Here is a 72,089-nt window from a genome sequence, read left to right as displayed (position 1 = left end):
TACCTGGCTCTCCATATGTTATGTATATTTCTACATAGCTTATGGCATTTTTATCAGCGCCCTAACACTTGGTCTGATGCCTACATTTTCATCTGACCCGATGTCCTATGGCCCAGATGTCTCTCCTAAAGTTTTCGTGCTCCTTTGTCTGTCTTCCCCCTATCTAGCCATTCTTTCAGCCACCCCATTGAAGCTGGTGGCGGAAAGCTGTTTTAAAGTTGGCCTAATAAAAAAGAATACTGGAAATAATAATAATAAGAAGAAGAAGAAGAAAAAGAAGAATGGAGGAATACTGACAAAAGCAATGGAAGGAAGAAAAGGATCACTGCCGAAGACAGAAAATACCCATCTATGAAGAAGATAAGTCATGCCGGAAGAGATTCATAATTTAATGTCCAAGTTAAATGGTATCCAAAGAGAGGGAAGAATATCAGTTGCTGGTGAATGGAAAGCTGTTTCGTCAATAGAATGAACGAAGTCAAACTTTGGATCTTACAAACCTATGCTGAAATATATATACTTATATTTTACAAATAAATGTCTTTGCCTTTATTTCAATAGGTTTGTTTTAATTTCGTCAGTATATCTCTTATTCAGTGATATTGAATACCAGTCTATTGATTTTTGGTGGGGATTTTGTATTTGTTTTCCTCGAAATGATCAGGAATTTTAGCAGTTTGACTTTACTGTTTCTTGAAATTTACTTGAATGTTTCTTTTTGAACATTACATTTTACAATTTAAGATTTAAATAGTTAATTATCAAATTTGATTTGGGTAATATTTTAATGCAAATTCAATTTGAAAGAGCATATGGATCTTTCATTAGACTTGAAGAAGAAATCGTAAAATCACATGCACTAAAACTTCTGAAACAAAATTAAAAAATAATTCCCCGAATAAGAATCCAGCAAATCAATAGGCTAAAGAAGAAGGATGACGAAGGTGCTTACCGTGGTTAACAACTTCCTATTCAATGGCTTTTACAGGGAACGAAGAGTGGGATTTAACTGTGATCGCACATTTACATAAGTTTTAACAATAACGCTCATTTACGAATTAATTACTTAATAATAATAATAATAATAATAATAATAATAGTAGTAGTAAAGACATACAGTTTCCATCAGCACTACTACTTATATTCACTGTCGTACCTCTTCAAAGAGGAGAAAAAAGATTATTATTTTTGTATCTTAACAATATAACCATCCATTTTTAGAAAAAATAATACAAATTTTAGCGGCTTAAAATTAAAAATGCACACACTGTAAAAATAGTGAATTAAATTAAAATTAATATCGAAATGTGAAATTTAATGTAGTATTTAGTGGATAATATTATATACAGGGGAAAATGAATCGATTGTTATGAAGAGTTAGGACTTTTCAAACAAAACTGGTAACAAAAATAAAATGAAAGTTCAAATAATTATGAAACAATTTTATCAATTGCTACAGATAGAAATAGCTCTTGCTGGTCTACTGGCCAGTGCGCATGCCTTTGATGCTCGGGGTCTCGATTACGATTCCCGATTGGAAAGAATTAAAATTTGAATGAATTACATTGGTTCGAATTTCATCTCCAACTGTAGACCCACGTCTCAGAGCTGAGAAACATCAATGCCAAACTTCAACAACAGATATTGATAAAACGCATTAAAAGATAATAAAAGTGATATGTGTATGTAATTCCAGTTTGATATCAGAGGGGTACTTATAACCTTCAATAATAATGTTTTCCTTTTATAAAGTTCGCGAGAGAAGGTCTCGTGACGATTCTGTCGAGTGTATAAAGTTAGGCATACCGAGCATAGATAATGAATATAAATAAACAGGTATAAAACTATTGAGCTGAGAAAATTAATGCATGTTACTTTTAATTGTAATTGTTGAGATTCCATTTGAATTTTGTTTTTAAAAAGTGCATATTTTTTAAGGCATAAGCATAACTCATCTTTTACCTATAGAAATTCTTTACAACAGGAAGTAACTTTTTGTAAACCAGAAAGTAATTCAGTATATTTTTCGGAAATATCCTACTGTTAATGAAAAAATGCTTGAATAAGAATTAATGTTTTTCAATGTATGTGCAGGCTAAGTTCCTGCTTCTATTTAATTCGTCCAATTCTAAAGAAAACTTTTAATTCAATATTTAATTAGATTGGTGTATGGTATACGTGTTAGTTAATTGCATGTTTAAATGCACCTATTAAAAAATAATTTTGTTTGTTGAATTTCTTTACAGAAAATATCTTTACAAGAAAGAAGAGTATTTCCTATAATATTTTTTAGCAGAAATTGGAAAATTCTTATCAAATCTCTTATAGGACAACAAAAAATATTCCCAAATTGATATGTGAAACAGGCTATTAAACTTTTCCTTGATAAGTATAACTATTTTTCGAAAAAAACATAAAAATTTGACTTTTTTGAACTAAAATTTTCAGAAAGATGAATTCTGCATAGAATGTTTTACATAAAGTTACTCATTCAAAGAATTATGTGATGAACATGACCGAAGATTTCAAAGAATATGAAATTTTCTCTTATCTATAATTATCCCGATGTTTCATTTTAAAATTTTCCGAAAAATCGTTATGCACATGATTTACCTCATACAACATAAACCATTCTAAACCGTTTTTAGTAATAAACAACATGACATTACGGGAAGAAGGAGAATTATTTTCAAAACTGTAAAATTTCATAGGTGATTTTAATATTTGACAGTAAGCTTTATGTATCAGGCAGAAATTATGGTAAACTTTTAAGGTGCCGTAATTTCAGCATAATTGCACATATTCTAGAAATAGATAAAGAGACAACATGATTTGACTGCCATTGAATTTGTCTTACGAATAGATAATGTACGTACTTATAAAATGTTTATCAAGTTTTACGTATAATCTTTAACGAAAAGTATGAAAACTGATGAGAAGATCCAGGATAGTGCGGAATCAATATACAACATTGTATAAAAAGCCAACAATTGTTGCGAAAGTTATCACTGCTTTAAAAGAAATCGAACATATTGGAGAGAGAGCTAAATTCTATTTCTAATTCTTGACTGATATTTAGTATCACTTCTGGTTTTAATAGAAATTTAAGGTTGAAAATGAAATGTATTCTTGAGAGATTTAAGAAATTTCAGAAAACGGTTTCTATCTGTCACCGTTTTCACTCCATAGCAATCAACATGCAGTGGTTTATTTCTGTCTGTTTTAATGGGCAGATTGGAGTAGAGATGGAATATATTTTGGGGATGCACAGAAATAATAATTTACTGACCACAGAATAAAAAACTTCTTGCTATCTCTTACGATTTTTGTTCTATTGCGATCAAAGTTAAAAGCGGAAATGACTGTGTTACATCCGGTTGGAACAAAAAATTGAGGAAATGGTACCTATTGTTAGAAAGTTAAATAATTCCAAAGAAACGTTTCTCTTTATCTATTAGTGTTTTTGTTCTATGTAGATCAATATTGAAACTGTAAGTTGTAGGGTCAAGATGCCAAATATCGGATGGTTTCCCAATATCGGATACCGAGAAATATTCCGTGTAAGGTGCTGCAGCCTAGCGGCCATTATCGTAGCTGCAAACCAATCGGTGGGCTATTAGGCGCCTGAGTTACGATATCTCTTGCAACATGTTTATTTATGTTGTGAAATGTTTTGTGATTTTGACCTTGTGAAATATTTCTAATACTGCAATTGATTGTATTATCTCGTCCATAAAGGTAACCTAATCATATTCATACTATAATTATAATATAGGCTAAGAAGAGTAGTTTTAAACTATATGATGTTTTGGTGGTTCGTTTCTGTTTACGTGACGTATATAGTTGAAAGTTGACACACGAACTACATTGCCAAATATTGGATAGTACAGAGGTTCTAAATATCGCATGTCAGATACAAGGAAACGGTATTGCTAATGTCATTCTTCGATTATTACAGAAGACAAAAATCGCTCAAGGGAAGAAATGGGATCCTGAGGCTATTCTCCAGGCTGCTGCTGCATGTACGTAATATAGCAACCACAAAACACATATATTAAATATCAGAAATAATATAGCAACCATGGAGATGCCCCCCTAGAAAACTTTCTTCAGACACCCCTTTCTGCATTCGATGTTGAATTTCTCCTCATAGATCATTGTATGAATAACTCCGTAGATGGCAAGCTCTGTATATTTCTGCAAACAAAAGAAAGACAAATTAATCAGTGTAAACATTTCAAGATTGTCACCAAACACACCAGTTAAATCAAAGAACAATCACAAGGATATTCACTAGATACTACATTCATGACATGGTGAAGAAGCTGGGCTCCCACCACGCGCCTCTCCAGGTAGCGGCTAGGAAAACACCCATCAGATATGGGGGGTACTAAAAGAATCCGGGGCGGACCAACTCAGCACTGCTCCCTTGCATTTAGTAGAGGGTTCTACAAAGACTCCTGACAGAAAAGCCTGGCTCTCCTGGTAGTGGGTTTGGAGTGAAGCTAACACGTTTAAGAACCCGTTAGAAAGCGAACACATTGATCTTGCAACATGGATGGACGTTATGGATACCAAAATAGTCATGGCGAAGGGCAAAAAATAGGTAAGTAAACACGAAATAAGAGCAAAGGATAAAAATATAGCGACTATGGTGAAATGTAAAAAGTATGGTGGAGCCTGGGAAAGATGCAGGAAGTATCAAAAGAAATATTCAAGCATGCAAAATGTGACAGAAAGTAAGCAAAGAAATCTACAGATAACATTTAAAAACTTTATAAAAGATACTCAGACTTGACTCACTATGTGACAAAAGTTTAAAAATTTTAAACAATGTGAAGAAAGTAAAAACTCACTTTTGTTGATATTTTATTAGTTACTATCAGTGGTGTTCTCAATTCTTGATTAATAGTCTAGCGTAAGTGCTCTCTCTCTGTCTCTATCATGGATTTGGTCTCCGGAGCATGAACAACCTCATACGTAGACCTCGCCATTTCAGTAGTGCGTTAGCAAAATGAAACAATTACTAACATACTTGTACTAGGGATGAATATGATATAATAAGCAAATTTTAACTGTTAATGAGCACTAGAAATGTAAGAAAGGTAAATGGAATCGTGGATGTGGAGAGCGATGTACAGTGTGATGCATTAGTTCCAAGACGTATTTTCCCTCAAACAGATGAGAGAATGATAGTGGATCATGACTGCCATCTTGAAATCTGCCAGTCGACATCAACTTTTTTACATACAAAAGGAGTCATGTGGGGTATCAAACAATAATAGACTTTTCTAAGTAATGTAATATACTAATTAGTTTATTCATGTCTAAAACGGTTTACAACTTACAGTGCTTGGAAATTTGACAAATTTGCTGTTTGTAGCAGATAATAAATGACAACGCTGCCAAGGAACACACGAGATTCGTTTCGAAATTAATGATTCCTATTTTTGTGTTGACTTTGTATGTCCGTGCCAGATGTCGTTGGTGTACTGCTAATGCTTGAACCTTCATTTTTTTATTTGCAGCTGTCCAATTGCTCTGCGGTAGTTGGCGCCAGCATAGAAGTGTTCCAAAATGGAGCCTGTTATGGACGTGAGTATAAAACAACGATGTGTGATTGAATCCTTCACTGCCTATTGAAATCCATCGACGCTTGGTAAAGGTTTATGGAGACGATACAATAGACGTGAGCAATGTGAGGCGATGGGTACGGCATTTCCAAGGTGGTGAAAGGGGTGTTCATGACAAGCCACGGCCCGGTCGACCCTGCACAGCTGCCATCCCTCACAATGGAGAGCGTCTTGATCAACTCATCCATGCTGATTGCCGGATAGCAACCAGAGAATTGTGTACAGAGCTGAATATGGCGAAGATTTTCAAGACTCGGAAGCTGTTGTCAAAGCTGTAAGAAAGTGGTTAGCCTCAGCTGGTTCCGATTTTTACAAGCGCGGTATGCAGGCTCTGGTTCATCGTTAGCAAAAGTGCATAACGAATGGTGGGAACTATGTGGAAAAATGACAGCTGAAATATTGCTCTGTTTAGTTGTGCTGCTGTTATTTATGTATCTCCATTAGTTTCCATGACAAAATAGGAGGCATTACTTTCGGAACGATCCTAGTACATCATAGGTAGCATTCTTACCGAACAAAATTATTCTAAAACCAGAAGTGCTGATCATCAACATTCATAAACTTGCAAAATCACAATTATGCAGTGAACTATGAGCACCTAATATAGAATGAAGTATCACAAATTTCAAAAAAGTGAGTGACGAATGTGCTAAAAGCGTACTTCTTCGGCATCCTAAAATCAGTCAATCGGATCGTCATTGTAGCTTAAGTTACAAAATTCATATCGAAGCATTCCTGTGAAGCGAGGAAACTGATACTGATTGTACACAAATGAATGTAATGTGACAATGATATCTCTGTCATGCAATTTTAATGGATTTTTTCCTTCATTGCATAATCATATATGGGGGTGACTGAGAAGTTTTGAGCCTAACATAGAAAATGAGAATTTAGAATAAACTAATTATATGTTTATTAGAATAGTACAACCTTTGATATTAATATGTATCAACCTCATGGTTCTAAGTCATTTCTTTTATCTTTTACAGGTTCTTGAAGTGAATGAGATGGCAGAAGTTGGGAAAATTGAAAAAGTCGAGTACGGGTTAGTCATAAGTATCTGCAATTAAAAGGAATATCGGCATCTGAGATCCACCAAGATTGGTCAACACCGTAGTTCAATCTGCCCCTTCACATACCACCATCAAAAGATGAGTGCAGGAATTCAAACGCGGTAGGTTGTACCAGCTTTCAACTTCTCTATGCTATTCTTCTCTATTTTTTTATCAAACCGCTCATGATAGGATGGATCCTATTCCGGTCATGGGAAGCTTGTAATTCGGAGTAATCATCAGACTTCGACTTGAAGAGCAAGTTCGACACGAGTAGTGAGTCCATCAAACAGTTGAAGTTCTTTTATATCAAACTATCTAAAAATTTCTAATGATGAAAATAATTCAAATTTCCTTCTAAGTAATTTTATGCATTTATTCAGCATGCAAATCGATATGTACGAAATACTCATGCAACACAAATCATACGCTCACGTACAACTAACGTATTCGTGTACGCAAATCACTCAGATTACTTTCTTGCACTAGTTAACTTACTTAGTTGATTTACATCTTATATTTGCATTCATCGGCATGCTTTCTGTTAATGACAAGAGGCAGATATAGACTACATGTTAGCAATCAGACTAAAGAGATATAGAGAATTACATGCAATTCAAAGTTACTTTAAATTCATATATAGAAACGAATATCCATAATCAGACCATATGTTCCCCAGACGATTAATTAACGTAGATTTTATTCATTTAATCTTATAAGAAATTCATTCCGACGTAGCTTCACTTTTAATAACATATTCTAGAATATAACTTTATTCCATTTCATTAAATTCCTATCTTTTAATGTTGGAAAAAATATAGCTGATCATATTCTAAATTCTCCCTTTTAATATGCACTGGTAGCGTGGCGATTAACTTTCAGATTCTCCTTAAGATGAAACAGAACTTTCTAGCATTTTGTCTGATGCTAATAATTTATTTCGATGCTTGCATAGAAATAAATACGCAGTCATAATAAACTGCATGAAGAGTAATTTATTATATTATGATCATAATCATGAATAATTTAGCTATGAAGTTCAGCAATCTAACATATCTAACATCGAGGAGAATTTAAACTATTTAATGCATAATTATGTTTTCGAACATTTTTACCACAAAATTAATTTAACTTACGAACGGTTTGTTATAACAATTTCAGTGGTACGACGATATAACTTTTCTTTTGAATTATTAAAACTGCAAGGAATAATATATTCAACCTTTTTTCTAAGAAACCAAGGATGTTATAAAATATATCCTTGTAATTTTCAATGTTTACGTTAAAGGATGGAAGAATGCACAAGCGCTATAAGAATACAAGCACAAAAGGTAAGGAAAGAAAAGCTATAATATTTTGGCCTGCGTGTTCTCAATCTGTGGGTTATATATTTTAAATCTGAATTGATCTAAATTAAAGACCCAATGTTTTTGGTCTGATAGAATAATAATATATTACAACGCGGGTTTGGTACTTCCCGATAGGTAGAATTGCATTTTCTGCTTTATTCTTATGTAGATATGTTGTCGATTTAATATGGGTGGTAACGAAGATTGCATATTATCTATAAGTAGCTTTAAATTTAATTTAAAAAATTACAAAAGATGTTGCATAATAAACTTTGACGGCTGAAAGCCATGTTGATTGTTTACATTGTAGTGAGTGTTTGCACGCGCATGTAGCGGAAGTTGTATTTCTGGAGTGTGGCGGCAAGGTGTGGCGGAACACTTAAACTGTAGTAAGTAGTTCGTTGCTTCATGCAGAAAATTATATAATGCATTGATTACTTTTCGTTAAATTTTTAAATATTAAATTGTAGTGCGCAGTGGCGTATTTACGATTTTGTTTCGGGGGGGGCTTTCCTAATTTTCGGGGAGGGCTTTGTCTGAAAATGTGAAAATTCTGCAAGATATTTCATATACTTTACTATGGTAAGTAAGATTTCGGGGGGGGGCTTAAGCCCGGAAGCCCCCCCCTAAATACGCCACTGGTAGTGCGTGTTGTGAAGTATGAGATCTTTATTTGTTTAAAGTGATTTTTAAAGTGCTTGGAGTGGCCTTGTCGTATGTATATGTGGCCACTGACCGAGCTTATCAGTGTATTAACCCGAAGTGTGTTAAGTAGGAAAGAACATTCAAGAACTATTTAGTGCGACGAGTAGGCGTGGTAAATTGAGATCGAAAATTACACGCTTGATTGTTATGCGTATTCCAGTTTGTGACGGGTGCGAAATCAGTGAGTCCCATTGTGAAGGTTGGTAGACTATACCCACATACAATGTGAGGTAAGTTAAGCATTGCAATACTGAATGTAGGGTAAGATTGTTTTAGTATAAATAGTAGTAGTAGTAGGAACGGGTTAGAAACTCCGCAGGGGTTGGTTGGTCCTGTACTCAACAGTAGTAGTAGTAGTAGTAGTAGTACTAGTAGTAGTAGTAGTAGTAGTAGTAGTAGTAGTAGCAGTATTAGTAGCAGTAGTAGTAGTAGGAACGGGTTAGAAGCCCCGCAGGGGTTGGTTGGGTTCTGTTCTCGACATAAGTAGCAGTAGCAGTAGTAACAGTAGTAGCAGTAGTAGTAGTAGCAGTAGTAGTAGTAGTAGGAACGGGTTAGAAGCCCGGCAGGGATTGGTTGGGAGTAGTAGTAGTATAGTAGTAGTAGTAGTAGTAGTAGTAGTAGGAATGTGTTAGAAGCTCCGCCGAGGTTGGTTGGGTTCTGTTCTCGACATAAGTAGTAGTAGTAGTAGTAGCAGTTGTAGTAGTAGTAGTAGGAGGAGGAGGAGGAAGAGTAGCAGTAGTAGTAGTAGTAGTAGCAGCAGCAGTAGTAATAATAGTAGTAGTAGTAGCATCAGCAGTAGTAATAGTAGTAGTAGTAGTAGCAGCAGCAGTAGTAGTAGTAGTAATAGTAGTAGGAACGGGTTAGAAGCCCCGCAGGGGTTGGTTGGGTTCTGTTCTCGACATATGTATAAGTAGTAGCAGTAGTAGTAGTAGTAGTAGTAGCAGTGGCAGTAGTAGTAGTAGTAGTAGCGGTGGCAGTAGTAGTAGTAGTAGTAGTAGCAGCAGTAGCAGTAACAGTAGTGATAGTAGTAGTAGTAGCAGTAACAGTAGTAGTAATAGTAGTAGTAGTAGTAGTAGTAGTTGTTGTTGTTGTTGTTGTTGTTGTAGTATTATGATGATGTATGTATAGAGATTCCATATCGTTGTGCTATTTGTATTCTTGGTTCTTTATTTTGTGGGAGGGGTAACTTGGTACATTGTTGATTACCAACATGTCATGTTACCACTTTTTCATAATAAGGTACCGATAATACGCATACTACAATGATATGGGATCTCCACATATGCTAGAATGGCCACACCAGCGTTGTAAAAAATTACCGAATAATAAAATATCCCTGCTGGTATATCAAAAATATTTCTAATGACAAAACATTACCTGAGACTTAATAGAGCATTTTAAATAATATACCCTATATATGTAACTAATATTTTAAAATCAAATTGACAAGTAAATGAAAAATTTAACCTGTTGAAACGGGATACGCAAATTATTTCTTAATATTTTACAATTTGGATCTCAAGGATCAAGTTGATAGTTCATGAATGTGCCTCCGACGTACAACACTGTGGTAACCCATGCTCAGTTGGCTCAGCAGTTCTGTGGGTTAGCCAGAGATCAAACGTCGATATGTGAAAGATTTTATAAGATACAATTTCAGTTTCAGTTTTCTCCCTTACGGGAGATTTATAGTCCCAGCCATATAGCCATGTGGAATGCTCCACTAAGTTTGTGTTGAATAAAATTATTTGAATTAAATATATGTATTGAAGTGGCACGTGCCAAAATAGCCGAAGTTGCCTGTTTTAAATATACTTGATTATCACACTATTACTGTAATAAGGAAGAACAAGCAGCGCATCGCTATATTAGAATTGAAATACATTGTATTAAAATTCTACTAAACAATAAAATTTTCAAAAGTAATAAATTGTAAATATTGAAAATTGATAAAAATAGAGAGCAAATGTTCCCCAATACTTAGGTTTACAGCGCCATCTCTTATCCAACGTATAAGATCCTTGTAATAAATACATCTTATTCTCACAAACATTAAAAGAAAAAGAAGTACATCTATTAGATATCAAAGAGATGACATGGTCTCTAATACATAATGCTTATAAGCATGAGTGCAAAATTCTAATAAAAATTGATGCATTAAAATAATATCCAATAATCCAAATTAGACAAATGAACATGCAAAAAAGGAAAAATTGAATACAACTACTTAGACAAAATAAATAAACTACTTAGACAACAGAGTAAACAGTCTATAAAAGGCATAGTGTTGAAGACGAGCCGAGATCTGAAAAAAAAAAATCAAGTGATATCGCCACGGAAAACATTGTCCTGGTGCTTGATATGATCACGGAAGATCGCCGATTGTCAACTTGACAGATAGAGGACAGGCTGGGCATATTACAGGAGCGAGCAGATCGTATTCTGAAGAACGAGGTTGGTTTATCAAAAGTTTCTACTCGATGGGTCTCACGTCTTCTGACTCCCGGACAAAAGCACACACGGTACCTCCTATCCGTGGACAATTTAAAACTGTTAGAACGTGATGTGGACGATTTTCTCTGTCGATTCATCATTATGGACAAGTGTTGGGTATACTATTACCAGCCAGAAACAAAACAACAATCCAAACAATGGAAGCACCCCACCTCCCCACAACAAAGAAGGCAAATGTGATACCCTCCGCTGGTAAAGTGATGGCCTCTGTTCTTTGGGATTCCCAAGGTGTGATATTCATTGAATACCTGTAAAGGTGTCATACAATCACAGGACAATACTATAGTGACCTTTTGAAGAAACTTCGAGTGCAAATTCAAGGAAAAAAACCTCAAATGATGTCCAGAGGCGTTGTCTACCATCATGACAATGCTCCCGGCCACATATCAGCAATTGCCATGGATACTAATCACGAATGCGGCTTTTAACTCATTTCTCATCCACCCTATTCTCCAGATCTGGCCCCTTCAGACTTCCACTTGTTCCCCGGTCTTTTTTTTTTTAAAAAAAAGGCTCTAGCATGTCGACGTTTTGCCAGTGATAATGACATCATGACAGCCGTGGAGGAGTTTCTGTAGTCACAACCTAAGGATTTTTTTTTCTACTGGGAGAAGAGCAGTGCAGCAATGTTGGAGCAAGTGTGTAGATGCTCAAAGGGATTTTGTTGAAAAATAAAGGTATTACCAAATTTGTACTTCTTATAGTTCCCTCGAGGCTCAAGAATTTTCAATCACCCCTCGTACAGTACGTCATGTTTAGTATTGCCGGAAACAAATAGTCCAAGGTTAATTTATGCCGTTGGTTTCTTCTGGAATTGTCGCACTTACACTGTTTCCCCAACAGAAGCTGTTGTACGTCGCACAGTTTGAGTATTAAATAATATCCAGCTACTCAACCTAAGTAAAATCCTGCTACTTACATTGGGCCAATTGCAATTTAGGTACCATTTTCTCAGTTGAAGTAATCTTATTTCATCACATGTTGATCCTGTCTCATGTAGATTGTCAAGTATATGCACTAATCTATGAAATCCAGTCTGTAATGTAATAGACACTATTCAGCGCAAATCCTGAACAACGATGAACAGTCTCCCTTTAAACATATTGTGTACGAATACGCCACAGCCCTTATGATCATTGTGATAGCCTCAATTTTCTTTTCGCCCTTTATATCCATAGTTCTCGGACGATGCATTTTCAATTGGAAATTATTTTGCCACCGTCACAGCACACATATTTGAAGTTAAAATTAGGTATCATTAACTATGAACACTGGCTCAAATCCCGGGGGACGAGGGGAACATGCCCCTCCTAATCTTGGACCTGGGGGGACTTTCCCCCGAATAATCTGACTTAAAAAGTGCTTTTCGTAATAAGTGTGACGATTTGTGTCCGAGTGCCACAAATGAATGTAAGATGAAATTGATTTTTCTTCGCTTTTCCATTTTTTAAAAAGAATCGTATTCTGTAGTATTTCAAACTGAACTTCGTGCTGTATTCCGTTTAGTACTCTCATCAATATGTATTAATTCCACTTCCGCTATTTGGGCACAATGTTGTCTCCCCATCTGCGCCTAGGTCTTCCTAATGGTCGTTTTCCGATTGGTCTTACCGCTAACACTTTGAAAGCGTTCCTACTTTCTTTCCACCTAAGCCTCCTAGACTTGATGACCCTAACAACGTTTGGTAAGCCGTATAATTTACGTAGTTATGAAGTTTCCGCCATTCCCCATTCCCGTTCCTCTTGGGTCCGAATATTCGTCTGAGGATCTTGTTCTCAAATACTTTCAGTCTATGTTCTTTCCTCAGACTAAGTAACCATGTTTCGAAACCACACAGAAAGACAGATATGATTATCGTTTAATATATTTTAAGCTTCAAATTCCTCGACAGAATTCGCGACGATAAGAGATTTTGAATTCGATGATAACACAATTTCCCTGTTTTTAGTCGACATTTAATTTCTTCGTGAATATGATTTTCGCCTTTTAATATTGATCCTAGATATTTGAAAGTATCCACTTTATCAAAAGTATTATTTAATATTTTAACGCATTCATAATTTGCGTATTACGGTCCCGGCACACTTCCATGTATTTAGTTTTCTCTGCATTTACTTCTAAACACTTGTCCCTGCAAGCGTTTAATAAGACCTTTGCATTTCTTTCTATTGTTCTCCTATCATACCATATTAAATTTACATCATCAGCGTGTTGCTATCTTTGATTTTCCTTATAGCGTATTCCAGACAAAGTTGAATAATAATGGCGACAGCGCGTCTCCTTGTTTCAGGCCATTCTCGACGTGAAAGCTCGTGGACAAAAATTTTCCTACCTGGACTTTACTTTGGGATGCATTTGAACATGCCTTAATTGATCTAATTAGCTTTTTTGGTATTCCAAATTCTGTAAAAACGTTGTACAATGTTTCTCTTCTAACCGAGTCGTAAGCCTTTCTAAAATCAATAAAAAAATTAATGTTCCGGGCTACTGTATTTCCACTTCTTTTCGAGTATTTGGCGAATGGTAAATATTTGGTCGATAGTTGATCGATTTCGTCTAAATCCATACTGATAATCTTCAATAATTTCATCTGCGTATGAGGTCAATCTTGCTAATAGAATGTTTGAAAGTTTTTATAGGATGTTGACAGAAGAGAGATGCCTCGATAATTATTACAGTCACTTTTGTCGTCTTTCTTGTGGATTGGAACAATGATTGATTCTTTCCACTCTTGTGGCAATTCTTCCTTGTTGCAGATAAGAAGAATGAGTTTGCGTATCTTGTTCCACAATTTTTTGCTTCCAGCTAAAATTAACTCAGCTGGAATTTCGTTTACACCCGGAGATTTGTATTTCTTTAATTTCTTTATAGCGATTTCTACTTCTATTCAGTTTTGTTCTAGAAAATACGGTTCTGCGGTGTGTATCTTCCTTTCTTCCCGCACATTAGTTTTTGCTGCGTGTTAAGCAAATCGTCAAAGAAATCTTTCCATCTATTTAAAATGCTATCTGTATCAGTGAGAACTGTTCCATCAGCTTTCTTTAATATAAGCACAAGGTTGATAGCCTTTCTTAAATTCGCTGATCCCTTTATACATGTCTCGAATGTTTTTATTTTTAATATTATCTTCAAGTTCCTAAATTTTAGCTTTCAAAAAAACGCGTTTCTTTGTTCTAAAAGTTTTGGAAGTTTCCAGCCTGATGTCTACGAAATTTTGTGTAGTTGTTTCATTCGGATTTTGTAGCCAACGTAATTTTGCCTGTTTTCTCTTCTATGCTAGTTCGAACCATGGTTTGTTTCTACGTATTTCCGCATGTCCCAATTTTCCTTTTGTGAGGGGACGCTTCGTAAGCAAAGAAAAGAATTCAATTGCTGGAATATTTTTCTCCATAATCTTAAGGTTACATCTGTTAACTAAAGAGTATATGACATGTGCCAGATTTCTGTAAGAATTCCTATAATGTTATTGAGATTATCATCATTTTGCTCAATACGAGTATTGTTGCGTCATACATAATTGATATTCTTTCTTCATAGTTTTGGGGAAGTCATTATTTATATTATTATATTATTATAAAACAATTTTAACGTTGATCTTTGTATATGCCTAATTAGAGACATACCAATTATAAATATGCATGTATCAAGATTTCAGAATGTGTTCACGGCAGTAATTTGTAATACTGATATGTACTACTACTCCATCTATATCGCCTAATACATAATATACTCTACAACAGCTGATCAGATTTATCTATCGTAATATGAGTTTCATCTCCCTTCTCTAGAATAAGCCCCAAAACTGCCAACCTCCCTATGTTGATGACAACCAGTGGTGGGTGTATTTAGGATTTTGTTTCGAGGGGCTATGCCCAACACAAGGAAGGAAGTGGGCAATTGCCTACCTGAGTTTGAGAATTAAATATATTTTAACTTATGCATAAATTGAAATTATAATGGCAAGAATTGCAGACTGATAAATCCTATATGGTATGATACAAAAATTTATGAGTGAAGCTTACCCTTTATTCTATTCATATAAGGAAAAAGAAGCGTCATCTTGGCCTTCCTAATTTCACGGGATAATTATTCCCCCGTTTTGATTTTCTTAACTTCCATCATTTCCTTCTTTTAAAAATAACAAACGATATAATTTTTCCTTTGTTATAATAACTAAAATGCTGTCATGTTGATATCCGCGCAAGTTGGTGTGGAACACCAGTTTCACTTTGGTGTTAGTGATGACAGCCGACTTGAATCACAACTGACAACGGTCGGTAAAGTATGATAGGCGAAATGAAAGAAAGTAACGTCAAGAAAAAGAAACAGAAAGTAGAAAGTACGAAAGATAACAAAAGGACGCAGTTCTTACATGGAATGAAATTTGACAAATACAGTATTATTTCTGAACAAAGAGCAAAAGAAAATGGAAAGTCAATGACATTCTTAGAAATAGCAAGAAAGATTATTGTCGTACGTGGGATGCGAAAAACTAACAAATTTATTTCGTGGGGGAGCTTGAGCCCGATAGCCTCCTAAATACGCCACTGAAGAGAATTCTGCTCCTCTGAACCTTCACACAGCATTGTTTTTCAACTTCATAAATATTTCGAACATCGCTATATATACAGGGTGTTTCAGATAAAACGTCCAGTGCTTATAAATCCGAAACGGCTGAGAATAAAAAGATGAAACAAAAACTGAGATAGGAAAATGTCATGAGGCGCATCACATGGTGTTGTCGTGGTGACCCACAGGGCCCTCCTTAAAGGGGGCCCAGGGACCAACTTCAATATATATGGGAACGGTCTTACCCGTCCCCCCCCCCCAACGTTGAAGACAGATTTGCGCCGATGGCTGTGAACATATGCATCATGTTATCCTGTTACCAACATTGGGAAAGTGTAACATCTTCATATAACGAATCGTATACCAGAGTTCTCCAAAATATCTCGACGTGGGAGTCCAGTACCGAACATTCTGCCTGTTTACTTCGCTCGTAACATAAAAGAATACTTCATAAAAATGTAGTTAGAGTGAGCCACACGCTGTTTGCCCCAGGGCATACTCACAAAATTTCTGCCTCCATCGCACAGTTCTTTGAAACTGTAGTCAGTCACTGGTTCTCCAGATTGGGGTTGTGCTGGGCTGATCCCCCCGCATTTGAAATCTGCAATGGAGCATTGTTTCATTATAATACTCGGATGTGGACTGATCTCTGGAAACCAACCTAGCTATGAACTATTTATGCCAACTTGTTTTGTTTTTGGATGATACCTGGACTCGGGGCCATGGGACGGAGGACTGAATCGTATGCGCCCAAGCAGGACGGGTAGAGTGATGCCTGAAAGGAAATGCTAAGAGTCTGGGACGTGGATCCTCTTCTTACATGGTGGGACGTGGATCCTCTCGACAGTACCCAACAGTCGGAGGTGCACGTGGCTCTGCCTCCTACTCACTTCGACTTAGAATCATAGTTCAGCTTGCTGACAAGGGTCATGCAAGTAGGATCTACTATTTTTGTTGACCGCTTCGAAAGAAGACGGGATTTTGGGTTTTTTCAAATTATGGACTCACACAAATTATACGCCATACACGGATACTGGCAGTATCCGCAGTAAAGAGGAAAAGGTTGGTCTCGAACCAAGATATTTAATTATGTAGGATAAATCAACTGACACAGGCATAGCTCTCATTAAGCTGTCACCATTTACTGTGCATTGGATATTACAACATATTGCAACGGGTACCTTTCCACCTGGACATATAGGCAACTTGGAACATTACTATTACAAACTTTCTCAGATAAACAATCCCAACTGCTATTAGCGTGTACCCAATAGGGCCTGCTCCTGTCATCGTTGAGTCTCATCGTCAACTTAATACAAGCAAGGGTGTCCTTACAGATCGAAATCTGGGAAGAACTTAAGGGTAGTTATATCATTGCTGTGCATCGGATTTCCACCAAGAAGAACGGTACATTGCAGCCAACGTACTTCTACATTCTTACGTTTGGTTTGTCTATCCTTCAGACACACTTGAATGTGGCTTACCATGTACAAAGGTCCGATCTTACATATTCCGTTGCCATTACGATGCTTCAACTGTCAGCATTTTGGCCACTCAGCCCTATTATGTAATGCTTCAGCCATCTATGGAAAATGTGATACATCATCTCATGGACAGGTCTCATGTACGACCCTAACTATGTGTATTAACTGTAAAGATGCTCATTTAGCCTGATCTCATGAATGTACCAAATTTTTCGCCAAGAAGATCCGTGAACTTATGGTTCTTGAGAAGATTTCAGCTGCTGAGGCTAAACGTAGCTTCAACCGGAAGTTTCTTTTGACACCAGCTTCCCCTCATTTTTGAAGACAACTCCGTCTCAAAGTACACAAACAGTTGATAATTTCACCCAAACTGATCCTGATGTTCCAGCGTGCCCGTCTCTTCCAAGGAGGCACACTAGGAAATCTCTAAAAAAAAATCAGGTATATCTCGCTCGAAGGTATATCTCGAAGGTCTTCTTCAGCCTTGCAGACAACCCTTACACAGGATGATGCTTCCTTTCCTTGGACCGTTAAGCAAATTTCTGCTTTGCAGCCAACGGCCTCTACGACTGTGGCTCCACCTCGACTGCCGCTATTTCTCATTAATAGACAGATCAGTTTTTCAAGCTAATAGCTAGACTTCTACTCAAAGAAGCAAGTCAATAACAGCTTCAGGCTCAGTCTCAAATCTTCACAAGCTGCCTCCATCTCTTTAACAACTGCTTCTTCTAACCAGTAAAAAAAGAAATCTCCACTCACCTAGTCTTCTGGCTCGTCTGAGGTAAAGAAACAGAAACACTCATCACGCAGTTTCCCTAGTGATGATGATGTGGATGGTATGGATGATGAGGCTTTTACGATGGAATAAAAATTTGATAATTTTAGTCTGGTTTCTGGTTTTTGAAGCTTGTTGAATATTTCTCTTCTTCAATATAATTTGAAAGTCTTTTCCACACACTATGGAGAATTGAAACAACTGTTGACATGGTTTCAACCTGCCATCTTCAGTTTTCAGGAAACTCATTTTACTGCTAGTAGAAATTAAATTTTCTCTGGCTACACAATTTATCGTCATGATCACCTTACTGATGGTCGCGCAACAAGGGGTGTGGCCATTGGTGTCCCTGCTGCCTATAACTACTCTCTTACGTGTGAACAGACACTTGCGGATTTTAGTTGGCATCGGGAAGTGGTCGTCATTACGTCTTTACTGCTGCAGATCTTGAACTGATTGTCCGTCAACTTCCATACTCATATTTGCTTGTGGGTGATTTGAATTGAATGGGTGGATTCCAAAAGAGACTGTCAATTTTTGTCAATTTTGAAATATTGGTTCTATTAAGTTCTATTTCAGCATATCCGTATATTGAACAGGGTTTCATGCCAAAACTACACAAGTCAAATTAATTGTAGCCAAAAGAAAACAACGTTGTTTTCAAAAATGTCCCTAGCGGTATTCTCTGAAGTTATTTTCTGACTCATGCCTAAAACCACTTATAAAACTCTTGCTATAAATGATTAATTCATAGTAATTTTACGAGAAGTAGCCAATTACAAGTTTGTTTTATGTAAATCACTTTTCTTTTACAGAAATAGAATGATAGAAACACAGACAAAATATTCGTCTCCTGAAAAACTTATTTTTTGACTTAGGCTCTTTTGAAATTGGTCACTTCAATTCGCATCATGCACTGTAGAGCACTCTTTGTAATGAGCCTAGAGGTCAACAGATTGCCACTTTCCTTGACAACGGAAACTTACTGCTCCTAGACGATGGCAGTCCTACCCATTTCACTAGTGCTACAAGTAGGTACTCATTTGGAGCTCTCCATTTGTAGTCCGCAACTTGGATTCTACCTAACTTGGCAAGTACATGAAATTTTTGTGACAACTACCATTTTCCTATTATTACCAGTGAACTTTCGCTCATCCTTTCAGCTCCTTTCACTGCTTATAATCTAGGTAAAGCAGATTGGAGTCGATTTTCTGCGACTTCCCGATTTACTCTAGAACCCCGTTTTCCTATTGATGATCACTGTGAGGTATTTCAATGGAGTGTACTGGAAGCAGCACATGATACTATTCCTATCTACGATGGTTCTCGTAGAAAACGATTAGCTCCCTGGTGGTGAGGAGATTCGCCATGCTATACTAGCCCGACATCGAGCTCTTTGTATTTTTCAACGTGCTCTTACAGATGTTGATTTGGCACAGTTTCACCCCCTTCGTGCTCACGCTCGCTATATGATTAAGCAAGCTAAATGACATATCTGGCGCAGTTACGTTCCATGTCTCACTGCTGGGAGTTTTATGTCTGCATCTGGTCGCAGCTTCGTCTCCACTGGCACGTTTCTTCTGTTGCAGTTTCTGCCCTTGTCATTAATGGTGTGCTGGTCACTGATCAGGATAGGATTGTTGCTGAATTTGGACGTCATTTTGCCGCTGTCCCTAGTTCTACTCACTACTCAGCATAGTTCCTTACTCAGAAACAAGGTAATGAACGTACACCACTTCAATTCCGCTCTCGGAATGCTGAACCTTACAATCTGCCTTTTACCGCTGCTAAACTTGATACTGTTTTGGGCTGTACGAAGAACAACGCCTGGGCCTGATGGCATCTGTTATCCTGTGCCCAGGATCTTATTGCTGATGGCAAGCGACATTGTCCTGAACTATACAATCGTATTTGGCTTGAAGACTCTTTTCCCGCTCCCTGGCGTGAAGCACACATTATTCCAATGCTTAAGCCTGCCAAACCTGCCACGTCCAGTTGAAGCTACCTCCCGATCGCCTTGAATAGCTGTCTGTGTAAACTCTTGGAGAAGATAATCAATGCACTCTTAGTCTGATGTCTTGATCACCATGGCCTTATTTCCAATCTCCAGTGTGGCTTTCGGCGTTTTCGTTGACCTACTGATTACCTGGTGCATCTTGAAAGTGCTATCTAGGATGCCTTTCACCATCAAAAACATTTGGTAACAATCTTCTTTGATCTAGAAAAGGCCTACTACACGGCTTGGTGTTATGGCATTTTGCATCAACTACATTTCTGGGGCTTACATGGCCACTTGGCTCTATTCCTCCAGATCTTTTTCAACAAAATTATTTTAGAGTCAAGCTTGGATCTACGCTTTCCGTTTAGTTTTCGCAGAAGAATAGATTTCCACAAGATAGTGCGTGGAATGTCACTTTGCTGTGGCGGTGAACAGCGTGATGTCGCAGCTTTCCACTTCCATTCAAGGGTTGCTTAATGTGGATGATTTTACAATCTACTGTCACTCACGTGATCTGCGTACTATTAGTCGACAGTTGAAGTTGGTGTTCAACTGCCTTCACAGATGGTCTGTCAATACTGGTTTCACCTTTCTTTCATCAAAACACATTTCGTTCATTTTCGTCCCCTTCGTAACTGTGCCTATAATCCTCAGCTGTTCCTTGGGCACTCTCGTCTGTCCTATGTGGATCATGTTCGTTTCCTAGGCCTGCAGTTTGGCAGAAGACTCCACTGGGCTGTATATATTCGAGAATTAAAGTACTGCTGTCTCTTCTCAATGATAATACTACGTTTTGTGTCTCATCTTTCGTGGGGTGCTGCTGCGATAGTACCGTAGCCCCACCCGCTCACAACTGGATTATGGATGTACAGCATATGGTTCTGCTCAACTTTCTATCCTACCTCACCTAAATACTGTTCATCATCTTGGCCTTCGGTTGGCGTTTGTAGCTCTCTGAACTAGCCCTATTGCTAGTCTTTATATCGAGGATCATGAACCACCTCTTTTACACCGTCGGGACTTCCTACTCCTGTACTACTACATTCATGTCCGTACACTACCTGACTATCCTTCCTGCTCCACCCTTGAGGCTAATGCTCGCTATGACCGATATTAAGCCCGACCTATTGGCCTTTTGGCATTCGTGCTATTTACTTTGTGGATTTTCTTGGAATGGACATCCCTGCACTTTTCCCACTGAGCTTCCTGCCCATTCCTTTGAACTGTTTTTTCACCAGTCATTAGCTTTCATCTAGAGTAGTTTAAGAAGTCTGTCACCAGTAGTCAAAAATTTCATTAGGAGTTCTTCTCTTTTCTGGCTCTCTTTTCAATACCGAACTTACACTGTCTTCTACACTGAATTTTCAAAGTATGCACACTCTGTTGCTTGTTAATTCATTACGGCTAACCATATCGCTGGTTTCAAGTAGTGTTGTAACGGCTCGAGCGGCTCGGTCACGGCTCAGTCACCACCGAGCCGAGCAGATGGCTCAACAGAGTCGAGCCGGCTCGAGCTGATGGCTCATCGCAACCGAGTCGAATCGTGCCTATGACTCAGTTGAACCGAGCCGAGCCGGTGCTCGAGCTCAGCCGGTGACTCAGGGCTTGAGCCGAGCCGGTTGGGCGCAAAATCGTCCTGATTAAAAACATAGAAAAAATACAAATGAATCTACTCTTTCCCACTACAAATTAATAAATTCGTTCTACTGCTTTTTTGAGGTTAATGAAATTAACCTTAAAAAAACAGTAGATCTAACGTGTTAATTTGTAGTGGAAAACAGTTGATTTATCATAAATGAAAATTAAAATGCACGATCAACTATTATTACGAAGATCTATAATACTAGTATTACGAAGACGTAACCAAGAAAGTTCTGTCGCTTTTTGTGGAGGTCTTTGTTTAATTTCTCCCCACACCTTGAGTTGAATGCGAATGTAGATAAGGCAAAGGTCAGTTGTGGGTGTGAGTATATCCAACATATTACCTGGTTGTGGGAGTTCAGTTACAACGTGAACTTGGGTAAGGACAGAGTGTACATATGACCTTCACAGAGCGTCATAAGGCCTTGTATGCTGTACGAGTTCAAACTGGGGTCAAACGCCGCTGCAGCGGGGCGACGGTTTGTGGAACTCGATTGACCAAAGTATTTCAAACCCCCCCCCACATTGAATTTCAAGCACCCCACATCTGACGGTTTACTTCATAAAAATGTTACCAACAGTGAATCAAACATGATTGTTTGCTAAAAGAAAAAAAAAAGTTTCAACCACGAGAAGATTACAAAGAACTTTTTGAGCTCACAATCATCTTCCTTGGAGAAGTTCCAGAAAGAGGAATACATTTTAAAGCCCCAGGGAGAGTGCATCAAGCCCGATAAATGGCAAAGGCAATGTACTTCCTAAAGATATACTTATTTAGAGATCAGTTTAAACTTTCCAAACAAGAAGAAACAGGAATTCGTAACATTTGCTCATTTGTTGTGAAAGTTTACCTCAGCAGCTGGTTTGAAGCACCATCTGTTTGTACTGCTCCCTAGAAATGACTTGCAACTTTTGAGAAATTTAAAGGAACATGAAGGTGTCAATGAGAAAATTTCAAAGTGTGTAATGAAAAAGTTTCTCCGACATTTGTAGTGCCTATCAGAAGAGCTTGTTGCGCTTGCTTTTTTTTGATGACGATGTTCCTCAGGAAACTAAAAGAAAACTGTTCGATGCTTTAAAGAATGAAGACAATGACGAACCATTGAAACGTGCCAAATTGATCCTGATCTCATTCTTACAAAGGACTTGTAAGATTTTATCCAGTAACACCACACCAAAAGTTTTTCAAAATCCTGGATCTACCATCAGAATTTTTGCAGAGATATAACTGCCTGGAAAGACGACGAATCTTACAAGAAAAGCAAGGCAATAGCTAGTTCATTTAAAGTTATTAATGACGTAGCTAAACGTGTGGTTGAGCTGATAGAAGACAGCAAACTTCATACAAAAGATGAAGAACAAAAGCAGTATATACTCTTATTAGTTAAACAGTTTTGAAGCAACGAAGCCGGTTTCGAAGAAATCAATTTCGATGTCTTCAGATAAAGTAAAAACTGACAGTGTATTTTATTAAATTCTTCTTTTTAAATTCTTATTATATAGTAGCACTGTATTTACATGTTTATTAGATAATTAGATATAACTTTTCTTGTAACTAAATGTTAGTATTAATCCATTACTAGTTTTTAAATGAAAACTTTACAAGGTGGTAGCGACCCCTAAAAATTAGTTTAAAAATCTAAAAAGAAAATTACAGTAACTCTTTTTTTATGTGATAGATAAAAAAGGAAGAGTGCCATAAAGAATATTGATAAAGCAATGTGTGTGTGTATGTGTGTGTGTGTAAAGTGCAGGGAACATACATCGAGTTTGTAGAGTACAAATATCCCATTCTATTACAGTCTATTTAAAATTTAAATTTATTAAAAGTGATGAATATTTTCCGATTCATAAAAACATACTTCACTTATTCGTACATCGTTGGTTAGCTGTAAAATTTATTGGTAATAAATATTGTCTTAAAAAGTTTCATGAAGTGAAAATCTAAGGATTCTTCATTTCTTTAAGAATGTTTCAAAATCTTCAATGCTTTCTTCCCTCAGAATCCACCTTTGATCTCACAAAATTATATTTCGTCAGTTTAATACGAGTAAGACGAGGTTTTCTTATAGCTTTACTACTTATCTAGATTTACATATTGCAACATTTATAAATAAGTAGAGATAATATAAAGTGCCTACTGTAAATTTGTGACTATCCAAAATTCGAGTTTAAGTAACTCATGAAAACAAATACTGACCATTTTGTGGAAATAAACATTTATTTATTCATATATTCATTCAGAAGAGAAAGTGAAATATAACTAATAAGGAAGTTGATTTGTTTAGTTGTTCTTTCAATAAAATAATAGAAGAAACGTAAAAAGCTGCACTATTAGCGCTGCGTTCTAAAAGCAACAAGTAATTTAATTTTAATTTACAAAATAGAAAAACATATTTCTTTTTTTATATATGTGTGTACTTGTTCTACGGAATTGCCATTATTTCCAATACATTTTTGTACATAATAATGGTAGTTTTACAATACAAATATCTGCTCTAAGATGTTGATTATACAATATTCCAATATTGAAATTATGATTTACGAATGTTAAACATAATAAAATCAAAGCATTTCTTCTTTTTTTCTGTTACAAAAATAATCTTAATAAGGAACTTTTATGTAGTTATTTCATTACATAAGCAGGCCTATATGTGAAGAAATAGTGGAATTTTCTGTTTTTCAAATAATTGATAAATTCACAAAGGTTTGTTTTCGATTTCTTGTTAAATTTTAAATATTGGAATGGGATATTTGTTCTCTACGAACTCGATGTATGTTGCCTGCACTTCACACACACACAACACACACTCACACACACACAGACAGAGAGAGAGAGAGAGAGAGAAACACTGTCCAAACTTTCACTTCCCGACTAGAAATATTTGAAAATTTTCTGGTTCCCGATAGCTAATTGGAAAATTATAATTTGTTGCAGTCCAATTTTCCTCTACAGGAATTCAATTTTATATCTCAATGTGCAGTTTAATATAGTGGAAAATTTTCCACCTAACATCACTATACATAATATCCAAAACTGTCCGGTTTATGAAAGTTTTTCCACTTGTTTCTACATCGCAATGAAAATTTTCCGATCCATGAAAATTCCTTTTACTTGTTTCTACAGAGAAATAAAACTTTCCGATTCACAAAAAGTTGTTTCACTTTTTGTTTCAAATTTAAAGTTTTTCGACTCATAAACTTTTTCAATTTTTCCATAGAAGACAGAAAATTTTTCGATTCATGAAAAATTGTTTCACTTGTTCCTACATAGTACTGAAAATCGTCTGAGCCGTGAAAATTATCAGATTCTTTAAACGATTTTCACTTTTTAACAATTTGTTTATAACGGAAAATTTTCCGGAAAAATATAGAAGAAAATTTTCCACCTCACATCACGGCTAAACAACGATGTAGGAATAAGTGGAGTATGTTTTTATGAATCAGAAAATTTTCCGTCTCAAAATTTTCCGGAAAATTTTCATGACTGTCTCTAATCCGAAGACATGAATAAATCTTATTCCAACCAATATTCCTTTATAAAACTATTGACACGTCGCGAGAGGCTCTATGACATATTCACAAATACTGTTGGTAACTTGAGCATTCCGTATCCAGAAGTATTAGGAAATGAATCTTAACATTAAGCAATTTCACGTTATCTGACGGAGGAGAGTATTTCTACTTCAGACTGCTTAGTCAAATCTCCACCTCGAAAAACTGCCAGCATAACTACAATTACAATATCTCAACTTGATCGTGAGTTCAAGTTCGTGAATGAAGAGACGAAGACAATGTTGCATGACTGGATTTTACAAGCCTGTATTTAATTCTAAAATCTTCCTGTGTACATTGACGACATGACTTCTTCCCTTTTGCACAAATTGATGACTGTTGGCACATTCACTGGGAAATTAATTGTTGATTCTTATATTAATGTTTTATAAGCGACGACAGCGTCAATCAACCTTCATAAATTACATTCGTGTGCCTTCAGTTCCCAGGATTACTTGGTTAACAAAGACATGCACTCGTGTAATTAAAACCATGACAGAATATTTACCTGTGGTGTCATACATTTAGTGTCATCCATACTTTTAGTACGGGGCGCATGATCAATACAATACGAACGAGCTGCATTAATTCAAGAAAAAGTTTAAGATAGTTACATAAAGAAAAATATTGTAATTAATTCCCGTGATTTCCTGAGGAATTGTTATCGAAAGAGAATAGGGCGATGCATCCTTGTGTTTAAGCGATGCATCCATTTTCGAAAACGTAACACCACCACAAACGTACAAGCAGACGGTGTCTTTCTATGGTATTGTTTTGTAAAACAATATCTCAACCTTTGCCTTTTTACAAAAATACTGTCATAATGGAAGACATTCCTTAAGGTTGGTTTAAAGGGACAAGTTTTGTCGATAGATGGCAGTACACTATTCGTATCTCTTCCATGTATTTTTTACCGTTTACGAAAATTTACAATTTCTTTTACAAATTTCAACGTAGAGACTTCAAATTTTTAGAGAAGGAACTTCATAACCTACTAAAGGGAACAATCAGTGCCGATTTTTTATTTAGAATTTTCTTCACTGTTGAAATGGCTTGATTGTTGAAACGGATATCCAAACCTTTAACAATGGAACTGTTTCAACAATGAAGAAATTTCTAAATAAAAAATCGGAACGGATTGTTTCCTTTAATAGGTTATGAAATTCCTTCTCTGAAAATTTGAAGTCTCTACGTTGAAATTTGTGAAAGAAATTGTAAATTTTCGTGAAAGGTAAAAAGTACATGGGAGAGATACGAAGATTGTAGTGACATCTATCGACAAAACTTGTCCCTTTACACTAACCTTAACTTCGTGTATTGTTAGCCTACCAAATAGTATATGTAAATTATTTCCCAGCATCTCTGTTTAAGTAACTGAGTAACTGACTTCGTATTGAATAACATTCTTTTTAAAATATCCATTGAAGTTTTCCTGGCAACGTATTGCAAACAGGCCTTCTCGGGATAGCAGCCAGTTAAATACTGTTGTATCTTGCAAGTTTCGAGGACTGACATTATTCTCATCTTGAATTGCATGCATAGGATCGACACGGCACAGGACCCAAACAGTATAAAACCGAAATGGCACAGGATCGAAAACAGTTACCTGCATACGATCGAAATAATAAATAATACATTATTTTATAATCATACAATATTATGTAGCAATCATTTTCCTGAAAATATATAGGATATATAAGAGATTAGTTTTCGTACAGCACTGTCTGTCACCGGCTCGCGATTAGGATGTCGCTTTTTAAAGATGAATGTTATTGCTGAACTGCGTCCTCAAGCCAAAAGAAAGATTTGGATTCTTTCCTCTCGAGTTAGCATCCTGTCCTACCTACAAGAAAAAAGATAAACAGTCAGTCGGTTCCCGTCTATACAATGTTCCACACTTAACAAAATTTTAGTTTAAATGATAACATATTCTAGCCCAAATCCATTCACAACTTCTAAACAGTTGCAGGTTTTGAAAAAAAGCTTTACCATAGATTTCTCGGTATTGGGCAAAATGTTCGGTACAAGACTAATACAAATCTTAATTAGATAGATGCTTCAAAGATGCAAGATGCAGGTAAGGTAATGGTGTGGTGTAGAATATGGGGCGAAAAACTTATTGGACCAATTTCCATTGATGGAATCTTGGATGCTACACAATATGGAGATATGCTTGAAAACACTTTATGCCACTTTTGTTGGAAGAGGAAGGGCGATTTCATCAATATTGTTAACAAGATGGGGCCCCGCATTATGGTCGTAATGTAACCGATGGCTCAATGATCACTATTTCGGTTGCTGAATAGGTCGGCATGGACCAGTTGATTTTCAGCAAGGTCCCCGACCTAACTCTGTTGGACTTCTATTTTTGGGGGCACTTTAAAGCTATTGTCTACCAGTATAAAGTTATTGACATTGGCTACCTGAAAAGGAGAATTATTACTGTCTGTGAACAAATATCACCAATGAGGCTTCGCAGAGTGCTAAGCACAGGGTCAAACGTTTAAGGATGTGCATAGAACAGAACGGTGGGCATACTGAACATGTCATGTGATTGTAATTGTCTCATGTGTGTTAGCTTTCTCTTTTACTGGTTATTAAAGAATACGTAATGTGAGATGTTACAAAGCTTGCTTTTTGCTTTATCTTTATCCTTCAATTCGAAACTTCGCACAGCACATTTCACAGTATTTCACATATAACATATCCTAAATCTATTCACAACTTCAAAACAGTTGTAGGTTTTGGAAAAATAACCTTACCATTGGGTTTCTCTTCGAACGAAAATGTTGTTTAATATTTAAGTTGTCATTTAAATAAACAAGTTGATTCCAAGATGGCTGTCACCAAGATGACGGAGGGAAACCTTAAAAACGCCATAATGTTTCCCCCTTGCACCACCATTGACCTCAATTGGCTTCGGATCGACTGTATATACAGTTTCTCAAATATTTAGCCCGGTCCAATTTTGTATTTCACTTAACAAAATATTATCTTTCAATTACTTCGGACATTTGTAAATTTTCCAATATGGCGAACGAAGAAGTTGTGCGATTTTAGTATGTCTTTTAAATAATCTTTATCAACATCTGTGTCAAATTTTAACTTGTTAATAATTACATTGTAAGTTCAATAAAATTTTAAATCAGTTTGACGGTAGTTTTCGGATTTTAGAATTTAGAGCTAAATATTTCTTAAAGTATGCGTTTTATGAAAACATTTTTCTCTTTGTTGTGTTATTGTGCTACCTATATTCTATAAAACGACACTAAGTTTATCTCTTTATGTTCAACTATAACAAAGATATTGCTATTTTTATCTCAGTATTGTTCATTTGACATTCCGGCCGCCATTTTCCAATATGGCTGCGAAGGTCACCTGGGATTTCAGGGGACTTTTAGTATATTGTTTGGAACATCATTCCCAACATCTGTACTAATTTTCAGCTTGTAACTAATTTGTTCCTTCCTTTTTCTTAATTTGACTGCACTAAAGAGAAGTGAAATTATTTTCATAGTTGGCCCAGGGACGGCCAGCACTAGAGAAGACTACATACATGGAGAGGGAAATCACTAATGACAGCTAAGTTCCTTAGAAATACAGTAATTTAAACGTTCTAGTCTTATGTATGTTAGCTGCACTACACAGACAAAAAAAAAATAGCAAGTTTAAAATGTTGACCAAGTGGTTTTACCAGGATGTGGCAAAATGCTCTATAATGACATATTAAACACGTCTTACCTATATTTCGTATGTATTCAGAAAGTACAACGCAAGTATATATGCTTGTCACATTCAGAATACGTAGGAAACAAATCCTGTCAGTGACAAACTGTAAATATTATAGAACAAACGAGAAATATAATAATAATAATAATAATAATAATAATAATAATAATAATAATAATAATAATAATAATAATAATAATAAGTATCCTTAAATATGGAAATGAAATATTCTTGACCAAGCACTCAAAAAATTATATCTTTCATCCCTTACCATTAAACATGATTATTTTGTTACTCACCATTATTCATATTTATGTTGTGAATATCTTATAATTTAAAATCAATTGGAAGAGATCTGGATGCTTTTCTTAAGGAAGAAATATTTGCTTTAGTCGATCGTAAGTAATGTTAATAATCGTGCGCCGTTTCGGTCCTATGCCATTTCGGACGTATGCCGTTTTGATCGTACGCAGTCCATTCATATGACACACATCGGCAGAGAATCAACAGAAGTTTATAATTTATAGCAGCACAGATTAAACAGATAATAAAAACATCGTTTTTTTTTTTAAGACACATGATTAAAAGTTAAATTATTTCAGAGCAGCGGCGTAAGAGCAAAATGGCATAGGACTTAAACAGCATAGGATCGAAACGGCACAGGACCGAAACAGGTTTTTGAGCTGAATTTTCGGTCGTATGTCGTTTCGGTCCTGTGCCGTGTCGGTTCTGTGCCGCATCCCCCTCATCTTCAGGCGAGTATGATGGGCCAATAGAGTGCGTGGAACATATACTTCATGTGTGTGTGATTCAGCTCTTCTGATTGGTGTGTGTGATTCAGCTCTTCTGACGGGATATGATTGATGTCCATGTTATGCTCAGTTGGAATTCTGTGTCTCTGAAATCAGAAACATAAGATTTTATTCACATATACTAAAATGATAGCAAAATGCTTAAGATTTTGGGATAGAAGGATAAAAGAAGCTGTTGCAATCACGCAAGACAAAACGAACCTTGACAGAGACACAGGATTCCAACTGAAGCCAAACATGGACACCAATCATATCCCGCCATTTCAAGCACCAATAGTCCAATCACACACACATGAAGTATATACTCTACGCACTCTGTTGCCCCATCGAGCTCGTTCGTAGCTAAGAGGTTAGCGTACGCGTCTTTGGTGTGAGAGTCCCGGGTTTGATTCCCGGCGGGAGCTTATGTGGTTAGGATTCTACTTTAATCAGTAGGTCCCGTCTCATATAGCCTAGCTGCTGAAAGGGACTTTAAACTCAAAATCAACTTAACACAACTCCATTGCCGCATCATACTCGACTGGAGATTAGGATAATATCAGCCATTGAAACGTTGCAAGATACAACAGTATTTACCTGTCTGCTAACCCGAGAAGACCTGTTTGCACCATTCTATTTATTGCACAGATTCTACTCAATGAAGAATATTTTTCATATAAATTGTGGGAATCTATAATACACATCATAAATTTTGATTTCGTTGCCTAACTATTTCCAAGTTTTTTGTGGGTTTCTCATGTTCGTGGGCTTCATTTCTTAGTAGGATTTATGCGATAACAAGCATTGCACTTATGAATGACTAGCATCAATTACCCGCTTCGCTGGGTTAAATCAAGAAAAAATAGTAATATGTTTCGTTAGTCAGTCACTTTTTACTATTACTAAGCGCTCCTTGATATTGGTCATTTTCGATGATTTTTGTATATCCCCCTCCCACAATTTGCGGGGTTGAATATGGATTTAAAAGGCATCAGAAGTATCACTGTTCATCTCAACGAACTCAAAAAATATTTGACACTAATATCGATCATTTGTAAATGTATTTCCTCATCCTTTAAGTTACATCGTCAAAGTGATATGACAAAAATCATCTCACGTTCGAACTTCATCTAGGTTGAAAATTTGATTGAGATCGGTCCTATGGTTCAAGAGTTATTAATTTTTATTTATTTTTGTATATGTCAACCGCATTCCCCTCCCATAAGTTTTACCGTCAAAGTGAAATGATAGATAACATCTCAGGCCCGAACCTCATCTACGTTAAAAATTTCATCCAGGTTGATCGTTTGGTTCAAGAGTTATTAAGTTTTACTAATTTTTCAACTCTTTTCTCCCCCTCCCCAAAGTTCTATCGTCAAAGTAAATAGATAAATACCATCCCAGGCCCAAACCTCACTTATGTTGGAAATTTAATCGAGATCGGTCAAGTGGTTCAAGACTGAAGTCACTAAACAGTCACTTCCATTTTTATTTTTTACATATACGGGGAAGAAAATAAAAATCACCAGTTAGGAACAGGGTTTTTCGTTCACAAACGAATATTACCAGCAATTAAACGGGTTGAATTTGTTACTGACAGACTTTCTTTTATTACTCTTAAGGGACGATGGTGTGATATTATTGTTTTAAATGTACATGCCCCAACTGAAGATAAGGATGATGATATAAAAGACAGTTTTTACGAAGAAGTGGAACGGATATTTGACCAACTCCCGCGATACCATATAAAAATTCTATTAGGGGATTTCAATGCTAAGGTAGGGCGAGAGGATATTTTCATACCGATTATAGGGAACGAAAGTCTGCATAAGGAAAGTAATGACAACGTTGTTAGACTCGTGAACTTCGCAACATCCAAAAACCTAATCGTGAAGAGTACAAAATTCCCACATCGCGACGTTCATAAATACACTTGGACATCACCAGACGGAAAAACACATAATCAAATTGATCACGTTTTAGGAGATAGAAGAAGGCAATCTAGCATAATTGATGTTCGGTCGTTTAGAGGGGCTGATTGTGATACTGATCACTACCTGGTAGCAGCGATAATACGACAGAGATTATCGTTGAATAAAGGTAATATTCTATGTCCGAAAACGGAGAGATTTAATTTAAAGAAATTAGAAGAGAGTCAGGTAAGAGTGGAATACCAGATTGAAATTTCAAATAGATTTTCGGTTTTAGAAGATTCGGAGTGCTGGATTGAAATCAGAGATAGCATTAAAATTTCAACAAAAGAAAAAATGGAACGCGCGGAAATACGTAGGAACAAACCATGGTTCGACCAGGAATGCATTAAACTAACAGAGAAGAGAAAACAAGTAAAATTACGCTGGCTGCAAAATCCAAATGAAATAACTACACAAAATATCGCAGATATCAGGCGGGAAACTTCCAAAACTTTTAGAACAAAGAAATGCGATTTATTGAAAGCTAAAATTAAGGAACTTGAAGATAATAATAAAAATAAAAACATTCGGGACATGTATAAGGGGATCAGCAAATTTAAGAAAGGCTATCAACCTTGTGCTTATATTAAAGGAAGCTGACGGTACAGTTCTCACTGATACGGATAGCATTAAGGGAATCAGCGAATTTAAGAAAGGCTATCAACCTCTTGCTTATATATTAAAGAAAGCTGACGGTACAGTTCTCACTGATAGGGATAGCATTTTAAATAGATGGAAAGATTTCTTTGACGATTTGCTGAACACGCAGCCAAAAACTAATGTGCGTGGAGAAAAAGAGATACACACCGCAGAACCGTATATTCCAGAACCCAACCGAATAAAAGTAGAAACCGCTATAAAGAAATTAAAGAAATACAAATCTTCAGGTGTAGATGACATTCCGGCTGAGTTAATTTTAGCTGGTGGGGAAAAATTGTGGAACAAGATTCTCCTTATCTGGAACAAGGAAGAATTGCCACAAGAGTGGAAAGAATCAATCATTGTTCCAATTCACAAGAAAGGCGACAAAACTGACTGTAATAATTATCGAGGCATTTCTCTTCTGTCAACATCCTATAAAATTCTTTCGAATATTCTATTAACAAGATTGACCTCCTACTCAGATGAAATTATTGGAGATTATCAGTGCGGATTTAGACGAAATCGATCAACTATCGACTAAATATTTACCATTCGCCAAATACTCGAAAAAAAGTGGGAATACAATACCCAGGTACATCAACTATTTATTGATTTTAGAAAGGCGTACGACTCGGTTAGGAGAGAAACATTATACATCGTTCTTACAGAACTTGGAATACCGAGAAAGTTAATTAGATTAATTAAGAGAAAGCTAATTAGATATGTTAGCCAAATGAATCCCAAAGTAAACTCCGGGGTCCACGAGCTTTCACGTCGAAAGTGGCCTGAAACAAGGAGATGCGTTGTCGCCATTATTATTTAACTTCGTTCTGGAATACGCTATAAGGAAAATCAAAGATAGCAACCGGGGTCTAGAGTTGAACGGTATTCACCAGGTTATGGCATATGCTGATGATGTAAATTTAATAGGGGATAATAGAACAATAGAAAGAAATGTAGAGATCTTATTAAACGCTTTCAGGGACATGGGTTTAGAAGTAAATGCAGAGAAAACTAAATTCATGGAAGTGCGTCGGGACCGTAATACGGCAAATTGTGGATCCGTTAAAATATTAAATAATACTTTTGATAAAGTGGATACTTTCAAATATCTAGGATCAATATTAACAGACGAAAATCATATCCACGAAGAAATTAAATGTCGACCAAAAGCAGGGAATTCGTGTTACTATTTGGTTCAAAATCTCTTGTCGTCGCGAATTCTGTCGAGAAATTTGAAGCTTAAAATATATAAAACGATAATCCGCCTTCCCCTACCCCTCTCTTATGTTGCACCGTCAAATTTAAATGATAAAAATTATCCAAAGCCCGGACGTCATCTATGTTGAAAATTTGGTCGTGATCGGTTGGGTGGTTCAAGAGTTAAGTTTTATTTATGTTTATATATAAATCTCCTCTTCTCCTCCCCCCTAAATTCTACCGTCAAAGTGAAAATATATTTTTAAAAAATTCCTGACCCGAACCTCATCTATGTCTAAAATATAATTGAGATCGCGCGTGGTTTAAGCGTGATGAAGTCACAAAGACAGTCACTATTATTTTTACTTTTTTTTACATATATCTATTCCCTCCCCCTCCCGTTCGTTGCACTGCAAAAATGAAACAAAGAAAACATCCCAGGCCCGAACCTTATCTATGTTGAATGTTTGATGGAGATCAGTACGGTGGTTCAAGAGTTAAGGTTTATTCATTTTCATATATTTTCCCTCCTCTCCTCCTCCTCCCCTAAGATCTACTGTCAAAATAAGATGATAAAAAACTTCCCAGGTTCGAAATTTATATATGTTGAAAATTTGATTGAAATCGATCGGGTGGCTCAAGAGTTATTAATTCACGAACATAGTCACTTTTATTTTTATATTTATTGATTTTTGTATATCTTCCCCTCCTCCCCCTTACCTACATTGCTCCGTCAAATTGAGATGATAAAACCATCCCAGTCCCAAACCTCAACTACATCGAAAATTTGATCAAGATCGGTCGGGTGGTTCAAGAGTTATTATGTTTTATTTATTTTTTCTATGTCCCCCTTCCGTAAGTTCTACCGTCAAAGTGAATAGCTGAAAACACTCCCAGGCCAGAACTGCATCTACGTTAAAAATTTGATCGAGATCGGTTGGTCGGTTTAAGAGATTAAGAGTCACAAACATAGTCACTTTCAATTTTATAATATAGATTCATTCATGATTTACGTTGTTACACTTCACACTTTTTGCGAGAGCAGGCACAGAATGAGACTCCATGTCCCACTTCCCTGAAATTATGCCCACAACCTGTTTAAGTAGTGTACATTTTTCGATTCTGCGCCACTTTCTCGTACCTTGTAACTTCCTCGTTTTGCCACTTATTCGCAATTTTTACCTCGTATAGTGAGTCAAACTGAGCTAAATGATCTATTTTAGATCCATTCTGTATCTTAGAAATTACTCATACTTTTGAATGTTGCGTATTCCATTGTTTCTGGGAAAAATAAACATCACTCATCTCCATATTGACACCCAAAAGAAAGTCATCCCTTAGAAAAAAATTTAATGTAGCGACATTCCTCTCCGTATTATATTGAGTATATGCGAAAGTCTGTGCATAACGTTACAAAATTTAGACGTTCAGAAAAAAATAATATAAGGTCATTCCTCTCCATACTATTACCATCGTCAAGTTGCAAATTCCTGAAAAGTAATCAATTGAATAAAGTAAGGGTTTAAATCATTCCTCTTCAGAGAGTGTTTATTGAATCATTGCTTATTAGGATATTACCAAAAAGGAAATAGAAGTGATGCTGTTTAGCTCCATAGTAAATCACACATGTGTACGTTACGGCAGATTATTCTTATAGATGCTTATTTTTGGATCTAGTAGTGTTACTTTCTTGTGGTTAATCGTATTATATCTGTGTCGTGGCAGTTTTGGTGCTATACTTTCCTAGACAGTCACGAAATACCTTTAGTGTTAGCATTTAAAGTGTGTGTGTTTGTCGTTACGTGTACGACTCCGTATTGTATACATACCATAGGCTGTGTCAGAACTCTCACTAGTCAGAATATGTGCCAATCGCTGTGCCGCCGTCAAGAAGTCCTTCCAACTTATATAGTGAGCCCATCTCCTTGTCTAACATGTCAAATTATGTAACGTAGATGGTTTCATCTATGGGTAGTTCAGCTTCAATCCCCTCTAGCCTCTTCCCTGTGTAGTTTTCTGACTGAGGTCTTCTGTTCAGTGTGTTCGGCGTAATAATATGCCCCCGTATATAGTGTAGTGAATTTGCCTGTGTTGAGCGAATTAATACGTGTTTCTTAAATATCTCAACACTGTTGGTATTTATAAAGTGTATTCAGTTTTCTTTCATACTTGAAGTTCTACCAAAACAAGAAGAAGAAGAATCAATTCTTGGGAATGCCTGTTTACTGTATGAATGCATCTGTGTTTATTCTGTTACTGCTGCCATTCGTTTCTGAATCAGTGAGTAGCCCTGTGTTTTGATGTATATAATTTTCAGAATACAATGGCAAGTAAGGAACGTGTTGTTGAAGACGACATCATTGAACACCTGCTTAGTTCCAGTGACTATGATTCGAAGGTTCTTTATCCGATATTTCTGATTTCTCTGATTCTGATGAAGATGATGGACATAAAATGGAAGATGTTGCTGGTACGCGCATGTTACCAAAAGGGTTTGGTTACTATAGTGGTTTGCAACTAGATGTGGATGATAAGGATAATGCTCTTGAATTGTTGAAGTTATATTTCTCAGATAATCTTCTGCAGTTGATCGTGCTTCAAATAAATAGGTTTGCAAATCAAACGATGTTGAAAAAACAGGCCTCCTGAAGAAGAGAAGCCAACTTTTTGTGGAGCGATACGTACACAGATGAAGTGTGGTTGTTCTTGGCAATTCTAATTCTTCAGGGACTTGTGTGGAAACCCGAACTCCCTATGTATTACAGCAGAAAGATGTTATTCGAGACACCAGTTTCTAAACATATTATGCTATACAACAGACATGTTTTGCTCAATAAATGCATGCATTTTGTTGATAATTCAAAACCATACACCGATTACAATCGAACACTGTGGAAAATAAAATGTGTACTAGACGCCCTTGTACTTAATTCAAATTTCTGTATATACCGGAAAGAGAATTGTCTCTTCAAGAAAGTTTGATGTTGTCGAAAGGACGATCGTCATCGGTCATTCCCATAAAAAGAAATACATTTGGAATTAAGTCCAAGTATATTACCCTGTAACCAAACCTAACCTAACCTCAGAGTTCTCCATTCAGTAATAAATACGAAAGGATAAGCAACATTGAAATGATGATGATGATATGATAATAATGACGATGATATATTAACAATAATAGTAAATACAACACTAAGTGGTCCTTAAAGGCAGAGCAAGCAATTTATACACAAAATGGATGTTGTAAGCTATGCGAAGAAGTTCTCAAAAAATGCACACTACGGAAAGGGTTTCACTCAGGAAAATACACTGTAAGTGCTAGATTGACCGTGGGCGTATAAATACGCCGAACACAGGGAAGGGCTTCTAGTCAACAATCAACATTCATAACTCTTTGTAAGAGTTTTAGGCTCCATCCAAACGACATAGATGAAAGTGAGTCTTAAATTATGCAAATCCTCTGTACATCAAAGAACATCTAAGTCCGCGCAAATGCTCCTCAATATGTAGCCTGTCAAGCTTAGCTGTCTATCCTCTAAGCATGAGTATAGGAGATACATCTGCAGGCGATGCTCCCAACATCATAGCACCGATCTGAAGTTAACAGACCATACAATATTATTCAAGCAACATCAACCTGGACGCATTGAAATGTTTAAGATAGAAAACAGCTGAAATTCAGCAACTATAAAGCGTCATTGAAAATTGACATTGTATAGTTGCTAATTTTGATTGTTTTCTTAACCTATAAGCTGCTGCGTAGCTGATCGAAGCACTGATCTAATTGATTTAAACTCTTTGCAGCATATTGTAGCCAGAGTTGGAGGCTCTGCAAAAAGTTACCTAGCAACCCTCTAAGAAAATTTGAATACATGGTTGAAACAATAAATGATCTTAATGAGATCACGGGCGTTTAACTTTCATTGGAGAGACAGTAAGCGCGCTATCCATATCTCAGGAATTACAAGCAGTACGATCTATCATCACAACTATTCAGAAACGCTTTGAAGATGTTGAAAATCTACCCAACATACGAAGTAAGCATGTTCAAGACTTCAATTGAGATGCTTCAATCATGTGTTACTTTGCTTCCTACACTAGAGCATTTAATAATGATACAAATTGTCTTATCGAAGCTACGGAAGGAACTTAAGCAGGTAATTCAGGAACGCAGGTTATATTGGTCCAACGAGAGAATGAAATTGTGTCTGGACTTCAAGGGAAGCTCAAAGGTCTAGAAGATCATGCGCAGACTCACTGTGAGCCCATAGTAAATATTGAAAAGTGTCTTAACGGCTCAATACGAACTAAACCAACATAAAGAACGCTCTAGTCACTGTATCTAGCAAGTATTTAGACATAAATGAATTCGGAACCGTTTAAACGAAACTGGCTCTCATCCCAAACGTCAGAGAGCTATGGAATATACAAAAAGAAACTATCACTGTGACTAATCTAAGCAAACACGAACTCAAACTGGGTACCGATTTCAGTGCAAAGCTTGCTGTGTTGGAAAATAATTCACCAACAAAATCGACTTTGGTCTACTCAATCTATACCAAACCTGAGAGGAGATTACACAATTTGAAAATGTATAAGCTATTAAAAATAGTTTTTAATAGCACACAAAGAACAAGATGGAGTGGTAGTAAGGGTAATGTCTTTGTACAAATGCGCCCTTCATTGAAATCCAGATTGAGGGCGGGGTACAAGTTATACTCTTCACAGAACTGGAGAAGAAACACAAGTGTTTCCCTACTTTCGAAATCTACAATCCAAAGAATCAGTTAAAATAAAAGATACCACTCAATATACAGGAAGGATCTCAAATCATAAACACTCAATTCAATGAAGATATCGAATTGAATGACGTCCGTGTAATGATAAAATTCTTGTACGAGAAAGAAGTTATGCAAGGAGACCCTTCAATTCCATCAGGTACACATCGTCGCGCTGCTGCTCTTTCATCAATTTGTTACTGGCAGTTCAACAGATACAGACTGGGACATTAGCTACGCATTATTGAGTATCAGTAAGGTGGCTAAAGACGAAGTGTTTGGAGCATATTCTATAAACAAACACGGGATTATTTCTTGGATGATGGTTCTTTGATATTAGATCCCATGACTACAAGGCCGCCGATTTCTCTGTAAATTTGGGGGGAGGGGTCACTCAGACGCAGAAGGTATACATATGAGGATGTTAAGACAAATTGCATTCAAATTATGCCAAATATTATATATTCATAAATACACTAGGGGGCACATGAGCTTTGGGGGGCCCCGGGCCTCCCTCCCCCCAGGATCGGCGCCCTTGCATAACTATGACGCCGTCACAGTAGATTTCGACACCATGACTACTTAGGTCACCTATTATGTCACTTGAGGTTCTTATTATGGTCTAAGTTCGCACTAAAATTCCCATAGGAATTCGTAAATATCCGTACAATTCTCCGATGTGATTGAAATTTGGTGAAACGTTTTGAGACAGTCAATTTTATTAGGACCTTTCCCTCCACTAATGACCTAATAGATTCTTTAAGGTTAGCACAAGATAATCCATCCCCACAAAGGATTTTATTAGGATTAGAGTAATTAACTACGAGGCGACTAAAATAATCTCTAAGGTGATCTACATTCTGTCTTAAAAAGTTCGATCACCCTGTTTTCCAATGGTTTATTTGTAATTCGTGATACCTCTTGTTGTGCCTACAAAAAGCTTATCTTCTTTCCGTAACTACTTTATTCAATTGACTTGAAGTCTATATTCAATGTCACTATTCTTATCAATACAATAAACTAATTATGATAGAACAACTCATTAAAACAATTACTAAAACTGTTATCTTGTTTAAGAAATTCCTCATCAAAAATATTAATAACACGCTGTCTTTCCTCTTCCGTTATTAGCAATTTATTATCATTATGATGTACATTGAAATCAAAAAGCGACGGATCATATTTTTGCACTGTTACCAAAACAATCATAATCTCTAAAGGGCGCTTTCTCATTTTCAATACAAGATAAATTTGAAAATGATTTAGCAATGTTCGAGCATGGTTTGAACCATAGCATCACTCATATATAAATTTCCATCTTTCATTTTAAGTTATCACAAATTCGTGATCAACATTTCCAGAAAGTTTGTGGCATAGTTTAGAAAGAACAATTGTTTGACAACACCTGCTTTTCGTTCTTTAATTCCTCTTATTACCTCGCCTCAAACAACCAGTTCCATTTCTTCTTGTATCCTTCCTAAAGTTGATTGGTGTCGAATCGAAGGCACTTCAAGCATGGACATGGGCATAGGTTCTCACTCAATCATTGAGAATTTCTTTTTACATATATATATATTTCAAAAGTATTATAATTAACTATATTTCTTTGTGTACTAGAAATTTTAAAGAGTACTAGTAAGAAAGAGAAACTTAATAGCTTTTATAAACACGAATTTATTGATTTTTTGTTTCACATTTTGAATTATACATATCAGTACAGAAATGTTTCGATGCTATGGATTATGTGATGTGAATTGAGAATGTTTAAAATATTCTACTGACTAGTGTGGCTCTGAATCCAATCAATAAACGCAGACACTCTTGTATAGACAGATGGACTGTTAGGAGATCCACAAGGCAGGTTACCCCAAGAGACAATGCCAACTAGAACAGCGCCGTTCTCAGATCTTTGAGCAAGAGGGCCACCAGAATCACCCTGTAAATGATGAGAAAATACTTACTAAAATTATTTTTTTAAAGAAGGAAATCTATTTTACTTGTAGGGAGATCCAAAGAATACAATTTGGACACGAAGTACTTTTTAAAACAATTCTATTTTTTGAATATAATTAACATATTTTAACATCCTAATATGTATTTATTACAGTTATATGTAATAAGCCTACGACAAATACTAATTTTTTCGTTTTCGAGCTCTCTCCCAGTTGACCCCCAAAGTTCAAAATTACTGTACATTACGCTAATATCTTCTTACGTAATGTATTTAAAGTCAAGTCTATAACGACTTTCAATCATAGGTGCTTTTGTAAGACAAGATAACATGACAGAGGAAGATAAAGGAAAGTGAGAGAGTTGATATGTTAGTCCGGCAGTCAGCCCATGATACCGTGCATGTGCGTCCGCATAAAATATTTTTGCATTTTCATGTCCTTTACATCCTCCTAAACAATATTAGGAAGGGTGTCGCTGTTACACCCTTGGGCATTTTGCATAATACCCATTAACCCTTTCGAATCCAATGACATTAAGCAATTTTTAGGACTTTTTTTGTCAAGTATCTACTGCTTCAACACAATTCATCAGAATTTTATGGTTCATATGTCATTCTCTTTAAAATAATGCAGTCTTTCAAATGCTATAAAGATCATACTCATACAACGTACGAGAAAAGGGAAATTTAGAAAAAAATCGGAAAATTACTCTGAAAAATTCCCTTTTTCGACGTTTGGGGCAATGGGTGAAAGCACGGTACCCCAATATACATTGAAATATTGGTAATGTTCATGTCAATTATTATTTTGATATCTTATATAATGACGTCGTTATAAAATGTTTATCAATTCTCTGTGCAAGTATAAAAAAACAGGTTTCATCGGTGCATAGGTTAGGTTTTGATGCAACCTACAGGCTTTGGTACAAGTAAGCAGCTAATGTTTGATACTAATTGTCTGTAGTACTTCAATAGCCTGGATATAGTATGTAGTACTTCAGGACGTTGTCTTGTCGTCATTGGGTTCGAAAGGGTTACTATAGAAACTAAGTGCTGCTATTACTGATAAATCAAATTTAGTGCATACACCTCAAAGTTATTAACCTACCAGAAACTTGGCGTTGTGTAACACTCAAGGTTTTTTATCGATCACAAGTTGCTTTAAACACCTTCCTTACGGCCTTAAACACATATATATATAGTTTCTGTAAAAAAAAGTATCCTTGGCTTCCTGAAAGCATTGAACGAATTATATGGTCTTTAGCACTGACCTGAACACTAGTGTATGAAACTAAACAACACTTTCATTTTCACAGTCGCTGCGAGCAAAAAGAGTCTACAAGTCATGAATAAAATATTCGTATTCTCTTCGTTTACGTTTGTATTTGCAGCGGCGATTGTTTTATTTATTTATTTATTTATTTATTTTTATTACACCGTGCTTCGTCATGACGGAGATAAAACACAGTACATGATAGTTTAGCTGCATTACAACGATAATAAGCTGTTAAGAATGATTTATCATATGAACAACGACAATAAATCATATCAAACACTTCTGGAGATGCCAATGCAGTATTTGATAGCAGTAGTACAAGAATAAGAGATTTCGACGCATCTTCACGTTTCCAACCATACAAAGGGGGATCAAACTTGGGAGGATAAAATTCGCACCCTGACATCCATATGACAGTTTGAATGTGTGCTCTACGCACATTTAACTCGAACACTCCCGCTGTAGAAGGGAGACTTCTCAAATCAGGAGATGATGTAGCCTTTCGCCTTGATATCTTTGCCATCTACGCATCGACTAGTACATCAGATATATTTTCCCTCCTTTTGCTTTCGAAGAAACGAACATGAAATACTAAGTTTCTTTTACAACATCGCCGATATTTGCATGAAATTTTGCAAGTAACTTGAGTTTGTTGCCGCAGTGCACTTCCTTTTCGATGCCAAAACACTGGGCAACCGTGTCCTACCCTGAGAGAGTATGTGCATCTGGAAGAAATGCCTTCTCTTTTTCTACGCTTGCACCAACTTCGATAACGGTCCTGATAGTCCCACTGCGTTCTATAGTTAACACTCGCGACAGTTTAAGCGTGAGAAGGAAGTACATGAGAAGTATGAAAACATCGGTATTGTCGCACGTAACTTTGATACTCTTCACTCCCTTTTGGGCAATCCTCACTACTTGCTTCACTATGATCACACCTGCTTCTTCGTATGTTGTCCGCAAATCAGTTCTGTGTGCTATCTCTTTGGAGTGGGGTCCTTTCCAGTTATGACCAATTTATAGTCCAAATTTCTGATATGAACATCAGTTCTTGTTTTCAGTGACAGTAAGTACATTTTCCGGGATGAAAGTGATGTTCCCAAACTCGGCTTTTGCCTCCTGCTACCAAACTGACCAGCTCGGGCCAATCATGTGCCACTCTTAACTCCTTCAGTGTGGGTGGCGAGTTAACTCGTGTCTTCAAAACGCACCTGCTGTACTGATGGCGTATATATACGCTTTCATTTTGCTTAGGCTATTTTGTAATGCGTATGGCGAATATACTTGCCCATAGTATGAGTAATGTTATCCCGACAATATTTAGCGAGTTTGCGCTCAGCTGGTTTCAATTGTTGCTTAATTAAAAGAAGAGGAAAAAGAAAGAAATTAAAATAGAGTTTGGGCTTCGTCAAATACAGTTTTCATTCTTTCTTTTGTTTGAGAGCAGACATTATTAAATATGAACTCAACAAGAATGTTAAACTGCTCAGAGTATTTTCTGACCATTAAAACACACCTATATACATAAAGATAGAACAAAAAGTTGAAGAGAGATTAATGAAACTAGAAATTCCGTTAATGGCGGCAGCCATTTCATATTAACGTGTTTTATACAAATTGCCCAAGGGTGTCAGGGCGACACCCTTCCTAATATTACTTGGTACGGTTAAAAGATTATGAAAATGTGAAAATATTTTATGCGGACGTGAGTGCACGGTACACTCAAAATCAGGGGTTTGACGGCCGGACTATGTCTTGCGGTTGAAAGAACTTATACCACATCCTCATGATAGGCTACAATATTAACATCAGCTAATAATTCTTATGCATAGCAGAAAGCAATTGTAAATTCCACAACATCCACTTATTTATATGACTTCGTCCCACCAAAATAGTCATAATTTTCATTCTGGGAGCAGCCTCACACATGCACTAGCCTCCTGAAGAATACTAACGTGCGCATAACATATAAGCAAATGGCTCCCAATAATGAACCAAGTGATCATAAATGTTTTCACGTGGCACCTAAACTGTTAGAAGACCATTTACATATTTATTTTAACAAAACTAATTTTGTTTCATAACAATAATAAATAGTATATAAATTTGAAGCAGTGCAATCGAGTTCTTAACTTAGAATTATACATCTACTCTATAGCTATATTTTTAAATATTGAAATTGAATTTTCATCAGACACACACTATATTCTTAACTATCAAACTTAAACTTTTTTTTATCAATAAATCATTCCCAGTAATAGTTACTTACGTTGCAAGGAGCTGAACCTCCTTCGAGTGGTCCTGTGCATACGTTTGTATCTACGAGTGGAGAGTCAGCATAAATCTCAGAACATTGATCGTAAGGTACTATTGGGAGCTCCGCTTTCTGGAGAACGTCAGGCAAAATAGGGAATAAGCCAGTAGAGTCATCTGGATTAATGCTGCCCCAGCCAGAAAGAGTCACATTTCCTGTACATATTGAGAAAATTTATTATAAATGAGACGACTTACAATTCAGTCTGAAATAAAGACAATATAATTTGTTTCATTTTATTATAATTTATGTAGAAAATATTTTGTTCTTATCAGGAAAATATATTTTTACATTTAGTCAGTTTTATCAGTAGTAAAAATCTTTATTAACTATTTTATATGAGTAAATGTATTTTTGTTCGTTAAAGATAGGTTATTTTAGGTTTTCATGTTTCCTGAATCAATATTAAACATGGATGAATCTTCATTTTTGGTGAGTATTAACATTTCCATGTGTCATAAAAATATATATAAAAACTATCGAACCAAGCAAATTATTGTAAAAACATTTTAATTACCTTCAGGGATAGCTCCTGCTTCTGGTAAGCTGATAGGTTGAACAAGGTCATTGAATTCCAATGGGCTTTCCAACTTCAGCAGAGCTATATCATTGGCAGCAACACCTCTGTAATACATAAAAAGTTACTAATAGTATTTTGTATTTTTAATAACTTTTGTAATCCATATTCTATCATTAAGCTCAGGGACTAATAAGAGACACATCTAAATATGTAATTACTTACTTCTACCATCCACTAATATTGGTTACGAAATTCTAAGGTTACGATATTATTCTGTTATTACATATTGGAGAAACTATGAACATTATTCAAATTGACCAGTTTCTTCTACGTAAAATAATGCTGTAAAAGAAATGCACCGTCTATGCCCGGTTTCTTTGACAGATTTGTGCATATATATATATATATATATATATATATATATATATATATATATATATATATATATATATATATATATATATATATATATATATATATATATATATATATATTAATATGGAAATATTAAGTATAACTGAATATTTCTACATATAATAAGCTATTATTGAGATTATATAGTATTACTCACAAAACGAGACGAGACGAAAAATTCGATTCTCGAAGAATTTAATTCGTCTAGCCTCTATTCCCTAAAAACTTAAAGTTTGCGCTCTGATTTAAAAAAAAAAATCATCTAGAAGTTATCGTTCCGCGTCAAGAGGTCCAAGAATGATGTAATAAACCAATATTTAAACTACAGTTATATTGGAATAGTTTGTGTAATGAGATGCGTATCTTAAAACTTGATAAATGCTCTTTAAACGTATTTAGAATGGCATTATGATTTTATACTTTTTATACTATAAATTAAGTAACACTAAAACAGTATGTAAGATCTAAGAGTTCAGCAAAGTAGTGTTGCCCACACTCGCGAAACTTCTTGTTTCGACTCGAATTTTAAAAGACAACAACACTCGTCTCTTGGACAACACTAGGATTCTAAATATTTTAAATATCATACGTATCTGTTCACTGTATTACTGAATAACTGTGTTTATTAGTGCAGTTCACATTTCAACATTTTCGGACGCTTGAAAAATCAAAAATATGAATATTCAGTTTCAAAACTAAAACCAATTTTCCGTTTTGAAATCCGAAATCAATTTTTCGTTTTGAAATTGAAACTGACTTTCGCTTTTTTTAAATCAAACATCTGATGTAAAAATCGAGATTTAATATGGATTTTGAAATAATATAATATTTTCAAAACCCACCAACTGGCGATTTTGATCATCTCTTCATCACAAAAAATGCTTTCAGGAAAGTAAGGTTCTTGAATTAGGAGAAACATTATTTCCTTTCTTTTTATTTCTTTAAGATTACCTCTTCCAACTGGCCATGTCTTCAATTCTAACATTTATTTCCAGGTTCACATCTGTTAAGAATAATTATCCGTCTCCTTTAGCCCAACGGGTATAATGGTGGAATGTTACACTAAAATAATAATAATAATAATAATAATAATAATAATAATAATAATAATAATAATAATAATAATAATAATAATAATAATAATAATAATAATAATTTAATATTTTCATAAGTTTCTCATGAGGCTTCGGTTCTTATCTTCAAATCCAATCAATGACTTCTAGTTCACCCGCTCAAAGGCATTTCGTAGGACTACGTTGTCTTCCTTTCCGTTTTCTTTAAACCTTTCACAAATTTTATTTACTGTATTTCTCAAACTGTGGAAAAGTGAATACAAGATTTAAAACTCTGTAATATCTTACCCTGCGTAATCCTCGTGTACGGTACTTGAGGCCACTCGTATTATTTGTGCATCGCTTGGGATCCTGTTAATATTATTTGTACCAGCAACAATCTGAAAGTTATAAAAACATTTGGTATAAAAATATTCCCATAATTCACAGTAAATAAGAACTACGTTATTTTCATTAAAGAGAATTTTAATATTTTAAAATGAAATCGAGCTAGAACACTCAGTCATCTTATTTAAATTAACTTACTAACAAGGGAAGTACTTGAAGGGTACGCGGGAAGGGTCACACTAAATACACCTTACATGTGAAATATCTCACTTGAATGGGGCCTGTAGAAGGCGTGGCGACCATTTGAAGATCAGAACAAGGCAAGCACCGAAACACCAGAAAACGTGGACAAAATAGGAAATTATGATGTAATTCCTGTTTAGAGACGTGCTGAATATATAGGTTTGAAAGGTAGCTGAATACGAATCTGACATCAAATGTTTTCAAATCAAAATGGCGGATCGAACATAGTGGACACAAATTACCACACACACAAAAACTATGGATCTGAAATTGGGTATATCGAGATATTCAACATCGCTATGTATGAATCGCATACCAAAAGTGCACAATTCAAAATGACAAATCCAAAATGATGGACAAATTCCAAACACTGCTATCGAACTGAAAACAAGTAGGTAGAGTTTTTCCTGGTTGCGGAGTAGGAATTCTATGTTAAAAGTGCAAAATGCAATATGATGGATCTAATGTGGCGGACAAAAGTGCAAAAAATATGTACAGAACAGACATTTCTTACACATGTAGTAGAAAAATACGAATAGTACATAACGGGGCACGTAGGGGCTTCTGATGTTTTACAATAAATAGGGAGCGTGTTTGGTATACAATCACGTCAAAATTGAGGCATGGAATGTAGGACAGGTATTGTAACGCACATGAAGTTTTATGATACGAATAAATTGCAATCATACACAATAATTATTTTAGTACCAACTTCCTTCCTCCACCAGCGAAGAGATAAGCGGGAATCGATGTTACATATCGTTGAAAAGCTCGTACCGAGTACACTTTACGTCTGTAACATGTCGCTTGAGTGGCGCGTGTAGGGTATGCTGCAAATATTTGCAGATGCCATTTGAAAATCCGAACAATGACAGCGAAAAGTGTCTGTTGGACTTTAAAACATCATTATGCTTCCACAACCGTCTTTCCGGTTTTACATTATGCTGTCTAAATTTTTGAGCCATATGTACGACAAATGTCTATTCTCATGAGTAGAAATGGTTCCGACGCCAGATTAGTCTTGATCTGGTCTCTAATTCGAGACCAAGATGTGCTTTTCCAAATCGAGACGAGACCGAGACGGAGCCCAGGGTCGTCTCGATACATATATGTCCATTCTGTACTTTTGCACTTTTTGTCCGCCACATTGGATCAGGCATATTGCATTTTGAACTTTCAACATTGGACTTCTACTCCGCAACCACGAAACCATCTACCTACCCGCTTTCAGTTCCATAGCAGTGTTTAGCATTTTTCAGCCATTGCTAACTAACGTATGGATGTGATATTTTCTCAAAATCAGACAAATACAAAGATTTGTGTTAAGTAGAAATTTTTATCTTATAGAATTTTTTATCTTATTTATTTATTATTTGCTATGATTATTCGTAAGAGTTTAAGTTTCCTTTCAGTACTGAGATTATAATATGAGACGTGGGTCTACAGCTTAATGTCAAACCAAACAAGCTCCCATTAGAGGTCGAACTCGGGTTTCCCGCGTTGAACGCTAACCATATATCCACGACGGACCTTCGTTTAACTGACATACGCTTTGCTCCCTGTATTCAAATCTTCACTAATATGTCTGAAATAAATTCATAATGTTTTACTAATTTCCTTCTAATTTGCTTTATAAAACATTTGCCTATTATACATAGGACAGATATCGGTACTGAACAATGAATTATGATGTTCAAATTATTATTGTAATAGTAGTAAAAGAACACTCATGTTCTAAGCTTGACTTGAACCTGATATTGGGCATCTATAATGATTACAATACTATTTTTCTTATAATAAGAAACATGTACCTGTAACTACTATTAGAACGCTATAAATCAACATCTATTACTATTTCTTGTTTTTCTATTGTTTCGAAAATGTAAAAGGGAAGCAAGCTTGATGAATTATTGTTGTTTAATACTTAGTTCTCTAATCTAAATGTGTCAGGAATAATGCTGCTTATTTGTCTATATGCACATGCATAGTGAGAAAATATGAAAATGATAGCATTTAAAAATAAATAAAGGTAAATGTTTTGTGAAACGAAGTTAACAGAAGAGTGATGTGCTGACAGATTTCTTTTTTAAATTTTCATATTATTCCTTAGCAATAGGACTACAAACTAACACTAATATATTATTAACATCTTCCAACTGTGCTGAAAATATTCTGCTTTACCGTGCAGACTGAGATATAGCTATATTTGTAAGCTCAAGGAAGTACTTCGAGCATAGACAATAGTTTATCTATTTAAAAAGCTATAAAATTGTAGTCAAGATTTCTGTCGATAACTAAAAATTTTAGTTCTCAATCTATGATAAATCTTTAGTGAAAAAACGATATTTCACTCATTCTAATCCTTCACTTTTGTGAGAAAGGAAAAACTAAAAATATTTCAAAATACTATGATTAGTTACCATTCTTATCTTGTGATAACTCTCTTGATTAACAGAAAGACGGTCTTACCCTAAAATGACCCAAGTGAATCGTTTCTGTGATGCAGTGACCAGCTGTTACAATATAGTTTTCGTTCAGAATGGAACCACCGCAAACATGAGAAGCCAGTCCTAAGATGACCTGCTGCAAGGAAACTTGATATGGGAATTCACCTATAAATAAACAAAGTAATTTATCAATATACAGTACGTAAGTAAATCGTTCGGAACTCGTCGAAGAGTTGAAACTAGGAAAGTTTTATAAGGTACACTTACAAGTATTTCTAAATTTAATGTAAGTAATTAAAAAGAATATAACTTAGTGATCATTAATTGTAGCAAGTGGAATATTACAGCATTCCGAGTGCAGTGCATCACTCAATTCAATGAGGTAGAATGGAGCGGAAATCTGCGCTGGATTCATGTCACCAAAATGAGCTACAGATATTCAATTGTATTCAGGTCTGGGGATGGTGCGGGACAGTAGAGGTGTTCCACTTCATCCCAATGTTCCCCAAACCAAGCCGCAAAAGTTCCAGCTGTGTGAAAAGGCGCATCATTATCCTGCAATATGTATTATTGCCTCGCAGCACTTGGACCATAGAATGCACATGGTTCCCTAGAATGGTGACATATTCATAGCCAGAACTTGACAGTACAAGTCAGCACAGGTCCGCCACTGAAAACCAGCATATTGCAACCCATCACATCACAGATTCCCCGGCATGTTTCACGGTTGGGTAGAGACAATTACAGTTCATACATGCTACTGTAGGAGTCCGCCACTCAAAAACACAGTCCGTGGTTTGATATAAAGTGAATGATAATTCATCTGACCATATCATACGTTTTTAGTTGTTAGTGGTTCATATTGCGGGTTTACAATACTATTGCCGTAATGATTCCTTATCAGCGATGTCATCCGAGCAACCCAACCCCCGTATATGCATGCCACATAACTCACTAAGAACTGTTCTGACAAAGGCTCCGAGAGATACTACTTGAGTTTCTCCGTCGCTTGCATTGCAGTTGCACGACAGTTCTAGGTGATAATCCGCCTTAATACTTGGTTGGGCCAATTACTAAGAGCTTTCTACCGATTTGCCGTTAGGTTTGTTACCCGACATCACCTTGGACATTGTTTTTTGCGATACACTAAGGCACTTGCGACCTTTATCATGCTTGCACCACGTAACTGAGAGCCAACAATATGCCCTCTTTGGAAATAAGAAAGGCCAGCCATTTTAGACTCTCACTATCTACTCAGTTCGCTATACACTGTCGTTCTGCTGTTCTTCATATAGTAGTGTACAAGTGCACAAGTACACAACTTACCAATTTAATGGTAAATATAGGACTACACAATTTCAACCATTACAATGCAAAACAAAACTGAAATATAATAGTTTAACCATGGAACTACAGACAAAATTTTATACCTTTCAATACCAGCCGGGTCCAATGGACCCACGGTGCTTTTTTTATTTGCTTTTTCCTAGCCAATATGTACACTTTTGGAAGCGGGGAGCAATTTTTGTTAATTAGAGCCTCAATGAAATGCACTTACGTTTAATACTTTTCTCTCTGTAAGAAAATTAAAGTATATTTTTTTTTTATTTACGAAGTAATAAATACTAAGATACATAATATTGAAATATAGATTTCAGAATTGTATTCCTATGTAAGAAAAAATAAAATTATATAAAATTTCCCAAAGAGGTTTCACAAAATCGCAGTGGTTCTTTCATTTTAGGAAACAAATTAAAATCACATGGACCCATGTCCAATGAATAGCGTGTGTGCTCTAGAACCTCCCACTTCCATCGTGCAAACAGGTTCCTCACAGAAACTGCAGTGTGATGACGGGCGTTGTCATGCAAAACAATGGGTGGATTCCTTATGAAGTTGGGTCGTTTCCTGTGCAATGCAGGATGAAGATGTTGTTCCAGAAACCTGTAGTAGTACACTGCGTTTACGGTATGGTTCGGAGGTACTGCATTCCGTAATATGACCACAATGTACGTCGTATACCATTATCAGCATCATCTTCATATTCCCCGTAGTTTACGCTTACTTCCATGTTGATGCAGCTTCTTGGGTCGGGGCGATGATGGGTGGCACTATTCAGTGAATTGGCTCTTAAGTTCTGGCTCATACGAGCGCCCCAATATTTCATAAAGTGCGATAATAATGTGCCGGAACACGAGACCTTCCCGTCTGTAATGTGCCAAATGATCACCGACGAGGGAGTATCTGTACCATTTTGTACCATTTTTGAATGCCTGTAAGGTGGTGTGGTGTTCACCGGGATGCAATATATCGTAACCAAGGACATTATGCAACAAATGAAATACTGTAGTGTGGTATGTTCCTACCTCATTAGACAATTCCTTGCCAGTCCATCTCCTATCCACATTCAGCAAAGATTGAATCAATTCAATGACTGTTTCCGATCCCATGTCGACCTCCACCTGGTTCATGTTGCACACTATCACGTCCTGCACGAAATGCTGCAACCCAGAATCGCAGTCTGATACCGCAATGCGTCATTACCACATGCTTCACGTATTTCAGAGTAACATTCCTTAGATTTTTTTACACAGGCCACTTTCATTTTTATCCATGCACGTTGTTCTAACTTACAGCGGTGTGATTTGACAACCTACATTCAACACACTACACTACTATCACTGTAGCACCTACACTAGTACTGACACCCGCATTGTATAGCTTCACGCACACTATCTAGATGTGTTGCCAACAGCAGCACGAACAAAACTCCTTGTGCGAGGATAAAACAATGTTGCTTTGTCTTCTTTCCAGCCCTTCAAGCTTCACCATGATAGCTAAGAGAACATTAAAATGCTAATGCTGCCATCTACAATGCACAATTTCAACAGAAGCTGAAGCTGGAAAAATATGTTTGCACTCAATAAAGGTAAGGGTCCAATGGGCCCGCTTGGGACTTAATGCTATAAATCAGTAAACCTACCACATGACTTACAAAAATAAAATAACACCTAAGTAACAAACAAGATTCGAGAGAGGAAAAATTCAGAGAATATCAATACCTGGAAACTCACAGATCATTGTAATTACTGACAAAAGAATCCGTATGGGTCCAATGCAATGGGTTAAAAGCAATTACTAAATTAGTAAAATTTACTTTGAAGTCATGCTTACCAGGTTCTGCATCTTCTCCATAAACAATTCTAGCGCTTGGATTGAAGCGGTGAGATCCAATCTGGATTGGATGCCTTATTTTCGCACCTGTGGAAAAATAATATATTGACATAAGAGAAATATTTCGATATTCATACTAGTACATAATAAAAACAATTGATAGTACTTTAAATTCAATTAAGACAAAATGGCATTATTTATTCCACTAGTATTCTCAAGTGTCAGTATCGCTTCAACCAAGAAATAACTATGATATATTACACTATCTTTGTTTTCCCACTAATAACATAAAATATAAATCATTCAATTCATTTGTTATTCATGCACAAAGTAATGTTTAAAAGAATTAAATACAAGTTGCGCCATACAATAATCGAACATACAAAAATAGCCTACTTTCTTAACAATGTTATCGAACTATGATAATACTGTAAAACGTCTTTTTGCCTGTTTAAACCAGCTATATGCGATTTGTATTTGTGTAAGTGTGTGACAAATACATGTACTGCGGAGTCGTTGTAAAAAACTGTTAAACACTCTAGAAAATGTCCCATACTGCAGTAGCAAATAAATCAAGAGTTAATCTTTCCTACTAGCTTCTTGCTGTTCTGTCAAAAACCAGAAGCATTTTTCAAAGCACTTTCCCCGTTTTCTGATCCTTGGTTAAAATTAATCTCAACCTTTATTTGTTTATTTGAAACATGGTTAAAAGAAGTTGTGTGGTGACATGTCTATCATTTCTCACCAGTGCAAGAAATCTATCAAGGTTTTCATTCCTTGATGTTTGAGTGAGTCCTGACCTTAAATCATTTTCAATATTTTCCGGTCTATATTTGAAACTGTTGTACCATATTATACCTGCTTGCTTGACGATGTCCTCACCATCTGCAACTTTTCGGTAAAAGATTTATCCAACTTTTATGTTACGAAAATTGTATGTTAGAATAATTTTATATTTCCGTGTACGTGTTTCGTATGAGGACTTTATGCATTTGTCGCAGACTTACCCAGATACAAATTAGATTAGACTGATTTAAGCAGGCACTAACAGGAGGCTCAGACAAACATCTTTTTACTGTTATGATGCACTAAACTTTTTAGTGTTACTTTATGGGCGCACTTTGTTGCATTACTGTTCGTTAGATTAGATATTTTACATAGCAGTTTTCTTTTAATATGTCTATCCATGTATGTCATGTGTATGTTTGTTTGCATACATATATCACAAGTCTTATAATAATGTATCGCTTGATTGATATTGAGTTCCACCTGACTTTTCGTTAAAAAGGAGCAAACACTGAAAAACTAAGTACGACCATCAATGAAGAATAAATTTGCAACTTAAGTCATCTATAATGAGACGGAATATGTCTGCTGCTCTTCCAAGTTTTGATTTTAACATGAGTGTAGTTTCCGAAACAATTCGAACAAGATCGAATAATAGAAGCGCATATGACCTTGACGTAAGATTTAAAATAAAAATGCTTATCGTCAACATGTTTATTGTCTGCTCTTATCTAATCTAATAAGTATGTTCATTATAATCCACGTGGTAGATAATTTCCTTAGCACGTGTGAATTCATATACGAAATAATCTTATAGTAAATTGAAAACGTAATGACATGCTTCCAGAGTGAATGTTAATGCTTTTAACCACGTTTCTGTATATATCAGGTGTTTTAAAAATGGCGCCCATGGACCAAAGAGCATTATTCTACAAGTAAAAATAAAGCGATATATATATATATATATATATATATATATATATATATATATAGATATATATATATATATATATATATACTGTATATATACCTTTCCAGTCCTCATCTGGAGACACAAATTGCACTATGTGGCAACGTCGCAAATAAAGAACCATAGATTAGATCTATCAATCTCTCAAATCGATTCTTTCCGGATGGCGGCTAAAGTCAATATTGATTGACACTAGCGTCACTTATTAGTGTAGCAATCGATTCAACTGCTTGTTGTATTCGTACTCGTAGAGTAATGCTAATGGCTCCAAGTTAATCTGCTACGTTTCCACATTGTGAAATTTTGATTCCTCATAGAAGCTGAATTAGGTCCCGGAGGGCATATCATCATATGACATTTTCGCTTTATTTTGGCCCGTAGAATAATGCTCTGTGGTTCGTAGGCTCCGTTTTTAAAGCACCCAATATATATATAAAAGCATTTTCTGACTGAAGGTGTTCTCCATTTGAATTACAATTTAAAATTTAGTTTGGGCTTACAGGAAATTATAAGCATTGAACTGAAATGTTCTATGTCGGTTTTTCACGACAAAATGGCTATACCATTTAAAATAAATTTTCGAACATAGCACCAGGCTCGAGCCGGGTTTCTATCATTTCACTTCGCTTAAAAAATATGTACCCTAACTAGAAAGAAGGTTTAAATTGGCTGTCAAAATTATAATATCTCACTAACTTCTGTAATTACTGAAATGAAACTCGGCATATTAACTCCTCACTAAACTTAAGTGAATACATATTCCAATGTTTTTGAATATTTCATCTGCAGAGGTGAAAAGAAACAATTTCTATAATATTTTAATTTCCGATTTAATTTCCTATCCTTGCTAATCTAATTCATTCATGATTGAAATTACTACCTCTATCTAACCTTGCTTTAAATTATCCTTCCACCTTCTTCCCTTAATACCAAAAGTTCTTCTTCCCACTGGTCTACGTACTCGTCATGAATGTCCTACTTAACTCAGACGCCTTGAAGCACTCATATTAATATAATGGAATTTTGAGATTTCACCTTCTTCATTCCCCAGTTTGTTAGTCTAAATTTAAATACTTTCCTCAAAACTTGATTGTCCAACACCATCAACCTCTCTTCATAGAACTACAAGATTACCTCAATGAATAGCGTTTGATCAATGGTAACTACTTATCTTCGAAGTGATTAAGAATATTCAATTGCATTAAAAGTAAACATATGGAAGTATTCTTGTACTCATAAAACCTTCCAAACATGTACTTGCCGTCGAAATTGTGAGATCGAGAAAGTTTTCTTTACATTTGAAGAAAGAATAATCTAAGACAGAATACAATTCAATTGTATTAAAACTTAAAATGGCAGAATACTGTACTCAAAACTTTTCTTCAATATCGTCAGTTCATTTATAAAATTAAACAAAAAAAAAATACTAACGATCTTCTAGGACAATGAACGTTTTTCAATATATTTAAGAATCATTGTTCAGAAAAGTGTCTAAAATAATCTACGGATACACTTCTTTTTTAAAAACTGTCCATACACATGCTTGCCTTCGAAATATTAAAATAGAAGATTTCGTTAGATGTCAAAAATAAATCTAAGAAAACACACAGTCCAATTGCATTCAACTTCCCGAAAAACATTCTTTTTCGAAGTTGCTCTGACGTGCATGATGCACACTGGAGTGTTCAAAATCATTAAATAACGGTATGGAACTTATTGAAGGCGTAGGAACATCGTAGAAAATCGGTTGTACGGCACGAGGCAACTTCAGTGTTGTCAGTTGGTCTTTTGTGAGTGTAGTGAAACATAGTGTACTGTAGTAATAACAACCCGTGAATTTTATGTCCCACGGTTACGCCGGCTAGGCTAAAGGAGACGGTGGTGATGAAATAATGAATGAAATGACGGAATGAAGAAAGTGGGAGGAAATGGTAGAACCCCGAGAAAACTCACGCACACGGTCTTTGTCCACCACAAAGTTCATCTGGCGCAAACTGGAATCGGACCAGGTACTCCAAGCACCAGAGGTGAACGCTCTACCTCTGAGCCACCGCGGCCCCCCGAAAGTTTGAGTGAAGGATGGTACTTGTTGATAGACGAATAAGGTATACATTTTGGAAGTCATCTGGGGATTGAACTCTCCTTGCTCTACAGTATCAACCTAACCCAGGGCGCAACATTTTCGGTCTCCAGGTTGCCATTGGTGACTAGAAATTTAGAGCTGATGACCAGTGTTCAGTAGTTATGGTTTCTGCCTAAACTAACATGGCTCCGTAGTTTCTGTTTCGCAGCTCACAAATGTTCAATATGGAGAGCAAGAGTTCCATAAGTATAAAACCAAAGCTATCAACAATGCGAAAATGTACATAGAACGGTTGCAATCTGTATCACCAGAGGTAGTTCTGTCAATTCATGTATTTTTGACACTTTGGATTGGCCTCCTAAAGGGAAAATTCTTGAATTTGGTGTGGAAGAAATAAAACTGCTCTTTAAGTAGGCCTACTTGCAACCAGATTTATAATGTAAAAGTGGATATTGTCTTGCAGAGGGGGCAGAATATAAACTTTTGTTTTCTTCATTAACGTTGAATTAGACACTAAAAAGATTTACAGTGAAAACTTCATTACGAGATTCCTAAATTTGCTTCAATTGTCACATTTTTTGAAGTTTTACCTGTGAGTACTGTTTCATGTGAAAAAGGCTTCAGCAGTCTCAACAGAGTTAAGACTGCCTACAGGAATTCACTGAAGACTGACACACTGGATAATTTGCTGACAATTTCCATCAATGGCCCTTCACTTAAGGACTTTGATTCGAAAACTGCAATCGACAACTGGTAGTTAGTTCAGTGCAGAGAGAGAGAGAGGGAGCGTAATACGAACGTGAAGTCTTAAGGTAAGATATTTTTAACATGTATATGAATAGTCCAAATAAAAATTGATTATCCTGAATCTAATTTTTTGGTTTTGAAATTTTATGTCCTGATGTGATCTCTTTCTTTATCAAACCAAAGGCCGTGGAGGGGGAGAAGGACTTCTAATAATTTGTACGTGAGAGATACTGGCGACCATCATTTTTGGATTGGCGGTGCGTCTGACTGAAATTTTGCGCCCTGACCTAACCTAACCTCAAGGATAGACCGCGATTAAAGCATTGGAGGGATTACAACCCATCAGCAACAACATAGTTGACGGCTACGTATGCTAAATGACCACGACCGGCCACGTCTGGGTAGACTCATAAGGGCAAACAGGCAAACAATAATGTGTGGACTCACACAATGAATCAATACAGGATGTCTCAGCAACGTATCTTAATGGTCAATAACGCTTAATTATATCTCCATAGGATATTGCAGCCGCAGACCGACACAAGTATCGCTACTAATCGCTGATTATCATCTGCTGAGGCTTGCGTGAGCTCGAGACTTAGGACTTAGAAGACTGGTAACGTGTAGCGTGATTAGACGAGTCATGTTTCCAATCGGTATGTACAGATGGTAGGATCTTGGTATGGCCCAGATTCAATTAAGCCATGAACCAAAGTGGTTAACAATGCATTTTCCAAGCTGCTGATGGCTCCGAAATGGTTTGGGGCATGTTTACATTATATGGTTTGAGTTCTGTGGTCTGCTTGAACCAAACATTGACCACTCATTGCTATGTTCAGCTTGTTGGGACTATCTACAACTTGGCACTAGCTTTTTTTCCTCTGGCAACATTATCACTTGGCACAATGGTGCGCAACTGCTCGTAAGAACAATCTGGCCATATACAAAACATGGTTTGCTTCTCTATATCTCAAACCTGAACCTCATCGAGCACATGTGGGATATTATCGAATGGACTATTTGTGCCCACAATTCTCTGTCTGCAACAATCACCGAATTATGGAAGGCAATTCAGCCTCCATTTCTGCCCATCCCTTCAACGGACTACTGCCAACTTGTGACTGTCAAGTCGAGATGCTGCATTTCTCCATCCTGAGGAGGTTTCCCACATTATCAGGAATACCATGGTCCATGTCTCATGATTTTTGTCACTTCACTGTCAAAAGAATCCATAGTCTTCACTTTTGAACAATATAGTCTAGAAGTGTATTTTGCAAGACTACAGTCAGATATAAAATATATTTCAATAGACTTACCCAATGCAGAGCAGACGAGTAGTGCTGCCAAAATGAGCTTCCCTGCCATTTTCAGTCAAAATGTGAGTTACCTTAGATCACGGTCATCTATTTATACCTGAAGATAGAATTGGGATTAGTGATAAGTTCAGAGAGAACACTATATACTTAAAAATGTCTTTTAACGTTAGCAATTAATGTATCGCACAAGGACGGACCTTGAGACATACACAATAAAGTCCTCATTGAAATGAAGTATCCTGATAATAATTATCTTATAGATTTTTCGTATGGTTGATTATTTTCTTACTAAATATAATAGATGGAATTTATCAAAACAAAGTATAAATTGTCACATTTTAAGTCAATCAAATCTTGAAAACGATTTTATATGTCAAGGAGTAGCCCTGGGAAATTTATTGAGATATGGAATATATCTAATATATAGAATGAATAGGATAAGTGTTACTTAACCAGTATGTATAATATTTTTGTTCGAAAGAAGAATATTGATTTTGATAAGATTATTTTATTCACATTTATAATTCATTTTTAACATAAAAATGGAAGGAAGGGAATAGTTTCAACTTTCTTATAGCAATTAATATTGCATACAAATTTTACGTGTAAGAACTCTTATCTCTATTTTCATTAGAAATAGTAGAACGAACATCAATTCTCGGCAAACTGCCATTTGAAACCATATAATATAATTGGGGAAAATATATCCTCCATTGATTTAAGTTACTTTTGTTATAAATTAGCACTGCATTATAACGTAGCTAACCAACCGTCTCTTTGTTCGCTTTCTTATGGCTTAAATTAACCCTTAACATGTTTATTTCATGAGATTTTATTTTAAATAATTTTCATTAAGTCCGAATTTTATCGTCGATGTTCCATATCTCGGGAATCAAAGAGATGCACAAGGAAATACAGTGTTCGGCAGAGGAGTTGAATGGTTTTGAAGTGAGAATATCTCAGTAAATTTTCACAGCTAAAGAAATGTGTTATGACATGATTGCAGGTTATTTTGTTCCATTTTATATATTATAACAATTCCTCAAATGATTCCCATTTCCTCATATATGTAGTCTTAGTCGAAGGAATTGTTCGTCAGCTTATTCAATAAAATAAAGACATGGAATGTGCAACATTGAGCGTTTGTTTTTGGAGGCATTCTTCAAGGGTGGTGATTCTGTATTAAAATTTCAGCATCTTTTTCAGCACTTACGATTGACTGTATTTGCTGCAAATATGACACTACTTAGTCATTTTTGCCAGTGTGCTATACCGTTTGAGATTTTGGATCGCTCTCTACGTCGTATATCACATTTTGATCTCAAATTTTATCCCTACAATATGATGATTGTGCAGAAGATACAGAATCATAATAGCAGGAGAACACTAGGAATGTCGAATGAAACGATTATTCTAATGGATGAGAAGACATTTCCATTTAAAGAATGTATTAACTAGCAACACTTACGATACTGGGGACTAGAAAACCCGCAGGAGCTTCATGAAAGGCTGCTTCCTAGTTAGCTAATAACAGAGGTGTGTAAAGCAGCTATATTTGGTATTATTGACCAGTATTTCTTCGAAAGTGAAGATGAATAATTTGATACCATGAAATATTGTAATGTAATTCTAAAAAAAATATTTATGTATATTAATTTTTTATTATTGAAAATAAAACAAAAACCTTAATTTCTACAAAACAAGCAAATTCACTTTCAAGGAAGTAAAATCAGAGAAATGAAAGTTACAGACTCGAAATATAGAAACAAACAGGAAATTCACACAAGTGAAAACCCAAGGCTGAAAAATATATAAACTGACCATAAAATAAACAAAAAGCTGACATTATTGTCTATATTCTCAGTATTGTCAAATTTGTAAACTACTAAATTACCAAGTCATCATAATGGTCAACATCGTATCTAAACCTTCATTAATATGTAAGTAGAAACCTTTGTTTTCAGTTACATGAAAACATCAAGACAACATCAAGACGTTCATGTGCATGGAGGTCTTCCTCTTAGACAGACTTTAATTATTCAACTCAAAATTCTGTTCTGTATCAATGATTTAGTTTAGATTCAATGTAGCTTTATGTCAGTAATATAAATAGATAGATGCATCTTAGCCTTTCAATTTACTACCGAGAATTCAAAAACCTATATTTCTATTCTTTAATTATTCTAAGAAATTGTATCTTCTGAAACATTTCTCTCTCAAGAATAACTATTCATATCTAAAGAAATCGTTTCTCTTGAATATTAACAGGATCATTTAAATAACTAAGAAACGTTAATTCTTTAAGTTACAAAACAACTCTATAATTTTATTTACGAAACACTATATCACATATCACAATAATGAAAAGTTTTCTCAACCAGAACTTCGTCAGTATATGATTAATAAATAAGAACTATGATCCCAAGAAGATGGAATCACGGCTTGCACATATCGAGCTTTAATAGCTTTGTTCGTGAACTCTCTCCCGAACACGTCTTTCCCGGTTTGACGATATACTTTGATCTACTTGATCACTTGTCTTATCCATCTGTGACAATGTGCTTTAGGTCTTCACAAACATCAACGTATACGTAATAATCCCGTATATTAGATGATCAGATCCTTACCATAACAGAGGAAATTGTAAAAGTTGATGAGGAAATATTTCAACGTCCTGTTCACGACTTTCTGGGAGAGGCTTCGAATTTGCGTAGAAGCAGATGGGGTCTAGCGGTCTTTTGTCGTCGAAAATTCTGTAGAGGAATTTCAAGCTTAAATACATAAAACGATAATCATGACTGTTGTACTATATGGTTGCGAAACATGGTCGTTTACACTGAAGGGAAAACGAAGGCTGAAAGTATTTGAGACTAAAATCCTTAGACGAACATTCCCGCCTGAGAAGGAACGGGAATGGGGAAAGGCGGAATCTTCATCAATAGAAACTATATAGTTTATCATTTACCAAACATTTTTAAGGTCATCAAATGTAGGAGGTTCAAGTGGGCAGGTCATGTAGACAGAATGGAAGAAGGTAGGAACACTCAAAGTTTTAGCTGGAAATCTAATCGGAAAATGTCCATTAGGAAGATCTAGGCACAGATCAGAGGACAATATTTAGATAGATCTAGCAGAAATAGGAATGCACAGTAGAAACTGGCTAAGGGCAGAAGTCAATGGAGAGCTTCTGTGAACGCGGCATTGAATCTTCGGGTTCCATAGGCCATAGGGATTTAGTAAGTTAGCTAGAATGTTGTAACAGAAATTAACGTTTAAAGTAGTAAGTAAATGTTATTTAAAAGACAAAAAGCATTTATAGTTGTTCACATTGTATATATATAAATGTTTTTTTCACATATTTGTCAGGTAGCCTTTTTTCTACTTCATGAAATATTCTAATCATAAATTTACGTCCTGTAGACTCGCGCATAAGACCGGTAGGCGATATCTTACGAACACATCAAACGAGTATTTGATTTGATGGCACAATGTGTAAAAGCTCTGATTACTGGCTTCAAAGAATACTGATTTATGAACATTTGAACGTTGTATAGTTATAAAACTTTCAATTGTTTATACATAGCCATGCAACGAATGTACTTTACTTTTAATTTACTCATACACTTACATTAAAGGGGGTCGAAAAATCGAAAGTGTGAGGATCATTTTGCGGTAGTGCGAAAAAGTTGTGTCTGTATGTAAGTATAACCCCTGCAAAATTTCAGAACCTTGGGATAATATCTTCTGTTCTGGCAGGGGCGCAAAATTTTGAAAATTCGTTGAAAAATTCAAAACATTTATCTTTTTTATTTTTTAATACTATACATTTATTATATCTTTCATGGTAGTAACGAAAATTTGCGTTTATTTACTATTGTGCAGTCACCCCTTGTCAGTCTGAAAGCTCAGATAACGTACCAATTAATTGTGTGATTTGGTATGTCAGAACTGACAAGTTGCGCCCAGGATTTTGTAGACATTTGTATTTTATTTGTAGACATAGACCTTTGTAGAGCATAAAGTACAGGATCTGACCTGGGTTGCATACAAATAAAATCAAGAATATACAAAAGAAACAGATTGTGATGTCAAAACGGTTGAAAAGGGTGAGAATGGAATAACTTTTAGGATTGGTTATTCCTAATAATTAATAACTAGTTCTACTCGCACTTACTTGCAAATCCCGGTGTTTCCTCCTCGACAACTCTTCCAGTGGATTGGTGTCCGTCCATCCTTTCCCTCTGGTCTACTCGGTGTCCAGGTAGACATGAGTTAAGGTTACTGCTTCCTCCCCCTTCTCCGAGCAGTAACCTTAAGTTAAACTTTATAATGTTAAAAATTATATGATGTTCCAACTATATCTCATTTTTACCTGTGAAGACGCTAACACCTGAGCGATTATTTAGTAAATTAAATGCCAACAAAACTTATACTGACCAGCGAAAACATTATGACCACTCGCTACTTTTTGAACGAAATCATTGGGCTAAGAAAAGAGCTACGAAGCATAACACAACCACGCGCCAAACGTGACAAGAATCTCACTCGATTAGTCAGTGTGCTGCTTGTGCCTTGAATGGGGAAGGACGACGATATATCATGGTGACTAAATGGCTGGGAGCTTCATTTCGGAAACAGCGCGACTTGTCGAGTTTTCGCGATCTGCCGTGCTTATGTATTTCAAAGGTGGGAAAAGGACAGTGAAACCAGCATCGAACCAAACAACAAAAAGTGGGGCGACCACACCTCATTAAAAATGTCGAATGTCGTAGACTCTCGAGGTTGGTACAGCAGAATAGACGAAAACTATAGCACAATATAATAATAATAATAATAATAATAATAATAATAATAATAATAATAATAATAATAATAATAATAATAATAATAATAATAATAATGTGCAATTTTTGCATATGAGCAAGTAGTGACTCACTAGATAGAACATAGAAAGTCAAAACTGTTCTCTGTAAATTTTACGTGACTCATGAATGTGGAGAGGGGGTCCGTTTAACATTTTTGCGGGCAGGCCCATTCGTCCTTACTTACGCTACTGAGAGAATGTAATATAAACTCCTGGCGCAACAGTCCCTTGTGATGTAAGTCTGCAGCGGGCTTATGTTAGTGGTCAGCACAACTACACCCAACGTTGCCGGCTGTCTAGATTGAAGTCCGCTATCTTTTAGTTCCCCAACTTTTCTTTCGATGTTTGGTCAACACAGCAATGTTTGAGTGCCACACCAGGAATAAACCCTGAACAACGCACACCGTATCACTTTCGCTAATCATTTGGTAAAACTCAGGTTAGGGTGTTACTGAATCATTTTTGGAATATGCCATTTCTCATAAGGTAAAGTTCAAAAGTATTGTGACATAATTAAAAAGCTCATTATCAACCACGTATTCTTGCCTCTAAATCTCTAAAAGTTTTCGAGATACGTGTCAAAAATGGTTGAAACACTTGAAGTTAGTTTAGTAACTTGAAGAAGATGGTGTACTTATACATACATGATTAAAATTGCTCCAATTTTCATTTTTATTCTTATTTCTCGTAAAGAAATACAAAATCATAATTTCAACCATGTTGGTACATTTTTCATAATTTGAAGCGCGAACAGCCGGTTTCTTTCGTTTACAACACTTATTACATATTATAACATGTATGTACTTTCGTGTAGCACTATATTATATTTGTGTGTGTGTGTGTGTGTTCAAGTGACAGTCTGTTTCTTGTGTTTTTTTTTTTACTTTCTAACATTTTTTTTCTTTTGCTATTGTTAGCTTTATCCTTCGATTTTTCAATTTTGTGTCATGTTTAGGTGGTAGATAAGGCTACATATAGCCTTAACCTCGACATGTAAAATAAGTCAAAATAATAAATAAATAAATAAATAAATCTTCCAGCAACGACTGCTTAGTTTCGACTGAACCAGTAATTACTTCGATAGGAACATTTGTCAATACCGTCAGTACAGTCGAAAGGCAAGATTTCCCCATTTATTCTGATATCCTTTTTTCAGAACCCCTGGCGCCACTTCAACAAATAAGGAGGCCTATGTAACTTTCCCATTTAAAAAATGGTTTAGCTTCGAATAACATCATAAAACAATAAAAAAATTAAATACATTTTATTGTCAAATCAGCATCTTTTCAAAACTCAGTATCGAGAAAGGCTGACACGTTTCTGCCTTGGTTCGGAACTAGAAGGACCATGAAACAATAGTTAGTTACTGATAAAATTGCCACTTCTAATTGCACTTCTATAACAGGTTTTTTATACGTAGATATTTCCACCAGCCCTCGGAATAAAATCTTCTGAAACACTAATCTCAATGAATGCTTTAGTTTGTATTTGAACCTGGAGCACTATCACAAAATAATTAAACTTAAATCGATTGAAAAATGGAAGTGAAAGCTGTTTGTAAAAATCATTTTTTAAAAAATGCTTTAGGTATTCCCTGTTCTTTGTAGGATTTGAAACATTTAATCATTTGGATCATTTGAAATAATAAAAGATGGTATACATTTCGAAGGCAAATAATTTATTCTGAGTTAATAAATTTTTAAGCAAATTCAGAAACTGTGTTTGTATTTTTCGAGACACGAGACGAGACATTTCACGAAACGTTTCGTATTGTATCGTGTCTCGCTTCAAAGAGTCCTGTCTCGTCTCGTTGCAACGCTAAGAGAATCTTACGCATTCTCTTTCCAAGAAAATGAGCTAGAAACTTGAAAAGCACATTCAGTCAATTGTTATCATAAAATATACTATGGGCATAGCCACTGATGTGTAGAAGGTGACACAGGCGGAATTTGTTCTTACGGAGCCGTGGGGCTCTATTTTTTAGATTGGAAACATTGGTTCAAAAATATTTACATTCAGCATACATACATACACACACACACGCACATACATGTGTGTTGCATATACTTTAATTAATGTATGGACCTACGGACAAGGTCCGGTTCGCCCGCCCAAAAAAACGCCTCTGGGAGGTGGGTTGGAAGCGCACACCTAAAACATAGAATTGTGCTAATCGTAATCTTCTGAGATGACTACCCCCCGAGGAATAAGTAAATAAATAAAAATAGTTTCGTAATGTTTATCTTCCGTATACGAGTAATTGAAAAATTTTAGTGTCTCAACAATAAGAGCCATATACAGGTGATCCGGCGTTCCAGGCGGAACTTCCCTAGTTGCGGCCCAAAATTTCACACTATACCCTCTTTCGGCTCTCTCCCCCAGGGTAGTTTTAAGAATCTGTATCTATTATCTACTCCCTTGGAGTAACTGTTGCTCTGTATTTTCACGGGCTTGCAACCGTCAGAATGAATATCCTGGCTGCTTTCCCAGCTACCCGTTCAGCATGCAATAGATACAATCAATAACAATCAAATCCCACACAAACTACTCTACCCAACAAATATTTTAACTTCCCGGTGGGGTCACTCGGTCGAAAAAAGTGTAACAGCTTTTTCAGGCCAGCCACCCTGAATGAGGTTTTCCTGGGTTTTCCTCATTCACACCAGGCAAATGCCGGGGTGGTACCTAACTTATAGGTCCCAGGCCGCTTCCTTCCTTTCCCAATCCTTTCTTCCTTCCCTTTCCCCGGATTGTGTGCTCGCCGAGGGACGTCATCCCTCAAATCGTGAAGGGCTACATGGCCTTAGATGCCGAAAGCCCAGAAATCCAAATCCTAATCCTAAATCCCTAATATTTTAACATGGAAAGTTCTTTTACGCAACGTACTTCGTTTGTTTAAAATGGAATAGACTTAAATACAACTTCGTTTTTTTTTTTAATGTTCTTCTAGAGATTCGATAGCGAAATCGCTCACATCAAAAAATTACAGAATTAGTGCACTGACAATCTGGTAGAAATACAACATGCCATATATACATTACTGTGATTACATTGCTATTTATTCAATGATTATTTTGCTTAGAGCTTTCTTACTCTCCAGGGTACTCTTCAAGAGTATACAATTACTCTTCACTTATGTCGCGAAAAAATATTCAGCTTGCAAATTTATTTCGAGAACTTCTCATTCCCTAATACATATTTATTCTCTCAATTTGTACCTACAGCCGGCAAACTTACACATAATCTCAACAGAGTTCAAATGTGAGGTGTCTGCTGTGAAACACAGGTCAGTTATATAGGGAAGGGGGGCTTTTAGAATGCAATTCTAGGGACGCTGTGGGCTGTTAGAGTGCAATTCTAGGAACGCTATAGAGGGTCATTCCGCTCCACCTGAGACAAAAGAAAATCTGGCGGCACACAACTAATTCAAACGGGTTACAAAGCAGGCACAACAAAGTTCTGAATGAAAGATGTTTATTTTTTTTTCACTATTCCATTTTTCGAACAATAACATTTACCGATAACCTGTTAGCCCCCCACCACAGTCACCATGAAAACAAATTTAATCGGAATTTGGCCAGCTGGTTTGATCACGAATAATTATCGTTTGATTCCAACGCATACTGACGTATTACACATGATTTGGCAAGGGGCTTGTTAGCCCTTGATAATCGACATGTATCATTCCAAGCAAAGTTTGGTTAGTTACTGGTAAAAAGTATGGAAAATAAAGTTTACTGTTTATTTAAAATTGGTAGCCTCTAACAATGAAACTAACAATAATATGTGAAATCGATATGTACCATCCAGTAGATATTTCAAACGTAAACACTTACGCCAAGCGTTGTCAGTTTCTGGTACCAAGTATGGAAGATAAAGTTGATTTTTTATTTAACAGTGGTGACCTCCAACAATGAAACTAACAACAATATGTGAAATCGATATGTACCATTCCATAGATATTTCAATTCCATACAGGTGTGCCACATTTAGTCAGTTTCTGATAGCAAGTGTGGAACATAAAGTTAATTTTTTTTTTTTTTTAATGAGGGCCTCCAACAATGAAACTAACAACAATATGTGACATCGACATCGAGTGTGCTAAGTTTGGTTAGTTTGTGGTAGAAAGTGTGTAAGATAAAGTTGATTGTTTATATAACAATTTAGAATTCCAACGCCTTCAACAATGAAGGAACAACAATATGTGAAATCGACACATACCATTACATAGATCTCAATCGTTCATGAGTGTGCAAAGTTTGCTTAGTTTGTGTTAGAAAGTGTGGAAGATAAAGTTGATTGTTTATTTAACAATGGTGGTCTTCATCAATAAAACTAACAACAATATGTGGAATCGACACGTACCATTCTTTAGATATTTCAATCTTACATGTGTGTGCAAAATTTGGTCAGTTTCTGGTAGAAAGTAGGGCAGGAAAAGTTGATTGTTTACTTAAGAATGAAAACCTCTAGCAATGAAACTAACAACAATAAGTGAAATCGACCTATACCATTCCATAGACTACTTAATCGTAAATGAGTGTGCCAAATTTGGTTTGTTTGTGGTAGAAAGTGTGTAAGATAAAGTTGATTGTTTATTTAATAATGAAGAAATCCAAGGATTGTGTATTTAACAATGGTGGCCTTCAACAATGAAACTAACAACAATATGTGAAATCGACACATAGCATTCCCAAGATATTTCAACTTTAAATCGGTGTGCAAAGTTTGGTCAGTTTCTGGTAGAACGTATTACCGTTAAAGTTGATTGTTTATTTAACAATGGTGGCTTCTAACAATGAAACTCACATGAATATTTGAAATCGACCCATATCATTTCATAGGTATCTTAATCGTAAATTATTCTGCAAAGTTTGGTTAGTTTGTGGTAGAAAGTGCGGCAAATAAACTTGATTGTTTATTTAACAATGGTGGCCTTCAACAATGAAACTAACAACAATATGTGAAATCGGCACGTACCATTCCATAGATATCTCAATTGTAAATGAGTGTGCCAAGTTCGGTTAGTTTGTGGTAGAAAATATGGCCGATAAAGTTGATTGTTTATTTAATAATGAAGAAATCCAACGATTGTGTATTTAACAATGGCGGCCTTCAACAATGAAACTAACAACAATATGTGAAATCGACACATAGCATTCTCTAGATATTTTAACTTTAAATCGGTGTGCAAAATTTTGGTCAGTTTCTGGTAGAACGCATTACCGTTAAACTTGATTGTTTATTTAACAATGGTGGCCTTCAACAATGAAACTAACAACAATATGTGAAATCGACCTATACCATTCCATAGATTACTTAATCGTAAATGAGTCTGCAAATTTTGGTTTGTTTGTGGTGGAAAGTCTTGTATAATCAAGTAAAAATCCTACAGTGAAAAATATTGTTTTTAATGGAACTTGAACTAATCCTGCACATTGCAATTGCTAACAGTACCAAGTGTAATAGATGTTTGTTATTTTTGGGACATTACTAGGACTCTGGTGATTTTTATTATATATCTAGCAAAACAATGAACTGTTTTATGTTCAGCATATTATTATTCACCAAACTAAATGTAAGTGCCTCCAATTAATTAAAAGTTTTAATAGTCTATAAGTGTTGAGTTTGTTCGGCAACCTTAGTTGTACTCACTTAGATTTTTATTTTTTTCGGGGAACAGAATATTTCGGGTGATACTTTTAATACATCTTCTTCATAGTTTCTTCCTCAGTACCAAGATGTCTTCTTTATTACTATTTAGTATAACAAGATTTTTTTAATATTTCTTCTTACATTTTAGCTATATAAATTGTTTTTCCAACTAATTCTTTTTTATATAAATGTATACCCTTAAAGAGAATGAATTGTATCATGGTGCGTATTGCTTTCCAATTATAAGTTGCCATTATATATTTGTATGAAAATGGACCCATTTCAAGGAAGTAACTTACTTTTTGAAGAAATATAAATCTCTGGTTTTGTAAATAACTATATTCAAATAAAAGGAAATTAAGGGTACCTATGCCCTTATCACACCAACAGTGATAAGTATCTTTCTTTTAATTTGAAATAATTTTGCTGGAGTAAGTGCTATACCTAAAAGAATTCTATAATATGTAATTATTTCTCTTCTTGACCAATGATTAATAAAATTTCTGGGGTTTTGGGAAAGATTTTCAATTATTTCCCAATAAGCGTGTCCTAGAAAGAGTTTATTTTTTTGTTGCCATCACGATATTTCAAGTGTAAAGTGTCTGTCTATGATATAGTAGTAACTTCGATATAAAATTTTTATATATCATGGTTTTTCGTATTTATTTGCAGATTTGTGGCATTATCAATTAGATCCCAATATTCTAAACCAATGTGGGAACGCACAAAATAAAACTGTATGTTGTAATTCTTGTCATGAAGTGTTTGAAAGAGATTTTTTATGTTTAATATGATCCAAGTAATTTTTGCATTCACATGAGTATTTTGTAATGCTTGAAGAGAACTAAGCGAGTCTGTACAAATGCATGAAACGATTATGTTATACTGTTTGATATATAATAAGGCCTGGCGGATAGCAAAAGCTTCTGCTTCAAAAATTGATATTGATGATGGTTATTTGTATTTCAAGATTACGTTTTAAGATGGAATGAAAAGTGCAGCTTCCACTGAAGAATCTAGATATTTGGATGCATCTGTGTGAATCAAGACTGTCAGAACTTAATTTTATACTTGTTCTGCCCAAATATTTCTATATATTTTAGTACGATGTTCTGTATTGTCTATTTTCATGAAATTAGGGATGTTAGCTTTAATATTGACTAAATTAGTTGTATATTGCCTGCTAAAGTAAGGTAGGAGGGGGGCCTTATGAATGAATGGCATTAAATATCTTAAACCACTATATGACTGATAAATCCACGGGCGATTATTGCAATATGGTATTTTTTTTTATTAAATAAATTTTCAATATATTTTAACTTATTAATCATTAATGAAGAAGTGCGACTAAATTCTTATAAAAGGAATCTTTCTGCCGATCTTTGTATTAATATACTTATTGGTAGTGAATTGGTTTCTTCTAAAAGTGCTTGTCTTGGACAGAATCTCGGTTGTAAGAAAATGATTTTAAGCACATCGTAAATGATGTTTTCCAATCGTTTATAAAATTGTTTAGTATTATTAGAGTAGAACACTCCTCCATACATAAACTTAGCCACAGTATTTTTTTAGAATAGTTAATAAGGTGAAAGGATTAATACCATATTTCTTTGATGCTATGCACTGAAAAAGTTTTGAATATTGAATAGCTTCCTGTGAAAGATGACATGAATGTTAATTCCAGTTTAATTTTTTATCTAGAATAATCCTAGATGTTTGATATGAGATTCGTTCAATAATTGGTTATTTTGTATATTAATCGGTTATAAGTATCGATTTCCTGCGTGAAAAAATCATAAACTTAGTTTTTTAAAAAAATTGTTTGTAATCCATTTTGCTGAGTCCAATTTGTTAATGACTGAAGAAAAGTTTCTATCTTCTTTTTCCCACTCTCCAAGTCAGCCAGTGTATTAATTAAAATATCATCCGCTAACGAAACTAATTGTATTGATTCAGAGTTTACTTTAAACAAATCATTGATATATATGTTGAAAAGAATGGGACTTAATTTGCTACCATGTAGGAGCCCTAATGATGTAGTGCGAGACATATTATATGTATTTTCAATTTTTGTATAGATTTTTCTATTAATTAAAGTATTATGTATTATTCGAATAATTTTACCAGGTATCTTTAGATTATATAATTTGTGTTCAAGTATATCCAAGATTACGGAGTCATATGCTTTTTGTAGATCAATGCTAATTGCTAAAATATATTGTCTTGTATAAAAAGCATAATGAATATCTAATATTACTGGGCCTAAAACATCATAGGTGAAAGTATTTTTTTCTAAATACTGTTATATTATTATGCAAAATTTGATTATTTTCTAAAAACAATTTAATCGTTTGAGGATGAGATTTTCAAATATTTTGTATGTACAAGGGAGTAATGAAATCGGACGATAATTCTCTCCTATGCCAATTGATTGTTTTGCTTTTGGAATTGGGATAATTAGAACCCTTTTCCATTTCCTTGGTATAACGATGGTAGTCCATATGTTATTAAAATATTGTAGAAGTGTTTTGGGACCTTTCATCGTTAGATTTTTGTAATAGGAATATGTTATCCCATCTATCCCAGGTGAAGTTGACTTTGTTACATTTTTAAGCACTATTTCTAATTCCTCCATCGTGAAATCTTTATCTAATACTGAGTTTTAGTTACGGAAAAGTTGTTTCTGTAATAGAAGGCGTAAGTTATTAACAAAAGGTGTTGATAGGTTTTAATGAAATTTATCTATCCAATTTAATTGGCGAAGATGTAAGGGTGTATCCTGATTAGACATATTTTTTGTTTACTTTCTCCAAGAACTCCGGAGTTGTTGGAGCGTAGTTCTATTAAAAATTTTATTACAAAATTCCTGCCAACTCTGTCTTCTATTGTTTTGTATTACTCTTCTTGATTGGGCTTTTCTTGAACAATAATAGAGGAAGTTATCCGAGGCTTGATTATTAATAAAGGTGCGAAAAGCTTTCTTCGCAATGTTTATGTTCTGTTGACACACTTGATTTCACCATATGGGTTTTTGACGTCCATTTAGACAGCCCCCCTACCTTGTCAAAATTGGACGAAAATGGTGTCAATCGTTTGTGCATCGTTTGTGCAGAAATGTGCAACACAAATTTTCGTTTGTGCAACAATGAACAATGAGCTAGAGCGAAAACAAAGTGGGGGGCTGTCTAAACGGTTGCCCCCCCACCTTGTCAGAATTAGTCGAAAATGGTGTCAATCGTTTGTGCATCGTTTGTGCAGAAATGTGCAACACAAATTTTCGTTTGTGCAGCAATGAACAATCAGCTAGAGCGAAAACAAAGTGGGGAGCTGTCTTAACGGTAGCCCCCCCACCTTGTCAAAATTGGTCGAAAATGGTGTCATTCGTTTGTGCATCGTTTGTGCTGGAATGTGCAACACAAATTTTCGTTTGTGCAACAATGAACAATCAGCTAGAGCGAAAACAAAGTGGGGGCTGTCTAAACGGTAGCCCCCCCACCTTGTCAAAATTGGTCGAAAATGGTGTCAAACGTTTGTGCATC

The 72,089-nt window shown here is 35.6% G+C and overlaps 1 protein-coding gene across 1 annotated transcript; it reads right to left on the bottom strand.

Annotated features, from left to right (window-relative positions):
* Positions 1-40,044: 40,044 nt before the first annotated feature.
* On the bottom strand, positions 40,045-58,145 carry LOC145662098 (trypsin-1-like). Its single transcript, XM_081727434.1, has 7 exons — positions 58,032-58,145; positions 52,130-52,216; positions 48,978-49,120; positions 46,227-46,318; positions 44,449-44,555; positions 43,887-44,086; positions 40,045-40,326 (listed from the first exon to the last, which is right to left on the bottom strand). The coding sequence occupies exons 1-7, from the start codon at positions 58,078-58,080 to the stop codon at positions 40,165-40,167; spliced, it is 840 nt and encodes a 279-aa protein (XP_081583560.1). The 5' UTR covers positions 58,081-58,145; the 3' UTR covers positions 40,045-40,164.
* Between the last annotated feature and the right edge of the window lie 13,944 nt (positions 58,146-72,089).

Source organism: Thermobia domestica, chromosome 10 (assembly GCF_964235325.1).
Source record: "Thermobia domestica chromosome 10, izTheDome1.hap1.1, whole genome shotgun sequence".
In the NCBI taxonomy this organism is placed as follows: domain Eukaryota; kingdom Metazoa; phylum Arthropoda; class Insecta; order Zygentoma; family Lepismatidae; genus Thermobia; species Thermobia domestica.
This window is presented reverse-complemented; position numbering and strand designations above follow the sequence as displayed.

Bases quoted from the DNA above. Each gene is read 5' to 3' on its own strand.
- LOC145662098 (XM_081727434.1), bottom strand. From the start codon at position 58,080: ATGGCAGGGAAGCTCATTTTGGCAGCACTACTCGTCTGCTCTGCATTG. The intron at 46,319-48,977 runs GTAAGACCGTCT...TATAACTTTCAG, and splicing joins TTCACTTGGGTCATTTTAGG to ATTGTTGCTGGTACAAATAA. The intron at 44,087-44,448 runs GTAATTAAAATG...CAATATGTACAG, and splicing joins AGCAGGAGCTATCCCTGAAG to GAAATGTGACTCTTTCTGGC.